This window comes from Zalophus californianus, chromosome 12, assembly GCF_009762305.2.
Source record: "Zalophus californianus isolate mZalCal1 chromosome 12, mZalCal1.pri.v2, whole genome shotgun sequence".
Taxonomy (NCBI): Eukaryota; Metazoa; Chordata; class Mammalia; order Carnivora; family Otariidae; genus Zalophus; species Zalophus californianus.
Genome location: NC_045606.1, coordinates 51,424,635 through 51,487,755, shown reverse-complemented (window position 1 = coordinate 51,487,755; position 63,121 = coordinate 51,424,635). Strand labels below are relative to the sequence as shown.

Sequence of the window (63,121 nt, the reverse complement as noted above, 5' to 3'; positions counted from 1 at the left end):
GATTTTTAGGAACAGCTGTAGTTTGCAAAATGTAACATCTAGTATATTCAATAAAATATATTGTACTCTATTATTGTTTTTCCTCAGTGTAAGCATGGTGCACATCCGTTAGTTCAGCAAACTAATACGCAAGTAGGAAGAACTTTCAGAGTTAAAAATTGATGCCAGGTACTTTTTTGAAGGATTGTAGGTTAAAAACTAACATCAATAAACAGGTGCTTTTATTCTTGCCATCCCTGCAGTATTTTGGGCTAAAGCAAAACTTGAGAAATTTAAAGCTCACAGTTGCCATCTGTTGACATATTTGTGAATTACATGTAGTCGGCATCAACCAATAGCAGGTTGATACATTAGTATTCTGCTCAGGATTTTTTGTTTCATTTCCCAAACTCATCAGGCAAACTTTAAACATGCATTTCCTGCCCCCTCCAAAAAACTATTCACAAACTAAACATATTTATTTCAAATAATTAGTTTGTACTGAAGATCTTTTAATTATTCCTACTGACAAAAGAAATTACAGGGATGTGTGGGTGGCTCAGTTGGTTAAGCATCAGACTCTTGATTCTGGCTCAGGTCATGATCTCAGGGCCAAGTATCAGATTCTTGATTTTGGTTCAGGTCATGATCTCAGGGTCATGACATCAAGCCCTGCATAGGGCTCTGCACTCATTGGGAGTCTGCTTGAGATTCTGTCTCTCTCCCTTTACCCCTCCCCCTAATAGCCTGTTCTCTCTCTCTAAAATAAATAAATACATCTTAAAGAGAAGCAAATTTGTATCTCAGTAAACAATTCATATCTAGAGTGAATTTTATCATTAGACTATTTTAAGAGGATACTATATTGAAATCTTTGTTTTAAGCTGAATCAAATGTTTATGTATATGAATTGCTTGTAAGGGTAGTACATTGAAGAGGAGCTGAAATTAATCATGTTAATAACCCCAAAACAAAACAAAAACTTCATTCCCAGAGATGGGGCCAAGTTATTCTCCAGTTTTTATTCATACTCTTATATGAATATTCCTCTTAGGTCCAGGACTCTGTTTGCCCTTCATTCAAGGAAGTTATAAGTTCTTGCTTCCAAGTGCAGCTTTACAGCCCTCATCAGGCTAAACCAGGCATATTATAACTGATGTGTTGATCATGGTCTCCAAAAAGGATATATTATTGAGCACTTACTATAGGTCAGTCACTACGACAGTGCCATTAGTGCCTTAGTATGACACTGCCATTATCTCATTTACTCCACACAGATTCTCCATATCATTATACTTCTACGCTACAGATTAGGAAGTTGAGGTTTAAAAAGACTAGGCAAGTTCTGCAGGGTTACAGAGCCAAGACTGACACTCAGATTACCAGACTCCAGCACCTGGCTCCTACCAGCCATGCCATATTGTGAATTGCTTTCTGCAAGACTCCCAGCCCTGCCACTTTAGCCCAAGCTGGTACTGCTTTGACATCTTTCCAAGCCTGTTAAAAAGGTAGCACTTACCAGTTTGATCTGATTCCCACTTTACCAGTTGGTTTTTTAGGCAAAGTCTAATTAAAATAAGCACCCGTTTTCTTAACTCTTAAAATTTCTTCCTTTATAATTTTTGGCCACATGCATAGGAAAAGTGAGGATTTTTAGTGAGTCAGAGCATGAGCTCTGGAATGAATCATGACTGGGTTAAATTCCTTGATTAGCAGCTGTGTATCCTTGGAAAACTCATTCATTTGTTCACTCAGGAAATATGTGCTAGGCACTAGGCTTGAAGCTTTTTACAATACAGATAGGATTGCTACCTTCACGGGGCCAATATTTTAAAATCTTCCCTAGATTATAGTTTCCTCATCCGTAAAAATATTTAATAATTGTATTAAGTGTGTAAAGATTCTGTGTTGGTGATTTGTAGAAAGCACTTACCACAGCGACGGGCAGGTTTGTTGTAAAGTTTAGCTGTGATGATGATGATCATGGTGGTGGTTGTGATACTGATGACATCACTCATTCTATCAGTTTGATAAAATCAATGCCGAAGGGTGATGGAACTCTTCTTGTTGGGACTGTTATTACTCTACTGTTGGGGGCTGGCACTTTTAGGGACTTCCAGTGCACATCTGGTATAGGAGTAGACCCTGATCCTATCTTAGGCAAAGGACAAAGTACTTGAGATCATAAGCATTTCATGCCTTGGACTGTACTATCTATGTTCCAGAGTCTAGGCAAGAGGGTTTCTCTCACACAGTCTCTCACTCAGAAACATGCACAGCTGCCAGGAAAGCAAACCTACTGTAGCCTGCTGGAGGGTGAGACCCATGAAGCCGCCCACACCTGACTACAGATGCTTGAGCAAGTCCAGCTGAGCCCAGGCCAAATTCATACTCGCAGAATTACAGACTGAATTAGTGATTGCTATGTAAGCCACCAGATTTGAGGATGGTTTGTTATGCAGCAAAAGCCGACTGATACAATGGCATTTTTACCTGCAGTACTGCCCTTTATATAAAACGATTTTGGGTAAACCTTTATACATCAAACTTTCGAATTCCATTTTTTTCAGTAAGTCTATTCTAATAATTTCAGATTTTTTTTCTTTAAGAAGGAAGAACTTGGACGCCTGAGTGGCTCAGTCGTTAAGCGTCTGCCTTCGACTCAGGTCATGATCCCAGGGTCCTGGGATCGAGCCCCGCATCGGGCTCCCTGCTCCGCAGGAAGCCTGCTTCTCCCTCTCCCACTCCCCCTGCTTGTGTTCCCTCTTTCGCTGTGTCTCTGTCAGATAAATAAATGAAATCTTAAAAAAAAAATAATAAAAGAACTTGCCTAATAATGCTACACACCTAGTAAGTGGCAGAGCCAGGATTCAGACTCACACAATGTAACTTTAGCACCCAGGCTCCTCACCTTGTGCTATATTAAACTGTCTAAGAAATGAGGATATCTTGTAATGACCCAAATCATCAACAATAAGAATCCTTTCCCTCATTAAGTTTCTACTTTCTAAAAATATAAAACAATGCACACTCATTACAATAACATGAAAATTCACACAATTTTAAAAAGCCATTAACTCACCCTCAAGAGATAACTGATATTAACACATAGTATTTATACATCCAGATTCTCTTCTAATCATATAAATGTTCATGTTTTCCATAAAAATCAGAGCATGTGGCACAAGTTACTTTGTAACTTATTTCAGCAAACTACCAATTATTGCACACTTATATTGTTCCAGGGATTCACTGATTGCAAGGAATAGAAACACACTAACATAATGCGTATGTGTGCGTGGGGTGGGGGTGGGGGGTTGATGGTTAAAAAAAAAAATCCAGAGAGTTGCAGGGACAATTTTGTTTCTTTTGGGGGTGGGGGTGTGAGTGGACATGGAGACTAAGTCACGTCCAGGCTTGTCTCTTCTCCTTATAGAAAAGGGGTTTTCTTAGCACATGCTTGACTTTGATTTGACAGGGCTTTTCATGAGACAGAGACCAGCAATGCCTGACTTCCTGTGCCGCTTTGATCAAATTTTATACAAAAAGAAAATAGTACAGTCCAACTATGAGTCCTTGATCAAATAAACTTTGTGAATTTGTGTGGGGTGGAAGGTAGGTGGGAGGAATCTCATCGTACTTGTCTTCTTCTCTGGGTAATAGGTGAAACAGGTTAATTTGGTAAAGTAACTCCATAATGGTGAACATTTACACATAGGCTAAATCACCTTTTCTCTCTTCCAAACCATGCAGATTGTGGATAGCAGCTAACAATCAAGCCAGAACTTTAAAAAACTAAAAAGTAAAAAACAATTTCAAAACCAAACAAGCAAATCTCTTATGAGCACACAAAGGGTTATAAAACTACCCCATATTTAAAATTTGTGAGAAATCATTTCTGGGGTAGTTGATTTTAGATAAGTTTTGTTTTGACTCCACTGTCCTGATGTCCAGCTTCTTGTTTTCACTAATTGCTTTGGACAAATTGTTTTCATTCAATTCACCTGCAGAGAATCTACACGCATCTTGACTGCGGGGAAAAGTTTTGATTTAGCTGGTCTGGGGATGCTGTTAAGGCATCAGATTTTATTTTATTATCTTATTTTATTTTATTTTTTGGTTGTTTGTTTATTTTTTGTTATTATGTTCAATTAGCTAGCATATAGTACATCATAAGTTTTTGATATAATGTTCAACGATCCATTAGTTGTGTATAGCACCCAGTGTTCATCACCACAGGTAAGGCGTCAGATTTTAAAGTTCCTCAGGTGATTTTTATGTGTAGCCAAAGCTGAAAATACTAAACAAAGGGGTCCTGCATAGGGCTCTTGCAGAACTTTCCAATCAAATCCAGGTAAAGGCTATTACATTTCCTATTCATGGGCTTGTATTTATCACTGGGTTTTGGGAACAGTTTTATCCCATTAACATCTCATGCTGACTTTGAAATCAAAGAATACTAGAGAAAGTGTTTTTCACTTATCTTATTTGAACTTCCTACCATTTCTATAGTGAGCAGGGTAGGTACATTATTATTATCCCTATTTACAGGCAGAAAAACGAATTGAGAGAGGTTTACAGCCTTTTTGCAATACCTAGTGCAATACCTGGTGGAGAGGTGTTAGAAGTCACAACACTAACTGCTATGCATTTCTCTTGGCACTTACACAGTGCAGTCCTGTTGTATATTTATGTTTAGATCCTATTTCCTCATTAGACTCTGAGCTCTTTATCGCCTGTTAATTCCTTCATTCATTCACTCATTTCCTATGCATTGGCTGTTTTGCTTTCTTTGTTTTGAGTCATTGAGAGTTGCAGTGGTGAAAAAAACAGTTATCATGATTTCTGCCTCAGCGAGCTTGGAGTCTATGAACAGGCCGACCAATAGGCAACTGACATAAAATTAACATAAAAACAAGAGCTTGATGGGGGTAATTTACAAAGGTGGGGAAACTAATCCCCCATCTAGAGTTAGATGGGGGCGGGGAAGGGGGATAGGGTGGTAGTAAACTGCAGAGGAAGAGTGCAAAAATCTAAGCTAAAATTTGACACAGGAGTACAGTTTTCCCATTTGAGAGAAGTTACTATATTGCCAGGTAGCAGGGACTGATGAAAAAGAGAGGGAGCAAGGTCAAAGTGAATCAGTGAGCACGGGTGGCTAACATAATGTAAAGTGGGGAGGGAGATAAATGAAACTGCTGGGCTGGCAGCAGACCTTAATACGGTCTTGTGAGTAACTTAAGATCCATATTAAGGAGTCTGTGCCATTCTGAGAAAACTGGGGTTCCTATGTGGACAAGTCATGGTTATATTTGTGTTTCGTAGAAGATGCTCCCGAGTGTCCTCTTGACCATAGGGTTAAGCTTCCACAGGCACTTCTGTACTTTTGGAAGCGAAGACAGAAGTACCTGAATAGACTGGTATTTCCGCTTTGGACCCCGCAAGCCTTGGGGCTGATTTGATATTTGAGGATACAAGAGAGGCTCCAAGGATAACAGCTGAACTGGGCCATTTGTAAAGTGGTGGTAAGATTTCCTGAATGGGTTGTTACAGAATGAGCAGAGAATCCAGACGGCAGAGATGATGGGTTTATTTTACGATGTGTTGCATTTGAGGCATCTGGGCTGCTTTTTAGGATTGGATTCCCTGCAGAAAATATATTCCCTAAAATCTTAAAGTCTGTTATTGTATTTTCCACACTTGTAAAATTTACCAGGCCACCTTTACTACTGGAAATTATCAAAGTTGCCCGCTCAGGAGAGAGGAAGTGGTGGCCGGTCCTCCTTCGAGCATGCTCAATACGTAAGCACAGGCTCCTCGCTCCTCCAGTCGTCCCAAGTGCGAAGAAGTTGCTGCCCTCTGCTGGTCAGAAGTGCGTAATGCAACTCAAGGAGAGAAATTTCCTAGGGGCGTGCCAGCTGGTGGATGACGTAGAAACCAGGCGTCCTGAGATAGCCGGTTATGCCTGCGTCAGCTGTGCGCGCCGCGGGAAACCTGACAAGCCGCATGGCTGCGGGTTGTTCAGAGGCTCCGCCGCCGAAGGCGGCCTCTGAGGGCCCGGTGGTGGGGCAGGCCGGCGTCTTGCCTTGCCTAGAGCTGCCGACTTACGCTGCCGCTTGTGCGCTGGTGAATAGCAGCTACTCTTGCCTGGTGGCAGGTCCGCACCGAAGACACATCGCCCTGTCGCCGCGCTACCTTAACCGGAAACGCACCGGTATCCGGGAACAGCTAGATGCGGAGCTCCTACGCTATTCCGAGAGGTACCAGTCTCTTAGTCTTTTCCCCCGCCGAGCGGACAACGCCATAACGTAGCCTGCCTTCTTTTAGGCACAGGAGAGGGCGGCGGGAGAACGTGCTGATGGCGTAACAGAAAAGGGGTGAATGGGAAAGAACGCGCCGGCCACCTGGAGCTTAGGCTCGAGGCGTTCTGGACACTTCATCCGGCCCCAGAGGCCCGTATCTCCCTATTCGGGAACTGTACAGGTCCATTTTATAGGCAAGAAGGGAAACGTAAAGGTGATGTGAATTGTGTCTGTGGAGCGGGTGAAGAAGCTTGTTCTAGAACTGGCGTGTAGGGGTAAGAAGGGGTCTAGAGACCCGGTAGGCCCAGTTCTGTGTGTGAACACTGGAAGTTTCGAATGCAGTACTTAAGTAGATTCTCTGTCATTCTATAGAAAATTGCACATAAAGCATTAGTACAGTCGTTTATTTGTAAACCATGAAAGACAGTTTCTGTTGTTTATTTTGTCTCTGGTACTTTCGCTGGGTTCTTTTGTCTTGGACCTGATCATAGATGAGGAAAGTACAATTTTGTTTTGTTTTTAAGAACAGTTTAATTAGTCTAACTGGCCTATTGTCGGGTTTGAGGGTGAAAAACTTTGTGGTCCATTTAAATTAATATATTCAGAAAAAACTTGGAATTACAAAAGTGGAGGGTCAGAGGGAGGGAGCATGTGTACTTTAATACTGCAGTAGACTACTTTGCCTCAAAAGCAAGGGTGCTAAAACTAGGATGAGTGGAATCCTTAGGGATTCCTTATTGCTCTTCAGGAATTTCATGACCTCCCCTCCCCTTTGGGAAATTTGCAGTCCGTTTTCTTGGGCAAACTATCCAAAATGTTCACTTACTCAAGGGATCCTGAACAGGTTAAGAATCAAGCAAGTCTAGAATGTACAGCTTACTCCGAGCGCCAGCACACTTGTGTGCCTATTCTGTAACTAGGGACTTCGGATTAAAAAAACAACAACAAAGAAAAAACAAGATCCCTGTTCCAAGAACCTGTAAGCTCTAATAAAGATAGAAATGTAAGCCAGATAAATCCAGTGAAGTGTTAAAATTTGACAGAAATCTAAATCTAAATCCTTAAGAGGAAGAGTAGTGAATGTGTTATTAGGACCTCTGAGAACAACTTAATAGGAAAAGGGTTCTTTGAGATGGTCGTATTCAAGGCAAAAAAGTGGCATACACAAATAGCATATATAAAATAGACTGCTTTGGTCAGAGAATTGTAAGTACTATGTAACTGGAGTAAGGTTCATGTTAGGGGAAAGACATTGCCTGCAGTTGGAGAGGAGGGCAAAGACAGCCGGGGGGTGGGCGGGGGACAACTCAGGATGGACATTTTTCTCTTTCCTTCCTGTCTGCTAGGTTTTTGTTTTCCTTTTTCTGTTTGCTTAAGCAGGCTAAGCACTTCATCCTCTCGGTGCCCTCCAACTCTGAAATTTGGTGCGCTCTGGAGAGAGTAGTACATATCAGATCTCTGGGACAGTCGGATATACAGTTTAAGAAGCCACGCTTGGTAGCATTAGCTGGTGGCTTAAGGAGAGTGACACTGGAGACATGGAGACCAATTAAGGGATTGTTACAATTGTGCAAGAGAAAATAGAGAGTATGGATTTGAGAGATTTAAGGATATAAAAATGGTCATAAAGTCTGGGAAGAGGTAGTGTGTGATGTATTTTACCACTTTCTGGAACCAATCAGTGCCTCCACTTGACAGGGTAGGGGGAGCCTCTCCAGTCAGACCATTACACCAGAGATAGAAGGAACTGACTGAATGATAATTTCTGTAACTGAGTGGGACAGTGTGTCCATGTGGAGCAGGTTGCACTATGAACAGATGAGGATTGCCCACTCTACACCCTCCCATCCTCCTACCCCCATTACCACACTGGAGCACCCCAATACCCCAGTGTGGTAAAGACTCTGACTTATTCAGTGTAAATAAAGCAGCACACATCGAACTATGCATTTCTAATTAGGGACCACTCATTGAACATATCAAGATTTGTAGTGTCATTCAACCATTTATCCTGTATAGGTAGGTTTACAGACTTTGGGGCCATCCTGTACAATCAGGAGGACTTGCTTCACTTTAAGAAATGGGAAAAAGGGAATGTTGGGAGGTGGAAGAGGGACAATAAAGTATCCCCCAAACTGAGAAGGCACTTTGAGATTGGAAAATGAAGCAGGTGACTCCATACAGTTCACACAGAGTTTTATTCTGGGTAATTTACTGACAGGGGATTGGGCAGGTGATGATCCAGGCAGCCTCACAGCTATTCTCCACAGTGTCTGGACCTTGGTTCACATTTATAGAGAGTGAAGGGATGTGCAGAGGGCATTGTGGTGAGGTCAGAGGTCTAACACTTAACAGACTTGGTGGCGCCACATGTGCTCAGGAAGAGGGGGGAGGAAAGTATGTTACCCCTACTAGTTATCTAAACTTCAGGGAAGATCAGAATGAGCCTTCCCATATTCTGGTCAGGACACATTAACCTCCAGGGGACCTGGAACCTGTAGCCCTGAGGGAGGTCATCACTTGGACATGAACAAGATGGAGGGCCAAACATGGGGTTGGTATTGTCAGCATTCATGCGCTTTACCCCCAACATCTTTATGGCCCGTTCAGTGTGTAGGGCATGTACATCAAAGCAATTGTGAATTTCAGCATAAGTGGTGGCCCCCAACAGGGAGACGCTTCCTGAGGCAAGAAGGAGGGACAGCAGCAGTGTGAGGCTGGGGCAATAAGACAAATGTTTGAGAGTCAATAGACATGGCAGATATTCATTTGGCAACAAAACAATAGTGGTTTGGTCCCCATACCACCGTGGCTTTTCATCATTCCTCATTCTTGAGTGACAGGAATGACTCCAGCTACTTCCTGCTGAAAAGGTGGGATTGATGAGGATTTTGAGGAATGAAATTCCCTTCTGTCCAATTGCAGATAACCCTTAATATTAAGTTGAGCCCCCATCCTTCATAGAGGCATTTTTTTGGAACTCTAATGTATAGTCTTAGCATCTTATTCCACATTTCATAACGAGGTAGATCAGGTCAGTTCAGTTGAACAGTTGTCTCATTTTAGGAGGTGGTCCTGCAGGTGAGCTTTCAAAGTCAGGCGTGTAAGTGTGTAAGTAGGTGGAAATCCAGATACTCGAGGAAACCAGAATAATTCAGGATCCAGCCCGATGTTAAAGGTAATCAATAAACATTTGAGGACAATTAATCAGAAGTAGAATCTAACCCCCATAAAGATACATTATTGAAACCTAATTTTTTCTCTCCAAAAATCACCCTCATTTCCATCAGCAGTAGCCAAATTAAGACTAATTTGTTTGTAAAACAAGTCCATTTTTAACAAATTTGGCCTAAATATTTACGTAAGTACAAGAATAGTGACTGGCTGCATATGTTCTTTCAGATCTGCTTTGCTGGAACTTTTCATAAGGAATTAGCCATTCAAGGCTAAGAGGCAAGCCAAGTACTTGCCAACAGACTCACTTTTCAGTACCTTTAAGGATCTGATTATTTCCTCGTTTCTTGGGGTCCCCCAAATATCCTGATGTTCCTGAGCCTGTCAGTAGGTGACCTTCCTTGTTTACCTGGTAAGGCTCCTGGGAACTCTGTAAGCAAAGTACCAACTATGCCAGTTATTCCAGGGGGCTTCATTGGCTTCATAAAATCAACCTTAGTTCCTTAAAACTGTGTGGTCATCTGAGTCTATGCATGTCTTTCTCAAATAGGACATTCCAGTCAAAGCCTTGGTAATAGAATCAATTTTTCTAAAGGATTCTTAGTGAACTTATGCAAATAACTATTTAGTGAACTTATTCTTAGTGAACTTATGCAAATAACTATAATTCTTAAGGATTCTTAGTGAACTTATGCAAATAACTATAATTTCCATGAAGGTAAGAATACTCACAGAGTTTCTGAATTCTGGAGAAATCAGGTAGGGAGAAAAAGATAAATATTTCCTTAAATCCTGAAGAGCAAACATTAGAGAACCAGTGATGTTTCAAACAAGGGTCATAAAAACTATAATCATCTTCCTCGATTCATTCAGTCTCATGTTACTAATTTTTTTTCAGTTTGAATACAGTTTTCCCATTATTCCCAGTAAATCTTAGTTGGCTTAGTTTTATGATCTTTAGGGTATCAGAAACCTGTGTTTGTCAAAGTTGTCTCTGTGGTTCTCCTTGAAGATGAAACACATTTGTAAGAGCATCAGAATAGTAACTGCAAATAACAAAAGACTCAAAATGGCCTTGGTTAAAGATCTTACGAAATTTCATTATAGTGTAGTTGACAAGGAAATATTTCTGTGATAGTACTTCAGTAATCAGAATTACAAGTAATGATGTTATACCAGGATATATTAAAACTTTAGGAATTTCATAGCATTCACCCATGCAATATAACCTAAAAAGATTAATCATCACTTATCCGACAATGCTTCCCATGTAATTTACATACCAAATAAATAAGCCTTATTAGTTAAAAAGACTTCTTTTAGAATTTGAATTTTGGGAAATTTGTTAAAAATATCAGAAGGTTTTAAAGCACATGCTTAGGGGCGCCTGCGTGGCTCAGTTAAGCGTCTGCCTTCAGTGCAGGTTATGATCCTAGGGTGCTGGGATCAAGCCCCACTTCAGGCTCCCTGCTCAGTGGGGAGTCTGTTTCTCCCTCTCTCCCTCTGCTCCTCTTCCTGCTTGTGCTCTCCTGCGTGCACTCTCTCTCAAATAAATAAGTAAAATCTGAAAAAAAACACATGCCTGAAAAGGACCACAGATAATTACAAAATTTAAAACCTAACGTAGATGGCAGTAAGAGATTCTAAAGGCAAATACAGAAGGTTACACAGTTGTTAGCAAAACTTATCTTTTTTAATATTGAGAAGATTTAGATTTATTAAGTAATTAAAGACCTGATAGCAAACTTTGTTTTTTCTGGACAGATAAAGGAAAAACCTTTTACGTTTTTCTATCAAGAGTAGACCAATATTCTAGGGAAACCCTGTCATTTCAACAGAGTGAAAGACCAAACTCCAGTCTTAAACCAGTGTACTTTTAAAACTATTAATTCCAATCTTCATCCTAACGACACATTTTTTTGCAAATATTTCGTTTTAACAGACTTCTTACAGTTTTTTAAAAATTTTTATTTATTTTTTACATTAAGATTTTCTCCTGTTTTCCCTCTTTAAATGAGTCTCATTTTAGGACATTACTTTTTTCCCTCTCAACAAAAATGTATTCCCATTCCTCATACTTTCTTACCAAAAACACGTATCTTATTTTCCTTACATGCACAGTTGATTCCCTCATTATTTCCAGTTTTTTTTTTTCAGTAGTCTTCTTAAAGAATTTATTTATTTTATTTTAAGAGATAGCAGGCGCGTGCAGGGAAGAGAGGGAGAGGGAAAGAGATAAGCCCAAGCTGACTCCATGCTGAGTGCAGAGCCCAATGTGGGGCTTGATCCCATGACCCTGAGATCGTGACCTGAGCTGAAACCAAGAGCTGGACGCTTAACTGACTGAGCCACCCAGGTGCCCCTCCAGTAGTCTTAATGACATTTGTTAGAATTCTTTTTATTTGTTTTTAAAAATTTTATTTACTTATTTGATAGAGAGCACAGGCAGGGGGGAGCGGCACAGGCAGAGGGAGAAGCAGGCTCCCTGCTAAACAAGGAGCCCGATGCAGGACTCGATCCCAGGACCCTGGGATCATGACTTGAGCTGAAGGCAGATATTTAACCAATGGCAGACACTTAACCCCCTGAGCCACCCAGGTGCCTGACATTTGTTAGAATTCTTAATGCTTAGACTCTTTACCTTCTCATGAAAACTAAGTAGTAAGCAGTATTAGTTTCAGGTGTACAATATAATGATTTGACAATTCTATACCTTAGTGCTCATGATGGTAAGTGCACTCTTAATCCCCTTCATCTGTGTCACTCATCCCCTTACCCACCTCCCCTCTGGTAACCATCAGTTTGTTCACTTTCGTTAAGAGTCTGTTTCTTGGCTTGTCTCTTTTTTCTTTGTTCATTTGTGTTGTTTCCTAAATTCCACATCTGACTAAAATCATGTGGTATTTGTCCTTTTCTGAGTGACTCTTTTCACTTAGCATTATACCCTCTCCATCTCTCCATGTTGTTGCAAATAGCAAGATTTCATTCTTTTTTTTTTTTTAAAGATTTTATTTATTTATTAGAGAGAGAGAATGAGAGATAGAGAGCATGAGAGGGAAGAAGGTCAGAGGGAGAAGCAGACTCCCCGCCGAGCAGGGAGCCCGATGTGGGACTCGATCCTGGGACTCCAGGATCATGACCTGAGCCGAAGGCAGTCACTTAACCAACTGAGCCACCCAGGCGCCCTTCATTCTTTTTTTATGGCTGAGTAATATACCATTATATATAGCCATCGCTTCTTTATCAGTTTATCTGTTGGTGAACACTCAGGCTACTTGCATAATTTGGCTATTGTAAATAATGCTGTAATAAACAAAGGATGCATATATCTTTTTGAATTAGTGTTGTTATATTCTTTGGATAAACACCTGATAGTGGAATTACTACATCATTTGGTAATTCTATTTTTAATTCTTGGGGGAACCCTCCATACTGGTTTTCACAGTGGCTGCACCTGTTTGATTTCCAACAAAAGTGCACAAGGGTTCCTTTTTCTCCACGTTTGCCAACACTTGTTTCTCGTATTTTTGATTTTGACCATTGTGACAGGTATGAGGTGAATACTCCATTTTGGTTTTGATTTGCAGTTTGATGATGAGTGATGATGAGCATTTTTTCATGTGTATATTGGTCATCGGTATGTCTTCTTTGGAAAAGTGTTCATGCTTTTCCCCCCACTTTTTAATTGGATTATTTGGGGGTTTTTTTGGTGTTGACTTACATAAGTTCTTTATATATTTTTTGGATATGAATTCTTTATCAGATATGTCATTTGCAAATATCTTCTCCCATTCATTAGGTTGTCTTTTACTTTTGGCAATTGTTTCCTTTGCTATGCAGAAGCTTTTGATTTTGATTTAGTCCTAGTAGTTTATTTTGCTTTTGTTTCACTTCCCTCTGGAGACATATCTAGAAAAATGTTGCTAGAGTTGATGCCAGAGAAATGACTGCCTTTGCTTTCTTCTAGGATTTTTATGGTTTCAAGTCTCACATTTAGGTCTTCAATCCATTTTGAGTTTATTTTTGTATATGGTAAGAAAGTGGTCCAGTTTCATTGTTTTCACATGTAGTTGTCCAGTTTTCCCAACACCATTTGTAGAAGAGACTGTCTTTTTCCCATTGGATAGTCTTGCCTCCTTTGTTGAGGATTAATTGAGCATATAATCGTGGGTTTGTTTCATGGGCTGTTATGTTCCGTTGATCTTAATGTGTCTATTTTTGTGGCACTACCATACTGTTTTTATTATAACTTTGTAGTATAACTTGAAATCTGGGATTGTGATACTTGCAGTTTTGTTGTTCTTCAGGATTGTTTTGGCTATTCAGGGTCTTTTATGCTTCCTTAGAAATTTTAGGATTATTTGTCCTAGTTCTGTGAAAAATTGTTGGGATTTTGATTGGGATTGCATTAAGTTTATAGATTGCTTTGGAGAATAATATTGGTTCTTCCAATTCATGAGCTTGGACTATCTTTCCATTTATTTGCGTTGTCTTCAGTTTCTTTAAAATTTTAGAGAGACACAGTGGGGGCGAGAAGGAGAGGGGGAGAGAAACTTAAGCAGACTGTGCTGAGTGTGGAGTCCAATGCAGGGCTCGATCTCATGATCCAGACATCACAACCTGAACCAAAACCAAGACTGGGATGCTTAACCAACTGTGCCACCCAGGCGCCCTGTCTTCAGTTTTTCATTAGTGTTTTATAGTCTTCAGAGTACAAGCATTTCACCTCCTTGGTTAAGTTTATTTTTTTAAAATTTTTTTATTGTTGTTAATCACCATACATTACGTCATTAGTTTTTGATGTAGTGTTCCATGATTCATTGTTTACGTATAACACCCAGTGCTCCATGCAGAACGTGCCCTCTTTAATACCCATCACCAGGCTAACCCATCCCCCCACCCCCTCCCCTCTAGAACCCTCAGTTTCTTTTTCAGAGTCCATTGTCTCTCATGGTTTGTCTCCCCCTCCGATTTCCTCCCCTTCATTCTTCCCCTCCTGCTATCTTCTTCTTTTTTTTTTTTTAACATATGTTGTATTAATTCAGAGGTACAGATCTGTGATTCAACAGTCTTGCACAATTCACAGCGCTCACCATAGCACATACCCTCCCCAGTGTCTATCATCCAGCCACCCCATCCCTCCCACCCACCCCCACTCCAGCAACCCTCAGTTTGTTTCCTGAGATTAAGAATTCCTCATATCAGTGAGGTCATATGATACATGTCTTTCTCTGATTGACTTATTTCGCTCAGCATAACACCCTCCAGTTCCATCCACATCGTTGCAAATGGCAAGATCTCATTTCTTTTCATGGCTGCATAATATTCCAGTGTGTGTGTGTGTGTGTGTGTGTGTGTGTATACGCACCACATCTTCTTTATCCATTCATCTATCGATGGACATCTTGGCTCTTTCCACAGTTTTCTACTGTGGACATTGCTGCTATAAACATCGGGGTGCATGTACCCCTTCGGATCCCTACATTTGTATCTTTGGGGTAAATACCCAGTAGTGCAATTGCTGGATCATACGGTAGCTCTATTTTCAACTTTTGGAGGAATCTCCATACTGTTTTCCAGAGTGGCTGCACCAGCGTGCATTCCCACCAACAGTGGAGCAAGGTTCCCCTTTCTCCGCATCGCCGCCAACATCTGTCGTTTCCTGACTTGTTAATTTTAGCCATTCTGACTGGTGTGAGGTGATATCTCAGTGAGGTTTTGATTTGGATTTCCCTGATGACAAGCGATGTTGAGCATTTTTTCATGTGTCTGTTGGCCATTTGGATGTCTTCTTTGGAAAAATGTCTTCTGCCCATTTCTTGGTTGGATCATTTGTTCTTTGGGTGTTAAGTTTAAGAAGTTCTTTATAGATTTTGGAGACTAGCCCTTTATCTGATACGTCATTTGCAAATATCTTCTCTCATTCTGTCGGTTGTCTTTTGGTTTTGTGGACTGTTTCTTTTGCTGTGCAAAAGCTTTTTATCTTGATGAAGTCCCAATAGTTCATTTTTGCCCTTGCTTCCCTTGCCTTTGGCGATGTTTCTAGGAAGAAGTTGCTGCGGCTGAGGTCGAAGAGGTTGCTGCCTGTGTTCTCCTTTAGGATTTTGATGGACTCCTGTCTCACGTTTAATTTGGAGTCTATTTTTGTGTGTGGTGTAAGGAAATGGTCCAGTTTCATTCTTCTGCATGTGGCTGTCCAATTTTCCCAACATTTGTTGAAGAGACTGTCTTTTTTCCATTGGCCATTCCTTCCTGCTTTGTCAAAGATTAGTTGACCTTAGAGTTGAGGGACCATTTCTGGGTTCTCTCTTCTGTTCCATTGATGTATGTGTCTGTTTTTGTGCCAGTATATCATACTGTCTTGATGATGACAGCTTTGCAGTAGAGCTTGAAGTCCGGAATTGTGATGCCGCCAGCTTTGCTTTTCTTTTTCAACATTCCTCTGGCTATTCGAGGTCTTTTCTGGTTCCATTTGAATTTTAGGATTATTCCATTTCTTTGAAAACGTTGATGGTATTTTGATGGGGATTGCATCGAATGTGTAGATTGCTCTAGGTAGCATAGACATTTTAACAATATTTGTTCTTCCAGTCCATGAGCTTGGAACGTTTTTTCCATTTGTTTGTGTCTTCCTCAATTTCTTTCATGAGTATTTTATAGTTTTCTGAGTACAGATCCTTTGCCTCTTTGGTTAGATTTTTTCCTAGGTATCTTATGGTTTTGGGTGCAATTGTAAATGGGATCGACTCCTTGATTTGTCTCTCTTCTGTCTTGTTGGTGTATAGGAATGCCACTGATTTCTGTGCATTGATTTTATATCCTGCCACTTTACCGAATTCCTGTATGAGTTCTAGCAGTTTTGGGGTGGAGTTTTTTGGGTTTTCCACATAAAGTATCATATCTGCAAAGAGTGAAAGTTTGACTTCTTTGCTGATATGGATGCCTTTGATTTCTTTTTGTTGTCTGATTGCTGTGGCTAGGACTTCTAATACTATGTTGAATAGCAGAGGTGATAGTGGACATACCGGCCGCATTCCTGACTTTGGGGGGGACAGCTCTCAGTTTTTCCCCATTGAGAATGATATTCGCTGTGGGTTTTTCATAGATGGCTTTTATGATATTGAGGTATGGACCCTCTATCCCTATACTCTGGAGAGTTTTGATCAAGAAAGGATGCTGTACTTTGTCAGATGCTTTTTCTGCATCTATTGAGAGGATCATATGATTCTTGTTCTTTCTTTTTATTAATGTATTGTATCACGTTGATTGATTTGCAGATGTTGAACCAACCTTGCAGCCCAGGGATAAATCCCACTTGGTTGTGGTGAATAATCCTTTTTAATGTACTGTTGGATCCTGTTGGCTAGTATTTTGGTGAGAAATTTTGCATCCATGTTCATCAAGGATATTGGTCTGTAATTCTCCTTTTTAGATGGCGTCTTTGGTTTGGGGATCAAGGTAATGGTGGCCTTATAAAACGAGTTTGGAAGTTTTCCTTCCATTTCTATTTTTTGGAACAGTTTCAGAAGAATAGGTATTAATTCTTCTTTAAATGTTTTGTAGAATTCCCCTGGGAAGCCATCTGGCCCTGGGCTTTTTGTTGGGAGATTTTTGATGACTGCTTCAATTTCCTCAGTGGTTATAGGTCTGTCCAGGTTTTCTATTTCTTCCTGGTTCACTTTTAGTAGTTGATACATCTCTAGGAATGCATCCATTTCTTCCGGATTATCTAACTTGCTGGCATATAGTTGATCATAATATGTTCTTATAATTGTATTTCTTTGGTGTTGGTTGTGATCTCTCTTTCATTCATGATTTTGTTGATTTGGGTCATTTCTCTTTCTTTTTGATAAAGTCTGGCCAGGGGGTAATCAATCTTGTTAATTCTTTCAAAGAACCAGCTCCTAGTTTCGTTGATCTGTTCTACTGTTCTTTTGGTTTCTATTTCATTTATTTCTGCTCTTATCTTTATTATTTCTCTTCTCCTGCTGGGTTTAGGCTTTATTTGCTGTTCTTTCTCCAGCTTCTTTAGGTGTAGGGTTAGGTTGTGTATTTAAGACCTTTCTTGTTTCTTGAGAAAGGCTTGTATTGCTGTATACTTTCCTCTTAGGACTGCCTTTGCTGTATCCCAAAGATTTTGAACAGTTGTGTTTTTGTTTTCATTGGTTTCCATGAATTTTTTAAATTCTTCTTTAATTTCCTGGTTGACCCATTCATTCTTTAGTAGGATGCTCTTTAGCCTCCATGTATTTGAGTTCTTTCCAACTTTCCTTTTGTGATTGAGTTGTAGTTTCAAAGCATTATGGTCTGAAAATATGCAGGGTATGATCCCAGTCTTTTGGTACCGGTTGAGACCTGATTTGTGACCTAGGATGTGATCTATTCTGGAGAATGTTCCATGGGCCCTAGAGAAGAATGTGTATTCTGTTGCTTTGGGATGGAATATTCTGAATGTATCTGTGAAGTCCATTTGGTCCAGTGTGTCATTTAAAGTCTTTATTTCGTTGTTGATCTTTTGCTTAAATGATCTGTCCATTTCAGTGAGGGGGTGTTAAAGTCCCCCACTGTTATTGTATTGTTGTCAATGTGTTTCTTTGCTTTTGTTATTAATTGGCTTATATAATTGGCTGCTCCCATATTATGGGCATAGATATTTACAACTGTTAGATCTTCTTGTTGGATAGATTCTTTAAGCAGGATATAGTGTCCTTCCTCATCTCTTATTACAGTCTTTGTTTTAAAATCTAATTTGTCTGATATAAGGATTGCCACCCCAGCTTTCTTTTGGTGTCCATTAGCATGGTAAATGGTTTTCCACCCCCTCACTTTCAATCTGGGGGTGTCTATCGATGGGTCTTGTTTTTTAATCCAATCTGATAGCCTATGTCTTTTGATTGGGGCATTTAGCCCTTTTACATTCAGGGTAACTATTGAAAGATATGAATTTAGTGCCATTGTATTGCCTGTAAGGTGACTGTTACTCTGTATTGTCTGTGTACCTTTCTGGTCTATGTTGCTTTTAGATTCTCTCTTTGTTTAGAGGACCCCTTTCAATATTTCTTGTAGGGCTGGTTTCGTGTTTGCAAATTCCTTTAGTTTTTGTTTTTCCTGGAAGCCTTTTATCTCTCCTTCTATTTTCAATGACAGCCTAGCTGGATATAGTATTCTTGGCTGCATGTTTTTCTCATTTAGTGGTCTAAATATGTCATGCCAGTCCTTTCTGGCCTGCCAGGTCTCTGTGGATAGGTCTATTGCCAATCTAATGTTTCTACCATTGTTGGTTACATATCTCTTCTCCCGAGCTCCTTTCAGGATTTTCTCTTTGTCCCTGAGACTCGTAAGTTTTACTATTAGATGTTGGGGTGTTGACCTATTTTTATTGATTTTGAGAGGGGTTCTCTGTGCCTCCTGGATTTTGATGCCTGTTTCCTTCCCCACATTAGGGACGTGCTCTGCTATTATTTGCTCCAATATACCTTCTGCCCCTCTCTCTTTCTTCTTCTTCTGGGATCCCAATTATTCTAATGTTGTTTCGTCTTATGGTATCACTTTTCTCTCGAATTCTGCCCTCGTGATCCAGTAGTTGTTTATCTCTCTTTTTCTCAGCTTCTTTATTTTCCATCATTTTGTCTTCTATATCGCTGATTCTCTCTTCTGCCTCATTTATCCTAGCAGTTAGTGCCCCCATTTTTTATTGCACCTCATTAATAGCCTTTTTGATTTCGACTTGGTTAGATTTTAGTTCTTTTATTTCTCCAGAAAGGGTTTCTCTAGTAACTTCCATGCTTTTTTCAAGCCCAGCTAGTATCTTTAAAATCATCATTCTTAACTCTAATTCCGATACCGTACTAATGTCTGTATTGAGTAGGTCCCTGGCAGTTGGTACTGCCCCTTGTTCTTTTTGTTGAGGTGATTTTTTTCCATCTTGTCATTTTGTCCAGAGGAGAAAAGATGAATGAAAGAACAAAATGGTAATAGGTTAACAACGTCCCCAGAAAATATATTCTAAACAAATCAGAAAAGACCTTAAACCAGAGGAAAAGAAAGGGACAGAAAGAAAAAAGAAAAAGAAAAGATCAAACAAAAACAGAACAAAACAAAAAAAACAGTATGATCAAATATGATCAGGCTGGTGCATAGATCAGTGCCACACACTAGATTTTGGGTGTATTTTGGTCTGTTAGAAGAAAGGGCCTCCCAAAATTTTAAAGAAAGAAAAACTTCTATATGTACAAAAATAAGGGTTAATACGATGAAGGGATGGAATATGATTGTAAAGATGAAAATTATAAAAAATTTTATAAAAGGAATTGATAAGATAGAAGCTGTTTGAAAAAAAATAGGATTAAAAAAAGGAGAAAATGTGATCAGGCAGGAGACTAGAACAAAGCCATACAGTAGAGATTTAGAGTATATTTTGATCTGTTAGAAGAAACTATCTCAAAATTTTAAAGAGAGAACAACTTATATATATGTGCCAAAAATAAGGGTAACTAATATGAAGGGATACAGTATGATTCTAAAAATGAAAAATAAAAGTTTTTTTAAAAAAAAGATTGATAGGTTGTTGGTTGAAAAGGGGAAAAAGAAAATTAAAAAAAAAAAGACAGTTAAAAAAAAGATGACTTGGAAAGACTAAAGAATCGTGGTAAAAAAGCCATGGATTTTATGTGCAGTATTCCCCTAGCTCTGGAGTTGCGCGGTTCTCATTGATCCATAACTTGGTCTTGGCTGGCTGTTCGTGCTGATCTTCTGGGGGAGGGGCCTGTTGCCGTGGTTCCTAAATGTCTTTGCCGGAGGCGGAATTGCCCCGCCCTTTCCAGGTCCCGGCTAAGTAATCTGCTCGGGTTTGCTCTTGGGAGCTTTTGTTCCCTGCAAGCTTTCTGTACAGCTTTGGAGGACGAGAGTGAAAATGGCGGCCTCCCAGTCTCCTCCCCGGAGGAGCCGAGAACTCGGGGCCCCACTTCTCATGAGCCCCCAGAGAAAAGCAGTCAATCACTCCAGTCTCTCCGGTCCCTGGCCACACTCCGTGCTCACCTGGCCTGTGACCCAAGTGTTTCTAGCAGATCCCTGCAGCACGCTCCTGCGCCGCTCCTACCAGGGGAGGAAGGGGAGTCTCCCTGGATCTGCCGCTTGTTGGGTCCCTGCTGGAAGAGCAGTGGCCCAACTGTGCCACATATCACGGCTTATGGCAACCCCGAGCTGAGAGCCCGAATCTTGGCTCTGTCTCTGCAGCTGGCTTCCCCGCTCTGATACCTGGGAGCTCTGCCGCACTCAGGCACCCTGGTCTTTCTGTGACACTGGGGGTCCTGAGACCACACTGTCTCACGAGGGTTCCACCCCCCATTTAGCCACTGGAGCGACGTCCCTCAGCGGAGCAGACTTCTAAAAGTTCCAATTTTGTGCTCCGCTGCTCCATCACTTGCCAGAAGAGGCGGTTGGAGTCCCGCTCCCCCACCATCTATCCTCCCGAATATCGCCTCGGATTCACTTCTCCGCACGTCCTACCTTCCAGGAAGTGGTTGCTTTTCTGTTCAGAGTTGCTGCTATTTTCTTCGATCTCCTGTTGAGTTCTTAGGTGTTCAGAATGGTTTGATCCCTATCCAGCTGAATTCCTGGGACTAGATGAAATCCAGGTCTCCTACTCCTCTGCCATCTTGCCCAGCTTCCTGGTTAAGTTTATTCTTAAGCATTTTATTATTTTTGGTGCAATTGTAAGTGGGATTGTTTTCTTAATTTGTTTCTGCTACATTATTAGTGTATAAAAATGCAACAGATTTCTGTATGTTCATTTTGTATTCTGTGACTTTACTGAATTCTTTTATCAGTTTTAGTAGTTTTTTGGTGGAGTCTTTCAGGCTTTTTTTTTTTTAAAGATTTTATTTGAGAGAGCGTGTGCGAGCAAGAGTATGAGTCGAGGTGGGGGGGACAGAGGCAGGAGGGGAAGAAGCAGACTCCCTGCTGAACAGGGAGCCTGTCCTGGGGCTTGTTCCCAGGTCTCTGGGATCATGACCTGAACCAAAGGCAGACGCTTAACCAACTGAGCTACCCGGTCTCCCTGAGTCTTTCAGGTTTTCTGTGTATAGTATCATGTCACATACAGTGAGTGAAATTTTTGTTTCTTCCTTACCAATTTGGTTGCCTTTTTTTCCTTTTCATTGTGTAATTGCTCTGGTTGGCACTTCCAGTACTCAGTGAATAAAAGTGGTGAGAGTGGACATTTTTGTCTTCTTTCTGTTCTTTGGGGACAAGCTTTCAGTTTTTCACTATTGAGTATGATATTAGCTGTGGGTTTTTCATATATGGCCTTTATTATGTTGAGGTATGTTCCCTCTAACCTAGTTTGTTGAGGCTTTTTGTCCTAAATGGCTGTAGCACTTTGTTAAATGCCTTTTCTACGTCATTTGAAATAACAGGGTTTTTTCGTTTTGTTTTAAGATTTTATTTATCCATTGAGAGAAACCAGGCACATGAGCAGGGGGGAGGGGCACAAGAAGAGGAAGAAGCTACTCTGCACGGTGCAGGGAGCCTGCCTCAGGGCTCGATCCCCGGACCCTGAGATCATGACCTGAGCCAAAGGCAGATATGCCTAACCAAGTGAGCCATCCAGGTGCCCTGAAATGATAGTTTTTATTCTTTCCCTTTTTGATGCAGTATATCACATTGATTGATTTGCAAATATTGAATCTCTCTTGCTTCACAGGAATAAATCACACTTGATCATGGTGAATAATTTCTTTAACATATTGATGCATTCAGTTAGCTAACATTTTGTTGAGGAATTTTGCATCTATGTTCATCAGAAATACTGGCCTGTGGTTCTTTTTTGTGGTGTCTTTTTTGGTATCAATATAATGCTGGCCTCCGAATGAATTTGGAAGCTTTCTTTTCTATTTTTTAGAATAGTTTGAGAATAGTAAGTATTAAGTATTGAAATGTGTGGTAGAATTTACCTGTGCAGTTATTTGGTCCTGGACTGTTGTTTGTTGGGAGTTTTTAGGTTATTCATTCAATTTCATTGCTGGTAATCAGTCTGTTCAAATTTTCTGTTTCTTCTTTATTCAGTTTTGGGTGGTTTTAAGTTTCTACGCAGTTATCCAGTTCTTCTAGATTGTCCAATTTGTTGGTATATAATTTTTATTATATTTTTTATTTTATATATTTTTAATTTTTTAATGTCTTAAAATGCTTTATATTTCTCTGATGTTGGTATTTCTCCTCTTTCAATTCTGATTTTGTTTGAATTTTCTCTCTCCTTTGAAGATTATGGCTAAAGGTTTATCAATTTTGTTAATCTTTTCAGTGACCCTGGTCCTGGTTTCATTGATCTGTTCTATTTTTTAGTTTTTATTTTATTTCTGCTCTAATCTTTATTATTTCCTTCCTGCTATTGGTTTTGGGTTTTGTTTGCTCTCTTTCTAGCTCCTTTGGGTGTAAGGTTAGTTTGAGATTTTTCTTGTTTCTTGAGGTAGGCCTGTAGTGCTATAATGTTCCCTCTTAGAACAGCTTTTACCGCAACTCCAAAACATTTTTGACCCTTGTGTTTTCATTTTTATTTGTCTTTGTGTAATTTTTTATTTCCTCTTTGATTCTTATGGCTGACACATTCACAGTTCAGTAGCATGTTACTTAATCTCCATGCAGTTGTGTTCTTTTAGTTTTTTTTTTTCTGGTTGATTTCTACTTTGATAGCATTAAGGTTGGAAAAGATGCATAGTATGACTTCAATTTTTTTGAATTTGTTGAGACTTGTTTTGTGAGCTAACGTACCTACTTTGGAGAATATTTTGTGTGCATTTGAAAAGAATGTGTATTTCCTGTTTTAGGATGGTATGTTCTGTATTTATCTGTTAGATCCATCTGTTCCAGTGTGTCATTCAGAGTCACTGTTGATTTTCTGTTTGGATAATCTATCTATTGATGGGGGTGGGGTATTAAAGTTCTCTACTATTATTGTATTACTATTGATTATTTCTTATGTTTGTTACTATGTTTACTAGTGATGTGTTCCTCTAACTTTTGTTTGAGAAATCCTTTATCTCTCCTATTTTGAATAGAGTATCCTCATGGCTGTTCTTTTTTTCTTTTTCCTTGAATGTATCAAGCCGCTTTCTTCTGACCTGCAGTGTTTCTGCGGAAAACTCCACTGATAGCCTTATGGAGTTTCCTATATGTAACTGTTTTCTTTTCTCTTGATGCTTTTAAAATCCTCTTTTTATCATTATTTTTTGCCGTTTTAATTACCGTGTGTCTTGGTATGGACAGTTTGGGTTGCTTTTGTCTGGGGCTCTCTGTGCCTCCTGGATCTAGATGTCTGTTTCCTTCCCAGACTCAGTAAGTTTTCAGCTATTATTTCTTCAAATAAATTTTCTGATCCCTTTTGTCTGTTTTCCTTCTGGGATCCTCATAATGCAAATGTTATTATACTTGATAGTGTCCTCAGTTCCTTTAATCCATTTTCATTTTTTATTATTTGTTTCTCTCTCCTGTTCATCTTGATTGCTTTCCATTATGCTGTTCTCAAGGTCGATGATCCATTCTTCTGCATCCTCCAGCTATGATTTATTCCCTCTAGGATATTTTTAATTTCACTTATTGAGTTCTTCATATCTAATTGTTTCTTTTTTATGTTTACTGTTTCTTTTTTTTTTTTTTTTTTTTAAGATTTTATTTATTTATTTGAGAGAAAGAATGAGAGAGAGAGAGAGAGAGCGCATGAGAGGGGGGAAGGTCAGAGGGAGAAGCAGACTCCCCGCTGAGCAGGGAGCCCGACGTGGGACTCGATCCCGGGACTCCGGGATCATGACCTGAGCCGAAGGCAGTCGCTGAACCAACTGAGCCACCCAGGCGCCCTGTTTACTGTTTCTTTGTTGAGGGTCTCACTGATGTCTTTCACTCTTCTCTCAAATCCAGTGATCATCCTTATGATCATTATTTTCTCTATCAAGTATATTATCCCATTTCGTTTAGCTCTCTTCTTGTGAATTTGTACTGTTCTTTCATTTGGGACATATTCCTTCTCATTTTGTCTATTTCTGGGTGTATGTGTTAGGAAAGTCATTTGCTCTTGAAAGTAATGCCCTTAAATACAAGAGGTCTTGTAATGCCCTGTAGTGCAATGTTTCCTGTTCGCCAGAACCTGGCAGTTCTGGGGTGTCTGTTATGTGTGTTGTGTGTGCCCTGCTTTTGTGGCTGAGACATGTTTTCCTTCATTCCAGTCGTCTGCAGTGGCTCTCTTTGCCTGTGTGGGCAGGGTTTGGTCCATGTGTTGTTAGTGGGCTAGTCTGGGGCCACCTTGGGCTTGAATTGAGCCAGAGCAGTCTTTTGCCAGAGCTGTGGTAGCACCAAACTCAAGGGTGCTTTCCCTGTGTGGTCACCTGAGAAGCTTTTGCTGGTGGGTTGGGTCTGCTGTTAGACCAATGTCTGTCCCCAATCCACTGCTGGGGCTGCAGCTTGACTGGTGTGTACTATTATTTTCCCTCTCCCGGGGGCAAGTGTCACTTTGGAGTGGTGCTGGCCCCTGTTGGGGCTTGCAGCACTGCTTTGAATGGGCTTCAGCCAAGATCTGCAGGAGAACAGGGGAGCTGGGTGTGCTGCATGCAGTGCCAGCAAGGTCTACTACATTGATCTGCTGTGGGAGAGGAGCTAAAACATCCTGGGAAAACTGCAGAGGGCTGGAGGGGGTGGATCCACATAAATATGTGGCTGGGGCATGCTTTTAGCAAGCTAGGTGTAGGTTGTTGTGCTGTGCTGGGTCCTGTATTTAGGCTGGGGGCAGGTGTTGGGGAGGGAAATGGTGCCCACCAGCTCTTTTGTTCTTAGAGAAATCTCCCAAAGTTCCCTGCCTCTTCAGCCCATGCTCTGAGATTATTAAATAAGTCTCTTTCCTGTATACCCCAGGCATTTTTCAAACTACTGCTTCTGTGCTGTATCTCAGTGGGGCTGTTTGTTCTGTCTCTTTAAGGGCAGGGACTCTGTTTTCTGTCCCCCTCCTGCCTCTTAATGTATTGAGGCTGCTGCTTTTTAAAGCTCTAGGTGTTAAGTCCTGTTGGTTGTTTAAAAAACAACAACAACAAACCAAAAACAAAAAAAAAATGGGAGAAGCCAGGCCCCTTAGGTTTTTCAAAACCAAATGTTTATGGGGATTTGTCTTGTCAGTGCAGCCCCCCAACCTGGGGAGCCTGGGGCAGGTCTTCTCCTCTCCCCTCTCTGCCCTCACAGAGTCTCTCCCTCCTAAGGTCAGTCCCCCTCTATGGTACAATCTTTCAGTAAGGATAAAACATGTTTATGAAGAGATCCAAATTTATCCTTACTTTTTCCATAATAAGACAGAAGTAGATAAACATGTTTTGTAATCAATATTTTCAGTATTTTATTTGGAAAAAAATTTAGATGTCCAATGAATGGTTTCTCAAGGGTTTCACGGATTTACGCAAATCCTTTTGGGTTTAGGTTCTGTGGTCCCATTCCCTAGTTACCAATTTTGAACGCTACAGAATCCAATACCTCTCTCTTAAAGGAAATAGTTTGCATTACTACCTTTACTATCATGAAAATACATCTTTACTGTGAATTGAAACTTAAAGGTATATAATGTACCTTCACAATTGCAAAAAAAAAAAAAACTTGTAAGTGCTCCAACATAATACCATAAAATATGTTTCCGTGTGATAATGCTCAAGCATGACTACATGGAAAGACTAAAGTAGTTTGAGTTCTGCACTGATACCTAGAATCGTCAATGTGTCTGTTACAAGGGTGGATTGACGCAGGGGTTTTGAGTTGACGACTGAGCACACATACAGTGTCTCCACTGGTGAAATGCTTTTCTGAAGTAATGAGTAGTTCTCAGTAGAGTTCCCTACTTAATAATCCACCCTTGAATTTGCTACTACATTCCTGGAAATTTTAATGTATATTGAAATGATACAAACGTGACTTTATGCTGATTGTGTGTGTGTGTGTGTGTGCGCGCACGCGCATGCGTGTATATATAAGTAAATATGTACACATATTTAGATATTTATATATATTTAGAACTAAATTCTATGTCCACCTATTTACGAACCCATTTGTTCCCTCATTCAGAGGTCATGTAGACTTCTGGGTTTTCTGTGCCTCTAAGATTGTCCTAGTGATGTAGTTCCTGCTTGGGAAAACATGCAGAAATTAACAGTTGAAAAAAATGCTTTCTGGAGGAAGTCTCTGAGTTAAGTCTCTGAGTTTATGGTCTTTTTTGATTTGATAGTTATTAAAGTTCCTTTCCAGTGGTTCCCGGCTGTTTTATTTAAGCAACAGCTATTAGGGATAAATTCTTTCTCTTAGACTGTGTGAATAGTTTTAGAAATTTAATAGAGTTCAACAAAAATGTTCTTTGCTCTCAAGGACCTTAGATTTGTGTATGGAATGCAAAGATACAATACATAGTCAATAAAATGAGATTAAATTCAGTGATGATGCTGTGCCACAGTGTCTTCTAGGAGTGCAGGAGGAGTGATTTCAACCTTGCCTTGGGGAGTCTGGGAAGTTTTCTTGAACACGTCGAAGTAGTGGGTGTGGTAGTGAAGCCACCAGGTGTGCCTCCTTAGTAAAAATTTAAGTATTTGGAAATGACATTTTGAAATAGTAGCTGTCCCCTAAACTTGTCATACTACGTAAACTAAAGTAGCAAATTCAGTTCTTGATAAATAAAACTACATATTTTATTTATTAACATTTCTATTTATTACTAACAGTTGTAGTTTGAGGATTTTTCTCCCTTAAGTTATTGGCTTTAATATTTAGGGGCTTCACCTGTGACTCTAATACTTCTCTTACTAGGGACCATCTAGTATAGAAATTCAGTAATAGCAGATAATACCAAAATCGCCTTCAGTTATACTCAGAAATAGAGACATTTTTCTTGCAAGTCTTTTTTTTGTCTCATTCTAGCATGACTAGGATTCAAATGCATAGCTAATAGGTCAACCTATTGCTCATGCATAATTGGACATTTTGTTTCTCGATACCTATTTGGAATAATCATTTTTAACTTAGTCAATATATTGGAACCCTTTGGTGAAATTGAATTACTCAAGTAGTTAGGGATTAATCATATGCTCTTGTGTTTTGGCATGTGTGGTTATATTTAAGAGGTGTATAATTTTTGGACTCAGTATATTTAATCAGTATGATAATGGCCTAGTTTAAAAGAAGATAAAAATATTTTTTTCTTTTTTAATAGCCTTTTAGGTGTCCCCATTGCATATGATAACATCAAAGTAGTGGGTGAACTGGGAGATATTTATGATGATCAAGGACACATTCATCTTAACATTGAAGCAGATTTTGTTATTTTCTGTCCTGAACCGGGGCAAAAGCTTATGGTATGTATTTTTACATATATATATATATATATATGCATATATATATTTAAACTTTCTTTATATAGTTGTATAGTAATATAATTTGGAAAATTTTAAGAGACTTGGGAAGCAAATGGATCACTATTATTGGTTCCTAAAAATTTAAAGAAAAAAATTTACCCTCAGTTCAACATTGGTAAGTTTTTAAACTCCATTCTCCTAAAACTCACATGTATGTGGAAAGAATGTGTCTCAGAATTTATTCTTTGGATAGCACCAGAATGATCTTAAGCTGTTAAAAAAAAATTATTTGTTTATTATTTCTCAATTACGCACCAATAGTTTCTTTTATAAAGGATTCAAATCGTGTAGTAATCAGAGGAGTTGAAAATTCGAAGGGTTGTGGGATCAGGCAGGTAATGAAAGTGAATGAAGGATGAGGTCAAGGCACCTGTAATGTGCCATGGGAATAAAGGCCTTGTGGGATAGGTCTTTTAGTTTTTCAAGAGAATCTGGAAATACAGATTGGTGTGAAGTTGATTGAACTATATCCCATTATGCTCTGCACTTGCCTTTCTCTTCTACCAGTAGTTCTGTGTATATGCCTTGCTGCACATACATATGAATATATACACGTTTATTTTTTCTCTAAAAACTATTAACCCTTTATTGCTAATAAAATACAGGTCCAATTTTATCCAAAAGGCATTTCTAATTTAAAAAAGTTTTTCAGAATCAATTAAACAAGTATCTTGGGCCTGCCCAACTGGAATCCTACAACCAGCCTCCATGCCAATAGTGTGGCTATAGTATAGCTTTTCTTCTCTGATAAAGTTGACAGTAGATTTGTACTTAAATTCCGGCACTTACCAACTTTGTGTAAGTTACTGTAGATGTACACATAGAAATACCATACTATACAGAAAGTATGAAATGAAAAAAAACTCCGTCCTTTTACTCTTATTTCCTACAACAAGGTCCAGTCTTCAGATAAATTTGGACAGTTCGTTTCAGTTTTTTTTAATGAGGTATAGTTTACCTACAACAAAATACATAATCATAGTGTGCAGTTCAGTCAACTCTGATGAGAGCATATATACCATTGTGTTTTGGAACGAGCCTTCTGCCCTTTCCAGGTCAGTCCTCTCTGTTCCAGGTACAACCACTGTTCTGATTGCATATACTATAAAATTAGTTTTGCTTGTTCTATAATTTCATGTTAATGGACTTTTTCATTATACGGTGTTCGAAGATCTGACCTCTTTTGCTCAACATGTTTTTGCATTTCATCCATGCTGCTTGGTGTGGTAGTTTATTTCTCTTTGTTGCTCGTGGTATTCAGTTGTATGAATGTATTGTAATTTAATTGTCCATCTTTACTGATTGACATTTGGGTTGTTTCCTTTATGGAGCTATTATGAATAAAGCTGCGAATGTACATTTTCATTTCTCCTAGGAAAAACTAGAAGCAGTATTGCTAAGTCACAGGGTAGGTGTTTAACTTAATGAAAAACAGGCTTATTTCCCATTTAGCACTACTAGTTGCTCTGCATCCTTGCCAGCATTTGGTTTTGTCAGTCTTTTAATTTTACTTATGGGCAGATACTAGTTTCTCATTAATTTGCATTTCTCCTTTATGCTCTTTTTCATGTGTTTCAGTAAGGGGCCTTTTCAGGTGCTTTTCCCATTTTTAATTGGGTTTTTGTATTATTGAGGTAGAGTAGTTCTGTTTATAGTCTTCCTACAAATCTTTTTCAGATAAACGTATTGTGACTATTTTTCCCCAGTCTGTGACTTGTCTCTTAACTTGTAATGGTATCATTTCATAAACAGAAGTTTTTAATATTGATGAGGTCCAATCTGTCATATTTTTATGGTTACTGCTTTCTGGATCCTGTATAAGAAACTTGCCTACTCCTAGATTGTAAAGATAGTTTCTGTAAGCCTTGTAGAATTTTTCAGTTTCAGCTTTTCCATTTAGATCTATGACTGATCTTAATTTTTGTGTGTAGTGTGAAATAGGCCCTTGAGACCCATTTTCTTATTCATATGGTTATATTCAGTTGTTCCAGAACTCTATATTCAAAAGAATTTCCTTTTCCTATTATCTTAAACTGATAGGCTTTATTGTTTTATAGCAGTTTTAGATTTACAGAAAAATTGAGTTGAAAATAATTCCTTTCCCCACCCCAGCGCACAGTTACTATTATTGACATCTTGCATTGGTGTGATAACATTTGCTACAGTTAAGCTGATATTGATACATTATTTTTTCTTAAAGTGTAGAATTTTCTTTCTTGTACATTCTAAAACCCATGGAATGTACAACACAATGACATGTATCCCCCATTACTGTATTCTATAGAATAATTGGGCAGTGCTCTGAAAATTGTATTTTACTTACTTACCCTTCTCCCTCCATCCCTCCTCTTGAAACCTGGCAACTATTGATCTTTTTTACTGTCTCCATAGTTTACCTTCTCCAGAATTTCATAGTTGGAATCACATTGTACGCAGCCTTTTTAGCTTGCCACCTCTGACTTAGCAGTATGCATTTAAAGTTCTTCCATGTCTTGTCATGGCTTGGTAATTTTTTTTTTTTTTTTTTTTTTTTTACTGCTGAATAGTACTCCATTGTATAGATGCACTGTGGTTTGTCCAGACTCCTGGTAATGACACCCAAAGAATTTTCTATGTATACGGAGTTGCGAGCATTAAACAAGGCTCTATACATGTTAATCTCCAAATTTAAAATACATGATTTAAAAAAAAAATTTCAGATGTTCATTTATGTTATATATATTGATTCTTAAGGGAAGAAAAAAACGAAGGCTTTTTCTTAAACTTTAATTTTAAGCTTAAAATCATATAGCACGTACTTTAATTTTAAAGCTTCTAAAAATGTTATTGTGATTCAGTCAAAATAGCCATGCTCAAGTTCTACATATGAAGGGTAAGCTGTCTTCTGATACATTGCTTACATCATGCTAAAGTTAAAGAATGCTCTTTAAGCTTTGAAATTCAGACTGTTGATAGAAATACAATGTGGATCGTACTTATAGAAAGCATATGCTTCCTGCCTTGAGGTCTTTTCACATTTATGTCATATCAAAGGGTATTTTCTGCTTGGTTGCAATATGGTTATAATCTATTAATATGGTTATAATCTATTCCCCAGGGAATCCTGTGGTGGGAGCTAAGGAGTTTTTGTGTTTTTTTATCGAGTTAGGCAATTGATATGCAATTATTTAGTAAAGTTTGAGCTTTCTAAAAAGTCTACAGTGTTCTAAAATGATGGTTTAGTACAACACGTAAATTTTAATTGAAAAACTTTTTCCCGTATCAAATTACACCATATTTTGATGTTTTTTCTTTGAAGATCAGTTTGAAGCTTATAAAGTTTTACTTACCTTTTAAAGTCTTTGGATTTCTTGATGTTACTTTTTTTTTCTTTTCCCTTTCCTTTCTTCCCAGGGTACAGTTAATAAAGTGTCTTCCAGCCACATTGGCTGTTTAGTACATGGGTGTTTCAATGCCTCCATCCCTAAACCTGAACAGATGCCTGTAGAGCAGTGGCAGAACCTGGAGATAAATGTGGGTGATGAACTAGAATTTGAAGTATTTCGTTTGGACTCAGATGCTGCTGGAGTATTCTGCATTCGGGGAAAATTAAATACCACTAGGTCAGTTCCTAATCACATTATTTTGAATTTTGATAATTATTTCTATTTAATTCTGATGATTTAGAGATTATAAGACCCTCTTTTAAAATAAAATTAGAATATTCATGCTTCAAACCATAAAGTCAATGTAAATAGGAATCTTAAGTGCTGTGACAAAGTATTGAATATTCTAAAGCTCTACACATTTAGCTAACTGTTCCCTATTTTACTCAGTGTTACTGTTTTCTAGTTTTTTAACAAAAGCTTGATCATATTGCATAACTATTAGCCTCTTGATTTTTGTCATTATGCCAGGTAGATAATTTCTGAATCTTTTTTGTATTAAAATTCCTTTAAGAACTGTCATCTTGCACTTGGTTCGATGGGAGCCAAGTTTAATGGAGTGAAGGAAAAAAGTCTTTGGGAATATTGCTGATGTTAATAATCAAGGCGAAATAAAAAAAATATTAAGACTATGGGTTAAAGTTTTAGAACAGTTGTCCAATAGAACTTTCTGTGATGATAGAAATGTGTGTTTTATTTGTGTAGTAGTAAAGTTATCTCATTGAAATTAGTCATACATAACTAATGTTACTGTATAGGACTCTGCAGTTCCAGAGAGAGGCCTACTTCACTGATCCGTGTTTTTATTTTAGTGTTAACTCTTAACTTTGAAAGTCATATTGTTTCAAGCATGGTTGAGGGAAAAAAATGAAACGAGGATTGAGAGAGACAGAAACTCCATTAATTTCACAGATAATGAAAGTATGTATTTTATCACTCGTCAGTTGTGTAGCTAATAAGCCTGGGTATGGTGATGTTTATTGTGACCTAATTTTTCTAAACCAAACCAAAATTTAGAAGCTACATTTTAATGGGCTAAGGGATAACAAGATAGAATATTGGAAATTTATGCCATACTTCTATATCTTGTACTGCTGTCTTTATTTAGAAAAAAAACACTTGGTATATTCTTGATCTCATTTTATTCTTTTTTTCAACTTAGTTTACAAACCAAGTGCTCTGCAGTTTCTGAAGGAGTAACAGAAACTGGCACTGAAGAAATTATTGAAAAACCTCTCAAGAAGAAGAAAAAGAAAAAGCAGAGAGACCCAGAATCATATGAAGTGGAAAGTGACAACAGAGAGCCAGCAGCCCGTGCAGATGCCACAGTGAGGGAAGAGACAGCCCTGCAGGGTGGTGATGTGGACGGCCTCTGGAGGGCTGAGCCAAAGCAGCAGCAGAGGCACTGGGAAGATCAGGGCCAGGACCCTGTTTTCCAAGGCAGTGACTCCAGTGGTTACCAGAGTGACCGTAAAAAGAAAAAAAAGAAAAGGAAACACAGTGAGGAAGCTGAATTTACCCCACTTGTGGAACACTCACCTAAAAAGAAAAGGGAAAAGTAATTTCCTTTAGTGCATTTTAAATATTCAGCTTTTTAAAGATTTAGATACAAGATGAATAAATGTGGGAATGGTATGAAATGCTTGTGTATTCCCGTAGTCTACAAAACAGGAAATGTTTGATTAGTTTTTGGTGCTTCAGTTATTACAGTGATGATTACTGTAGGGAATACCAGGATTATTAAACTGCCATTTTATTGTATACAGAATAAAAAGGTAAGAGCTACTCTTTCAAGTCTTGCATATTCCCAGTTTTTACATCTAAATTAGATAAAATTATTCCTATACTCTGAAGACTGGCAAAGGGACTTTGTAATACAGTGTTATTCATATCATTCAAGAATGAGTTGGAGCTTGGGTATGTGTGTGTGTTTTTTTTAATAGGTTTGACCTTTAGTCATAATTTAGGTTTTTTGGGGGTTTTTTTGGGTCATGGCTACTACAGTGATTATGTGGTTCAACTTAACAGGAACTCCTTTGGCAACCATTCTAAGTCTCCAGAGCTCTAAAGAACCAAGCCACTATTGACTGTGGTAGGAAACATTGTTGACTATTCTTTCCTTCCAGATGGAGGTTGATGGACAAGGCTGTTTCCTTGTACGTATTTGTGCCTCAACCATTCTGCTTTTGCTGTGTTTGGAGGAGCAGAGTCTGACTGATTAAAACATGATAAATGCCACTTGTCATAGTGGGGATTTTCTCAACTACTTTTTAATGATTAGGTTAAGGCACTAAAAATGGTTTAAGAGAAAATTTCATTGAGAAAATGTGGACTGTTTTAACTACTAGAAAACACAGAGTAATGAAATAAGCTGGTTCTGGCCACATTGATTTAACAGTACCTGATCACCTGACCATGGCTATGTGTAACATCTAAGGAAAGATGTAGTTCCTTCCATTATGGAGTGTCATAGGAGATACAGATGCACACATATAAGTAAGGAAATACAGAAAATTAATAATTCTGGTAAGTACTAACAAGACTATCTACTCACTGTTAGCTGTGTCAATATCTCTAAGTGGATGAATGGTTGAAATGAACTTCACATGGCAACTATTGTTTCCACTTTTCTAGTATCCGATGTAACACTGGTTTCACATGGTTTAATTTTACTCTTTAAATTCTGCTAGTAGTACCTGATCCGAATCTGTAATGATAGAATATAGAATTTGGGGAGTAGCATATATTCACACGTTTGTCCCCAAGTAACTTAATAAGACCAGACAATGGAAAGATACAGAGCAATTTCTTTTCCTACAATTTAGTGTGGGTATTGAGCCCTTAAAATATGGCTAATACAAATTGACATGTATCAGTATAAAACCCAAGATTTTGAAGATGTACAAAGAATGTAAATATCTCAATTTTGTATATTGGTGAAATTATTTTTGGTATATAGTGTGTTAAATAAAATTTCAGCTTTTTTTGACTTTTTTTTGCTAAAAGGTTTAAAATCTTATGTGAGGCTCACTAGTATTCTGTTGAGGATTTCTGTATTAAGGTTCATCAGATATACTGGCTTGTAGTTTTGGGGAGGTTTTTTGGTAGTATTTGTATATGATTTTTGGTATCAGATTAATCCTCAACAAAATATTAGCAAACGATATCCAACAATACATTAAAATCATTCACCACAATCGATTTACTCCAGGGATGCAAGTGTGGTTCAATATTTGCAAATCAGTCACATGCTACATCACATTGAGAGAAAGGATAAAAACCACATGATCTCAGTAGATGCAGATAAATCATTTGGCAAATGCAACACCCATTTGTAATAAAATCTCAACATACAGGTTTAGAGGCAACATACCTCAACATGCTAATGACCGTATATAAAAAACACAAAGCTAATCTCCTACTCAATGTTGAAAGACTGAATTTTTCCTCTAGGAACAAGACAAGGATGTCCCCATCCACCACTTCTATTCAACATAGTACCGAAGGCCTCATTTTCTTACACCATACACAAACACAAGACAAATTAAACACCTAAGTATGAGAACTAAAACCGTAAAACTCCTGGAGGAAAACAGGTATTAATTTTTTGACATTGGCTCTAGCAACATTTTTCTAGGGATATCTCCTCAGGCAAGGAAAACAAGTTAAAATTAAACTAGTGGGACTACATGACAATGAAAGGCTTTTGCACAGCAAAGGAAACCAACAGAACAAAAAGGCAAGCTACTGCATAGGAGAAGGTATTAGCAAATGATAATACAGTAAGGGGTTAATATCCAAAATATATGTAAAGACCTTACACATCTCAACACCAAAACAAAACAAAAAAACCCAAATAATAAATAAAAGGGGGCGGGGAGCAGACAACCTGAATAGACTTTTCCAAAGCAGACATACAGATGGCTAGCCAAAAGACACATAAAAGATGGTCAACACCACTAATAATCAGGAAAATGCAAATCAAAACCACAATGAGATCTCACCATACACAGGTCAAAATGGTTAGAATCAAAAAGATAAGAAACAGCAAGTGTTGGTGAGGATGTGGCAAAAAGGGAACCTTCGTGCACTGTTAGTGGGAATGTAAATTAGTGTAGCCACTGTAAGGAAACTAATTTCTGAAAGAAAAATAGAGAAGGACTTCAGGGAAGATGGTAGAGTAGGAAGATCCTGAACTCCCCTTTTCCAAGGGACACACTGAGATAACAGCCACGTGAGCAAGCTAACTCAGAAAATAACCAGAATAGACTTTCCACCGTCCTTGGTAGATAAGAGGCTACATCTAAAAGGGTAGGAGGGGAGACATGGTTGAGAATTAAGCCCTCAGTGAGACTAACTAGTAACGGTAGAGATCCCACACAAGGCATTCCAGGCACAGGGGACCTGCACTGGTCAGACAAGTCCCCTTAACCTTTGTCTTTGAAAACCACAGGTGCTTAAATTTATGTTTTACAGTCATCAGGGTTTAACACTGAATACTTAAAATTCACATACCTAGCTTCAGGAGAGCTGAGGGCCATACGAAATAGATTCCCTGCCCTTAACGGCCCATAACCTGTCTGAGATACAGCATAGAAGCAGCAATTTGAAAAGTGCTTGGGGTATACATGAAGAGTTATTTACTAATCTCAATGTGTGCTCAAGGGTCAGGGACAGAAGACTTCTCCAAGAACAAAATATTTGACACGTACCATTTCCCTCCAGCCTCAGGCTAGATAGCCAGACACTCGTTAGAACAAGTCTATTCTCCATCTATCTTGCTAAGACTTCATACTCCACCCCCATGTTCTGCATATCTGCCCCTTCCAACTCACCCCCTTTGGCAGGTATCTCCAATGTAGCTTCTGTCTCAGCACACCCTACAGCCAGCCCCAGGAGGAGCTGGCAGCACTCCAAAGTGACTCCTACCTCAAGGAGAGGGGAAGATAACCACACACACCTGTGCATCCACAGTCCCAGCAGACAGGCTGGGAGCAGGCATTGGGCCTGACTGTAGGCCCTAGCCTACCAACAAAAGCCTCTCAGGGGACAAGGAAGTGAAAATGCTTTGCGTGTCCATGAGACTATAGCCCTGGCAGAAGGGCTGAGGGTCGGCATCTGGTCTGACTGCTGACAGCATCCAACTATAGGACCATTGTGGCCCCTGCACTGGCCCTTTAACAGCACAGGGATCAAACTAGTGTACCCACAACAGGCAAAGTAGCCTATTGCAACTGACTGCAACTGAAAGCAAATGTGGGTCACTCAAAACAGTAGGGCACAAACAACCCACATAGGAGACAGTGCTGAAGCACCTGGTCCTGGTGAACAGGGGGTTTTAGGCAACAGGGCACCCCAGGAACTCTTCTTCCTAGGGCCACGTCAAGAGCAGGAGACATAGCTGACTTCCCTAATACTTAGAGAGTTAGACAAAATGAGAGGAATGAGCCAAATGAAGGACCGGTACAAAACTACAGCAAAAGAACTAAATGAAGTGGAGACAGGCAGTACACCTGAGAGAATTTAAAGTAATGGTCATAAAGCTACTCAATGGCCTTGAGAAAAGTGTGGAGGATCTCAGTGAGATGTTCACAAAAGGATAGAAAATAGAAAAACCGATGAACTCAACTGAAATTAAAAATACACTAGAGGGAATTAGTAATAGACTGGAGGAAGCATAATGGATCAGTGACAGAAGAGAGAGTAATGGAAAGCAAGCTAAAGAGAAAAAAAAATAATGAGAACAGATTAAGGAATCTCAGCAACATCATCAAGCATAATAACATTTGCATTATAGGGATCTCAGAAGGAGAATAGAGAGAGATGCAGGCACTAAAATTTGAAGAAATAATAGCTGAAAAGTTCCCTAATCTGGGGAAGGCAGCAGACCTCCAGGTCCAAGAGTCATGGAGAACCCCAACCAACCTAATCCAAGGATATACCGAGGCATATAGTAATTAAAATAGCAGAAATTACTGATAGAGAATTTTAAAGCTAAAAGAGAAAAGTCACATACAAGCAAAACCCCATAAAGCTAGCAGATAAGTTTTCAGCACAAACTCTACAGACCAGAAGGAAGTGCCATGATACATTCAAAGTACTGAAAAGAAAACCAACCAAGAACACAGTACTCACCAAAGTTCTCTATTAGAATAGATGGAGAGATGGTTCCCTAGACCATCAAAAGTTAAAGGAAATCATCACCAATAAACCAGCCTTACAAGAATTGTTAAAGGGAATTTTTTTGGGAAGAAAAGCCATAATCAGGAGTAAGAAAATTATAAAATGAAAAACTTAACAGATAAATGCAAACAAAAGTAGATTAATCTCTTAACAAAACTAGTATGGAAGTTAAAGCTCATATGCAGGAAAATAAATTTTATGTATGAAAATCAGTTAAGTGTTTCACAAAATAAGAGGATGTCAAGTATGACATCATATACATAAAATGTGAGGAATGAGTAAAAAAATGCTTTGAGAATGGGTTTAAACTTAAGCAGCCATCAACTTAAAATAGACTGCTATACACCTAAGTTGTTTATGAACAACAACAAATTGAAAACCTGTAATAAAAATAAAGAAAAGGGAATCCAGGACAGGGTAAGATGGTAGCAAAGTAAGAGGACTGTAGGCTCACCTTGACCTACAAATATAATTAACTATCAAATCATCCCAAATACCCCAGAAACTGACCTGAAGACTGGCAGAACAAACTACAACTAAAGGGAGACAAGAGGCCATATCAAAGAAGGTAGCAAGTAAGGAAATGTGGCTTGGGAGAGAAATGGATTATGGCTGCTACAGTGGGGAGGAAGTCACTGTCATGGAGAAGGGAGAGACAGACTAGCACACGGGAATGCAGGGGAAAACAGATCCCCACAGCAATTAGCTTGGAAAGCCTCTAAGAGGGGCTGAATTTCCTGTTATTGCAACCAGCAGGGCTTAATGCCTTGAGTTCTAAAGGTCAGTGTGCTTGCCTTGGATCGACCCCAAAGGGCACTGCACAGCTCTTGGAGAGAAAACAGGGCACACAGCCCACAGACATATAGTGTGGAAACAGTGATCTGAAGAGTGCCTGGGGCACGTTGGGGAGGTTTTTTGCTTCTATCAGAGTGTGTCCCAGGCAGGCATTCATGGGAGAGACTCCTCTAGGAAAAAAGGAACTGGCAGGTGCCATTTCCCTTTTCCACCACTTAGCATAAGCACAGACCACTTGGGGGAACCAGCCCAGTGCCATCACTTGCTACCAAACTTGGTTATACCAAGTCCCAGCCTCCCATGCTGTAGTGGAACTGCCCCTCCCAGTCATACTTGCCTCAGTCCCAGTTGTGCCCCCCACGCATTAGTCCAAATCTCTTCCAACACCACATTTCCCAACTGGGAGTTTTGCAGGGCCTTGGTTCTGGTGGCAGTGGTGATAGGTCTTATTTCATAAGCAGACCAGAGCACACCTAGTTACAATGTGCCAAATTCAGGCCAGGAACCAAACACTGCCCACAACAGGCCGACACAGCCTCTGCAGAGGTAAGGCTTAAAGGATAAGCCAACCAAGACAAAACAGCACAGCACATGCAGCAGACATTGCATACAATGCCAGAAGCACCAGGGAACAGGGGTCCCTACACAGCAGGACACTATAGGACATCTTCTTCATAAGGCTATTACCCTAAAGAACAGGAGACATAGCTGACTTTCCTAACACAAACAGGCACAGAGACTTAGACAAAATACGAAGATAGAGAAATTTGTCCCAAATGAAAGAACAGGACAAGGCCACAGAGATCAAAGTGAAACAGATATAAGTAATAAGCCTGAGAGAGTACTTAAGCAATGATCATAAGGATATTCACTGGACTGGAGGAAAGAATGGAAGGTATCAGTGAGACCCTTAGCACAAAGATTAAAAAAAAAAAATCAGAGATGAAGAGTGCAATAAATAAGATTAGAAACATGCCTGATGCAAAAAATAGCAAGCTCAAAGAAGCAGAGAAATGAATTAATGACCTAGAAGACAGTAATGTAAAGTAATTAAGCTAACCAAAAGAGAAAAAAGAAAGGCAAAATGAGAATAGACTTAGGGAACTCAGTGACTCCATCGAATATAGTAACATATGCATTATAGGAGTCCCAGAAGAAAAAATTTTCTTTTAAGAGATAATAGCTGAAAATTGCTAAAATGGGGAAGAAAACATATCCAGATGCAGGAGTCACAGAGAACCCCCAGCAAGATCAACAAAAGCAGACCTACACCAAGACATATTATAATTAAAATAACAAAATCAAGTCATAAAAAATTTTAAAGGCAGCAAGAAAAAAGAAGACCATTATATACAAGGGAAACCCCATAAGGCTCTTAGTGGATTTTTTAGCAGAAATTTCAAGCCAGAAAGGACTGACAGGATATATTCAAAGTGCTGAAAGCAAAAAAATCTGCAGCCAAGAATATTCTATCCAGCAAGGCTATCATTCAGAATAGGAGATAGTCTTCCAGATAAACAAAAACTAAAGGAGTTCATGACCACTAAACCAGCCCTGCAAGAAATAATAAAGGGGACTGTGAGTGGAAAGGAAAGACCAAAAGTGACAGCATGAAGGTAGGAAACACAACAGCAGTAAAAATGAGTATTTCTCTAAATAATCAAAGAACTCACAAAAGGATGTAAGCTATGACAATATATACCTAAAATGTGGGGAGGAGAGGAGTAAAGAATGGGTTTAAACTTAAATGACCATTAACTTAAGATAGACTGTTCTGTCATACAAATGGATGCCAAAAGAAAGCAAGGTTTTTTGCAAAGATCAATAAAATCATTAACACTTGAGCCAGACTCCTCAAAAAAAAAAAAAAAAAGACTCAAATTCAGAAACAAAGAATAACTAACACCAAAGAAATACAAAGGATTATAAGAGATTATTATGAAAAATTATATGCCAACAAATTGGATAACCTACAAGAAATGGGTAAATTCTTAGAAATATCTAACTTTCCAAAACAATGAGGGATAAAAATTTGAACAGACTGATTACCATTGAATGAAACTGAATCAGTAATCAAAAAACTCCCAAAAAACAAAAGTCCGGGACCAGACGGCTTCTCAGTTGCAATGTACCAAACGTTTAAAGAAGAGTTAACACCTATTCTCAAACTATCCCAGAAAATAAAGGAGTAAGGAAAGCAACCAAATTCATTCTATGAGGCCAACAATACCTTGATACCAAAACTAGATTAAGACACCTCAAAACAAATATAGGCTATTATCTTTGATAAACATAAATGCCAAAGTGCTCAACAAAATATTAACCAACCAAATCCAACAGTACAGTTACAAAAAAAAAAAAATACCACAATCAAGAGGTATTTATTCCAGAAATGCAAATCAGTTAATGTGATATATGCCATAACGAAGAGAAAGGATAAAAACCATTACAATCATCTCAAGAGACACAGAAAAGTCATTTGACAAATACAACATCCATTCATAAAAACTCTCAACCATGTAGGTTTAGAGAGAGCATACCACAATGTAATAAAGGTCACATATGAAAACCCACAACTAACGTCATACACAATGGTGAAAAACTGAACACTTTTCCTCTAAGATCAGGAACAAGGCAAGAATGTCCACTTTCACCACTTCTATACAATATAGTACTGGAAGTCCTAGCCATAGCTTCAGATTAGAAGAAGAAAACCTATCCAGATTGTTAAGGAAGAAGTAAAAAACTTTGACTACTTGCAAATTACATGTTACTTTACATAGAAAACTCTATAAAAAGCTACCAGAATTGATAAATGAATTCAGTAAACTCATAGGATACAAAATTAATATACAGAAATCTTTTGCATGTCTATATACCAATAATGAAGTAGCAGAAAAATTAAGAAAATCCCATTTACAGTTGCACCAAAAATATTATAATACCTAGGAATAGGTATTAATCAAGGAGGCAAAAGAGCTCTACTCCTTAAAATGGCCATACTACCCAAAGTAATCCACAAATTACACTCCCTACCAAAATACCAATATTTTTTCCAGAGTTAGAACAAATAATCCTAAAATTTTTATGGACCAACAGAAGACTCTGTATAGCCAAAGAAATCCTGAGAAAGAACTTGGAGTCATCAAAATCCCAGATTTTAAGCTATACAAAGCTGTAGTAAATCAAAACAGTGTAATACTGGCATAAAATAGACAAATAGATCAACAGAACAGAGTAGGGAGCCCAGAAGTAATTTCATGCTTATATGGGTCAATAATCTATGTTTAAGGAGGCCAGAGTGTACAATGGGGAAAAAACCAATCTCTTCAACAAATGGTGCTGGGAAAACTGGAGAGCTACATACAAAAGAATGAAATCAGACGACTTTTCTACAGCGTACACAAAAATTAACTCAAGATGGATTAAAGACCTAAAGCCATAAAACTCCTGGAAGAAAACATAATCATTAATTTTTGACATTGACCGTAGCATTATTTTTCTAGGGATGATCTCCTCAAGCAAGGGAAACAAAAGCAAAATTAAACTAGTGGGACTACATGGAAATTAAAGGCTTTTGCACAGCAAAGGAAACCAACAACACAAAAAGGCAAGCTACTGCATGGGAGAAGGTATTTGTAAATGATATATCCAATAAGGGGTAATATCCAAAATAGATAAAGAACATACACAACACAAAGAAAACCCACCAAATAATCTGATTTAAAAATGGTCGGAGGAAGATGGAGTAGCAGGGGGACCGAGCTTGCCTCATCCCTCTAACCTGGCTAGATCAACATCTGACTATCTGAACAACTAGGAATTCAGTCTGGATTAAGAAAAGTCTGCACAGTTGGAGGGAGAGAATGTGGCAGATGCCAGGTTTGGAACCATGAACTGGGGGGAGAGGAAAGCTGCAGAGCAAAATCAGGGAGAGGGAGAATGGGAAAGAGCAGTGGGTAGGGACTGCACAGTCAGTGGAAGTGAGGAGATCCTCTGGGTAGCACTAGGAGAAATTGCCCCCCTTCCTGGAGTTTGGGAGAGCTCTTCCTATATTTGGGAGAGCACATTTTGTCTCTCCAAGGACAAAAGGCCAGCTGGGAGCCATTGGGCAGCACTCAACAGCAGGGATAGAGGTGAGCACAGAGGGCAGATAACCTTGTAGCAGCTTTTTGCTGTGAGCCACAATAGATTTAAACCACCATGTGCACGTCGAGTGGCTGCTTTTCTAGGACAGAACTGAGCAGGGGGCAGAGGCTTGGGCAGACTACAGATAACCCGGTCGCTGCTTTTCACTGTGTGTCACAGTAAGTTCTAGCCTCTGTATGTGCACTGTGTTACTGCTTTTTGGGGAGAGGACGGTGCTGGATGCACTGTGAGTCTGTCCTTCAGGGGAGGGGACTGGGCCTGTGCCCTGCCAGGCCCTTTAAAACTTGGAGTTTTGAATCCCAGCCACTGGCCAGAGATAAAATACATGAGATATGTACCTCTGGGCATGCCGAAAGCCCAGGCACAGACAGGTTAAGGACAGGGAAGTGAAGAAAGCCCAGGACACAGAAGATCATTCGCTTTTCTGTGAAAGCCTCCTGAACAGGTGTCCAGGAATTCCCCTCCCGGGGGATGACAGAACAGGTGACGCCCTCCTCCACCACCCCTCCCTCACCCTGCCCACCAGCACAGTTGGATTTCAGAGAGAAACACAGTGCCCTCCAGTGGAAGCTGCAGTCCCTTACACTACACCGCATCCCTTGCACCTGGCAGGGGGCACCTTTACAAGGGACATTCAAGTCCAAGAGGCACAGAGAATTCCCCTCAGAAATAGGTCAACACCATGACATATTATAGTGAAATTTGCAAATTACAAAGATAAAGAGAAAATCCTGAAAGCAGCCTGGGACAAGAGGTCCTTAACCTACAAGGGGAGGCACATAAGGCTGGCAGGAGACCTGTTCATAGAGACCTGGCAGGCCACAAAGGGCCGGCATGATTCATTCAACGGGCCAAATGGGAAAAATATGCAGCCAAGAATACTTAATCCACCAAGGCTTTCATTCAGAATAGGAGAGATAAAGAGTTCCCAAGACAAACAAAAGCTAAAGGAATTCATGAACATTAAACCAGCCCTGCAAGAAATATTAAAGGGGATCCTCTGAGCTTAGAGAGACCAAAAGTAACAAAGACCAGAAAGGAACAGAGGCAATCTATAGGAACAGTGACTTTACAAGTAACACAGTAGCACTAAATTCATATAATTTAATAATTACTCTGAATCTAAATGGACTCAATGTTTCAATCAAAGGACAAAGGGTATCAATGGATAAAACAAAACCAAACCCAAAAACAAGACCCATGGATATGCTGCTTATAAGAGACACTTTAGATCCAAAGCCACCCCCAGATTGAAAGTGAGAGGCTGGAGAACCATTTATCATGCTAACAGACATCAAAAGAAAGCTGGAGTAGCCATTCTTATATTAAACAACCTAGATTTTAAACCAAAGACTGTAGTAAGAAATGAAGAAGACCACTATAGCATAATAAAAGGGTCTATTCAACAGGATCTAACTGTTATAAATATTTATTTCCCTAACCTGGGAGCAGCCAAATATATAAATCAGTTAATAACAAGCATGAAGAAACTCGTTGATAATAATACAATAACAGTAGGGGACGTTAACCCCCAACTCACAGCAATGGACAGGTCATCTAAGCAGAAGATCAACAAGGAAACAAGGGCTTTGAATGGCACACTGGACCAGATGGACCTAACAGATATATTCATAACTTTCATCCTAAAGCAGAATACACATTATTTTTGGGTACACATGGAACACCCATATACTAGGTCACAAAACAGGACTTAAACCATACAAAAAGACTGAGATCCTACCATGCATATTTTTGGACCACAATGCTATGAAACCTGAAGTCAACCACAAGAAAAAAACTGGAACGACCACAAATACATGGAGGTTAAAGAGTATCCTACTAAAGAATGAATGGGTCAACCAGTAAATTAAGAATTTAAAAAATACATGGAAGCAAAGGAAAATGAAAACATGACAGTTCAAAATCTTTGGGATGCAGCAAAGGTGATCCCTAGAAGTATATAGCAATACAGGCTTTCCTCAAGAAGTAAGTCTCAAATACACAACCTCAACTTATACCTAAAAGAGCTGGAAAGAGAACAGCAAATAAAGCCTAAATCCAGCAGAAGGGAAATAATAAAGATCACAGCACAAATTAATGAAACTGTTCCAAAAAAATAAAAATGGAAGGAAAACTTCCAAACTCATTCTATGAAGCCAACATTACCTTGATCCTAAAACCAGACAAAGACCCCACTAAAAAGAATTACAGACCAATATCTCTGATGAACATGGATACAAAAGTCCTCAACAAGATACTAGCTAATAGGATCTAACAGTACATTTAAAGGATTATTCACCACAACCTATTGGTATTTATTCCTGGGCTGCAGGGCTGGTTCAACATTGCAAATCAATCAACTTAATACACCACACTACTAAAAGAAAGGATAAGAACCGTATGATCCTCTCAATAGATGCAGAAGCATCTGACAAAATACAGCATCCTGTCTTGATAAAAACCCTCCATAATGTAGGGATAGAGGGAACATACCTCAGCATCATAAAAGCCATATATGAAAGACCCACAGGAAATATCATCCTCAATGGGGAAAAACAAATATCATCCTCAATGGAGAGCTTTTCCCCTAAGGTCAGGAACACGGCAGGGATGTCCATTGTTATTTAACATAGTACTAGAAGTCCTAGCACCAGCATCAGACAACAGAAGGAAATAAAAGGCATCCAAATCACCAGAGAAGAAGTCAAACTTTCACTCTTCGCAGACAACATGATACTCTATGTATAAAACTTGAAAGACTCCACCCAGAAATTGTTAGAACTGATACAGGAATTCATCAAAGTTGTAGGATATAAAATAAATGCACAGAGGTCTGTTGCATTTCTATACCCTAACAATGAAGCAGTAAAAAGAGAAATTCAGTAGTCGATCCCATTTACAATTGCACCCAAAACCATAAGATACCTAGGAATAAGTCTGACCAAAGAGGCAAAGGATCTGTACTCAGAAAACTACAGCATACTCATGAGAGAAACTGAAGAAGACACAAAGGAATGGAAAAATGTTCCATGCTCATGGATTGCAAGAACAAATATTGTTAAAATGTCTATGCGACTTAGAACAATCTACACATTCAATGTAATCCCTATCAAAATACCATCAACTTTTTTCACATAACTGGAACAAGTAATCCTAAACATTTTATGGAACCAGAGAAGATCCCAAATAGCCGAAGGAAAAAAGAAAACCAAAGCTGGTGGCATCACAATTCCAGAACTTCAAGCTCTATTGCAAAGCTGTAATCATCGAGATAGTATGGTATTGGCACAAAAACAGACACATAGATCAATGGAACAGAATAGAGAACCCAGAAATGGACCCTCAACTCTATGGTCAACTAATCTTCAACAAAGCAGAAAAGAATAGCCAATGGAAAAAAGACAGTCTCTTCAACAAATGGTGTTGGGAAAATTAGACAGCCACATGCAGATAAATGAAACTAGACCACTTTCTTATCCCATACACAAAAACTCAAAATGGATGAAGAACCTAAATGTGAGATAGGAATCCATCAAAATCCTTGAGGAGAACATAGGCAACAACTTCCTTGACCTTGGCTGCAGCAACTTCTCACTAGACATATGTTTAAAGGCAAGGGAAACAAAAGCAAAAATGAACTATTGGCATTACAATAAAATAAACTCCTGCACAGTAAAGGAAACAATCAAAAAAACTAAAAGGCAATCTACAGAATGGGAGAAGATATTTGCAAATGACATATCAGATAAAGGGCTAGTATCCAAAATCTATGAAGAACTTAACAAACACAACACCCCAAAAACAAGAAAAATTCAGTCAAAAAATGGGCAGAAGACATGAGCAGACATTTCTCCGAAGAAGCCATACAAATGGCCGACACATGAAAAAATGCTCAACATCACTCAGCATCAGGGAAATACAAATCAAAACCATAATGAGATACCACCTCACACCAGTCAGAATGGCTAAAATGAACAACTCAGGAAACAACAGATGTTGGCAAGAAGAGGGAGAGAGGGGAACCCTCTTACACTGTTGGTGGGAATGCAAAGTGGTACAGCCACTCTGGAAAACAGTACAGAGGTTCCTCAAAAAGTTAAAAATAGAACAACTCTATGACACAGCAATTGCACTACTAGTTATTTATGCAAAGGATACAAAAACAGTGATTTGAAGGGGCATATGTACCTCAATGTTTAGAACACCAATACCCACAACAGCCAAAATATGGAAAGAGCTCAGATGTCCATCAACAGATGAATAGATAAAGAAGTGTTGTGTGTGTGTGTGTGTGTGTGTAAAATGGAATATGTGTATTCATAATGGAATATTACTCAGTCATCCAAAAGAATGAACTCTAGCCATTTACAACAATGTGGATGGAACCTAGAGGGTATTATGCTAAGTGAAATAAGTTAGAGAAAGACAAGTATCATATGATTTCACTCATATGTGGAATTTAAGAAACAGAAGAGATGAACATAGGGGAAGGAAAAATAAGATGAAAACAGAGGGAGGCAAAACATAAGAGGCTCATAACTATAGGGAACAAACTGAGGGTTGCTGGCGGTGAAGTGGGGGAGATGGGATAATTGGGTGATGGGCATTAAGGAGGACCCTTGATGTAATGAGCACTGGTGTTTTATGCAACTGGTGAATCACTGTGTTCTACCCCTGAAACTAATAATACACTATATGTTAACTAAATTGAATTTAAATGAAAAAAAATGGGCAGAGGACATGACATGTTTCCAAAGAAGAGATAAAGATGGCTGGGCAAGAGGCACAGGAAAAGATGCTCAACAACCCTAATCATCAGGGTAATGCAAATCAAAACCACAATGAGGCATCACACTGGTGATAATGGTTAAAGTCAAAAACAGAAAAAATAAATGTTGGTGAATATGTGGAGAAAAAAAGAACCCTGATGCACTGCTGTGGGAAGGCAAACTGGTTCAGCCACTGTGGAAACAGTATGGAAATTTCTAAAAAAAATTAAAAATAGAATTATATGATCCAGTAATTCTATTACTGTGTATTTATCCAAAAAACCCCCACTAATTTGAAAAGATATATGCACCGCTGTGTTTATTGCATCATTATTTACAGTAGCCAAGATACAGAAGCAACCCAAGTATCCACTGATAGGTAATGAACGGATAAAGAAGTGGTATGTACATACAATAGATTATTACTCACCCATAAAAAAAACAATAAGATCTTGCCATTTCCAACAACATGGATGGACCTAAAGCGTATGATGTCAAGTGAAATAAGAAATAAGGCAGAGTAAGAAAATGCCCTAAGATTTCACTCACATGTGGAATTTAGGAAACAAAACAACAAACAGAAAAAAAAATTAACGCAGACTCTTAAATACAGAGAACAAACTGGGGGTTGTCAGAGAAGGGGTGGGTGACAGGATGGGTGAATTAGATAAAGGGGATTAAGAATATGATGAGCACTGAGTAATGTATAGAATTGTTAAACCATGTATTCTACACCTGAAACCAATATAACACTGTATGTTAATCATACTTCAATTTAAAAACTCCAAAAGATACCACAACTTCACCAGACTTTGAGGAAAATAAAATGTTGATGGAAGATTTAAAATATAAAATAATTGTACAGACTAACTTTCAATGAGACCAAATATGCCAAAGTTTTGTGTATGTTATTTCCCTTCTTAAATTACCACTGGTCTTATTTACCAGGTTTGCCAATTTCTGTTTTGTTTATCTTCACTAAGTCCTATATTTTGGTCTACTTTGTTGTCTTAAATTCTTAGATTCTTAGTTCCCATTTAATTTCAAGCTTTCTCATTTTTGAATGGAAGCATCTGACCCTAAAATCTTCCTGTGGTTTTACTCTTGTATGTATCCAAGAGGATGCATATGTAACTGTTCTTACTGTTCCTCCTAACATCTAGATATTTCTGATTTATTTGACCCAAGATTTATTTAGAAGGGTACTGTTAAAATTTCAAAGTCTCTGTTGTTGATGTTTACTACTAGCTTTTTAAAAAGTTTCTAGCTGTTTTTTGCATTGTGATCTTCAAAGGTAAGCTCTGATTTCTACTTTTAAGAAATTGAGATTTTCTTTGGACCCCAGTTCATGGTCAAGTTTTTAAAAATATTCTTTAGGTACTTGCAAGGAAAATTTATCTTTTTAAAAGTATACAAATCACTTTAAAAATAGTTTTAATATACTGTACAGTGAGAACAAAATTGAAATATAGTGGATAACTCTGCATGGGACCTGACATTTTTGGCATTTCTTTTGGGTAATTCATGGAAAATGTAATAAATGTTGAACTCAGTGTGTCATTGGCTCCCCTTACTAAAAACAAAGATGTTCAAATATTTGGTCTAAACTGTTTTCTCTCTCAAACCTCTGCCCTGGCAGCAGGATTATCTTAAAGTCCAGTTCCATTTTGTCAGACGTAAGGCTGATAAACCTATTCCTGCTTATTAATTATATTACCTTGGTCACTTGTCTTGAATTTGAAAGTTTTTAGTAAGGCAAATATTTTTTAAGTTGTAAAATTGGAGTAATTAAGAATAGAAGCTGAATCAGCAAACGTAAGTTTGAAACAAGCTTTCAATTGCAAATAAGCTGCCATCTGTGTAGTTGTAGGTAACTAGTTCCACGTTCATTGGACATAAATAGAAAATGCTCTGGTACATATTGACCAAGGGAAAACAAAACAAATGAAATACCTTGCCAATTCTTGTCTTAGTAAATAGTTGAAAATACAAGGTAATAGATCCATGAAAGAGGACCATGATTTAGAATTTAAAATTAGAGTGTGTTAGTAAATAAAATGACCTAGAGATTTAGGAGATTATGAACAAGATAGGAAAGAAATCTAAACACGGTCTAATACATGAAAGAAATTCTGCATTCTACCATATTTTGCTACAGTCTAATGTCTTTCTGATTTGAGTGCCTATAGGCCAGATCACCAGTTAAAGAAGATTCTTATAGGCATCAAAAAACATTTTGTGTAGCTATTAGTATTCATTCATAGGAACCCTGAAAGAATACTAGTCCTCAGTGCCCAGTGTTCTCTGATATTCATACCAAATATTTTATTCATTACTTTTAACCTTGGCATATTAAATGACAGTGGTTAACTCAATGGGGGTGGCATAAAGCAAACTCAAAGGTGAATTTAACTGATTCTTATCAATTTGTTACTTTGAACAATTTTGCTTACCTCTCGTGTGTGTGTGTGTGTGTGTGTGTTTTAAGATTTTATTTATTTGAGAGAGAGAGAATGAGAGAGAGAGAGAGAGCACATGAGAGGGGAGAGGGTCAGAGGGAGAAGCAGACTCCCTGCTGAGCAGGGAGCCCAATGCGGGACTCGATCCCGGGACTCCAGGATCATGACCTGAGCCGAAGGGAGTTGCTTAACCAACTGAGTCACCCAGGTGCCCCTAGTGTGTGTTCTTTTACTTGCATAAGGAGAATATTCAGTTGGGAGGTAGATGATCTAAAGGTTTCTTTCAGTTAAAAATCCTGAAAGTCATGCATAGAGCTGCTGTCTATCACAAATAGTATATTATATATTTGGAATCTCATTAAGTTACTTGCATCTATTAAGAACTGTGAAGAATGACATTTCAACCTACTTGCAAGCTAACAAGTTAGTCTGTCACAATTTCATGGAATGCTTGCATAACATGAGACTCCTGGGTGAAGAACACAGCACTTTTATTATTCATGGCACACCAAGCAGCATGAGCTTCTTGTTGTGTCAGTTCCTTTTGCCCCTCAAGTCCCCTGAGGACAATGCTGAGGGTCCCAGGTAGATGCTGTGCATGAACAGAGCTTGTGGTACAGCTAAGAAACCCTATGCTGATTCTAATCATTTATAGTGGCTGCAAGCAAACTTGCCCAACCTTTGCCCCAGAGGAAGATGTTATCATTATTACCCAGGACAACAAACCAACATAGCCTCTGCTATGGAGGAAGACGTGATTTTTATTTTCCATGACTTCAGCTATATAAACGTTCTTGAAGAGTTAAGCTGGAGCAAAAAACTCTTGAGTGCCTCTTATTCACAAGATGTGCAGAAATGCAAGAGACTTGTGGAAAACTGTCTCCTGAAATCACCTCTTCTTAAAAGATAAGGTCAATTTATAATCTCTGTATAATTTATACATATACTATATGTCACTACCGATACAATATATGCAAATGTATAGTAATATTAGAGAACCCAGTAGCTCAACTTTAATATTAAATTTAACTAATACTTTTTATTTTATGGATTTATCTTTAGAAAACTTATCTTCAAGTTGCTTACTGTTTATTTCATTTGTCTTATTTTAAAACTAAAGGTCAAATAAAGCACTAACATCTTGGTGCATCACGTGCACACATGCATGCATTATACATATATACACTCACACATTAGTGGATATCTACTAAATTTTCTGTGTAATATCCCTTTTAGAAACCACCTCTCCTCTATTCCATGGATTAACATGGGGTTATGACATCATGGGGCCCAATTTGGGGCCCCATGTGACCCCATCCCAGGAATTATGGTTTCTGAAATAACCAACTGATTAAGCAAATGACAGGGGGAACTTTGGAGTACTAATTTTGACACTGTAGGAGAGAAGCTTGTGTTCTTATCTTAGAGATCATTCAACCTCCTTGGGAATAAACCTCACAGACCTCTGAAACAGGGAACTTAATTAGCTAACTGCCCTAGCTGCTGCACTCTGAAATCCCTAACTACATTTATATCAAGGCCATGCTCTCTACTACTGGCATGCTGTGCATGGCATGCAGCATGAACGTAAAGCAGACTCATGCCTGGGAAACACAGTTGTTCTCTAACAACCAGCTTTGATTTGAGGACTCCCCGATGGCCCTTTTGTGAACATTCTTTAGATTACATAGCAACCTAGAACACTTCTACCTAACTTTCCTTCCAGACTTACATTGTGGTCTGACAGCTTACCCTGTCTTCTCCAGTTCCCTCCCAGTTCTCTCTCTCAGGCACATTCCCTAACAAAATCCTTGCATATTCAATTGTGCTTAGGTGCCTGTTTCTTGGAGGAGCTAATACCATGGATAGCTGTTAGTAGGATCTAAAGTTGATGCTAATATTTTGACTGTCCTATGGAATGAGCCTATTATCAGGAAAACACAGAGGACAACAGAGCCACAGAGATGGAGAGAACTGATAATAATCTGAATTCCTACAATCAGTCAAGCTGAAGTCAGAACCATCTTCTGGAACATCTGTAGCCCATAAACCAAGAAATCCTCTCTCCCTCTCTCCCCCTCTCACTCTCTCTCTCCTCCCTCTCCTCTTCTAGGAGAGCAGGAACATTGCCTATCTCCTTCCAGTTAGCAAAAACATGGGTGATCCAGATTGCCTCTAAATCCCAAGTACTTAGTACATCGCTGGTCACATAGTAGGCAGTAAATACAGATTTGTTGAATGAATGAATAAATTACACTCTTAATTCTTCTCCTTGTAACCTCTAACTATTTTAAGGCTGGATTATTACAGAAATATAAAAGACAGTCATGGAGCCAAGTGTACTCTTTTTGTCCAGAAGACCCACTGGGCAGAATCTCTGTTCTGTTCTTTTTAACGCAGGCAAAGGGTCTGAGTAAATCTACCCTTAGGAGAGAAAAGCACTTAAGTCTACTTTACTATGATATAATTCAGCCTTTACTGTCTCTATAGAGCTCTATGCCAATAACATTTTTTTCTTTTGCTTTGTTTTTCAGAGCTACGTTGTCTTGTCCCATCAAAGTAACAATTTCCACCTTGACAGGCCCTGTTGGAACAAAGAATTTCATAAGCAGTATATTGATTTCTCTCCCCATAATCCCATAGTTTAGAATTAATTTTTCCCAAGTAAATGAAGCCTGCTAGAATTTAACTTAAAAGGTGGGAATGAGAGTTGTTATACAAATTCAGCATTGCCATAGGAATTCCAGGACAAGAATGAAGCTGGATCTCAAGAAAGATTAGAAGTTACTGCAAACTACCAAGAGTTTCTCTTGATCACTCATAGACATTCCCTACAAACATTATAGTCCCAACCATATAGAGAGTGATTCTGTGGCCCTCGGTCCCAATAGCAAATTCTCAGGAGAAAGACTCTGGCCCAATTTGGAGATGGTGTCCACTCCTGATAGTACTAACATGGTTGTCTGGCACCCTGACTTGTGAGAACTTATTAGAACTTGTGAAGACTTGTATAAACAAGTCTCTCAAAAAGGGGGATCACTGTTACCTGGCAGATATTCCAAAAGGTGACTTCTATACCTAGTATCCAGTAAACATAATGTTTTTATCTTAATAAGCATTTTTAAATGGCAAAAATTTTATTGTGTTGTTTCTTTCATTCTTGACTGAATGGCATCTTCTATTCAGTTAAAAAAGCATGAGGTTGAAATAGCAAGATTAGAGAGTCATAGATAATGATCCTAATCCATATATTATTACTATCTGAATCTACTAGCAGATTGCTCAGGCTACTTTTAAATAAGTCAGTCAAGTTGGGGACATATAGCTTTAAGAAGATGTGGGTTCTATTTTTATAACTCAGAAGTAATATGCCTGTATCATCACAAGGGATCATAAGTGGTGGGAGGATTAGGAGAGGCATTTACAAATGTATTAAGCTATAGTACTGCAAGTTTGCATTTTATCTATGAAATACATGGTTCATCCATTTCCTCCTTTCAAAAATCACATTTTTTTTTTAAAAAAAGGAAAGAAGCCATTTATTTTTTAAAATCACTCATTTATTATAGCCATCCCTGGGATAGCATAGTTCATTCTATTCTTCCCATTCATCTGTTTGATTCTGCATTTATTGCCCTGGAGGCTGTGGCTTGTGGTGCTGGCATAATGTTTATTGCTTTTTGCAAGAAAAAGAAATGAAAACATAAAGGGGGCTGCCAAAGTGCCTTTGTGGGTCTAGTCACCAGATTAAAGACAAGCCAAGAGAGGTATTGTTTTCATCCAGCTAAATGTTGGAGATTCTGTATATTTTACCAACCCATATGCGACAGGAAGAGAGAAGTAATGAGAACACACAGCCTAGATCTGGGTTCCTTTGTTAACTCTCTCCACATCTGAGTTCAAATTACTTCAAAATATGGCAAACCTGTAATGCTGACACATTCAAAAAACAAAGGAGGTCATTGCTGGGAAGATGGAGTAGGAGGACCCTAAGCTTACCTTGTTCCAGGGAGACAACTAGCTAACACATCAGTATAAGTAATGCAGAAAATGACCCAAAGGCTGGCAGAATGAACTCCACAAGTAAATGCAGACAAAAGGCCACATGGAAGAGGGCAGGAAGGGTGGAGACACAGTGGGGGAGGAGGGCAAAAAGGCCCACAGAACTGTCCATGGGAGGGAGGGATCCACAGGCATGGAGAAGGGAAAGAGAGACTATCACACAGGGAAACCTACATGGGGAAGAAGAATCCCCATTGTATTTGGCTTTGAAAAACTGGGGGCCAAATTTCATGAATTTTTACTAGTAGCAGGACTTAAAGCCTGAAATTTTAAAAATCAGTGGGCTTGGTTCTGGGAAAGCCTGGAGGGCCAGAGGAAGCTGAGTCCCTGCCCTTAAAGAGACAGCAGAACAAACGGCCCATGGAGATACAGCAGAGAAACAGCAGTTTGAACACGTGGGGCATACTGGACAGAGAACTATTTACTACTCTCAGAGTGTGCCCTGGAAGGACAGAGATCCTGGGAGACTCCTCCAAAAATAAAGGACCAAGGAGGCAACACTTTCCTCCCCCTTCCCTAGCATAAACACATGGCCACCTGCAGAAACCAGCATTGTGGACATTCACTTGCTTACACGGTGCCCTGCCCCATGGAGTTTGGGGATCCACCCTTTTCAGCCAGGCCTGCCTGTCTCAGCACCGTGGGTCCCTTCCCCCAGAGAACAGCTCAAATCTCACCACAACCCTGACTCCCAACCTGTGTTTTCTGGGGCCTGGGGCCTGGGGTTTTGCAGCATTAAGTCTCCAATCTCTGAAAACCAGCATGCAAATGCATGTAAAAAACCATGTGGTCCACCCACACACACTTTGCAGATCTGCCTCCTCCAATACACTCTTGGCCAGAGTCCATTCTAAGGGACATAAGCCTGGCAGGGTGCAAGCAGCCCCAACAGGGACCACCACTACTCCAAAGTGACTCCTGCCCTGGGAAGAGGGAAAAATAACCACACAAACCAATCAGACTGCCTCTAGAGTAAGCTGGAGGCAAACAGCTGGTCTGATTACAGGCCCTACCCACCAATGAAGCTTCTCAGGGGACAACACAGGGAAAGTGCCATGCAGTTTGGTGCTACTGCACCTCCAGAAAATACTTGGTCAGACTCACCTCAAGTCCAAGGCAGCCCCACACGGGCCCACTAAGAGAACAGGGACCAAATCCTGCCCACAATAGGCAAAGAGAGCCACTGCAGATAACTGGACTGAAAGAAAACATGGCTCAGCCACAACAGGGCACACACAACACATGTAAGAGGTACTCCTGAAGAACCAGTTTCCAGTAAACAGGGGACACTGCAATGCAGGGTACTATAGGACCTCTTCTTTATAAGGTCACTACTTTCAAGAGCAGGAATAGAGCTAACTTTCCTAACACAGAATTAAACAAAATGAGATGGGTGAATATGTCCCAAATGAAAGAATAGGACAAAACCACATCAAGAGACCTAAGTGAAATGGAGATAGGTAATATGCCTGATAGAAAATTTAAAGTAATGGTCATAAATATACTCACTGGACTTGAGCAAACAGTGGAGGGCATTAGTGAGATGACTTAGTAAGATCCCTTAACAAAGAGATAAGAAAGAACCAATCAGAGATGAGGAACACAATAAATGAAACTTAAACACTAGATGGAATAAATACACTAAAGAAAGGATAAGAACTAATCAGCAACCTGGAGGACAGAGCAATAGAAAGTAATCAAGCCAAGCAGATGAGAGAAAAAATGTACAAAATGAGAACAGACTCAGGTAACTCAGTAACTCCATCAAGTGTAATAACATTCACATTATGGGGATCCCAGAAAGATTTAAAAAAAAAAAAAAAGAGACAAAATTTATCTGAAGAAATAATAGCTGCAATTCTGAATCTGGGAAAGGAAACAATTTCAAACCAGAAGGCACAGAAATCCCACAACAACAACAAAAAATCAACCAAGGAAGTCCATGCCAAGACATATAGTAATTAAAATGGTAAAAAGGAGTGATATAATGTTAAAAGCAGCAAGAGACAAGAAAAGAGTTACATACAAGGGCAACTCTATAAGACTATCAGTGGATTTTTCAGCAGAAACTTTGCAGGCCAGAAGGGAATGGAAGGATATTCAAAAAACTGAAAGGAATGTCTGCAGCCACGAATATCCGGCAAAGTTATCATTCAGAATAGGAGCAGAGATAAAGAGTTTCCCAGACAAACAAAAGTTAAAGGAATTTATGGCCACTAATGCAGCCCCAAGAAATATTAAAGGAGAATCTGTGAGCAGAAGAGAAATATAAGCAGGACTAAGTAAAAAGCAAAAAAAAAAAAAAAAAGGCAGTAAAAATAAGTGTACCTGTAAAATCAGTTAAGCTACTCACAAAATAAAAGAATCTCAAGTATGACACCATATACCTAAAATGTGGGGGGTGAGGAGTAAAGAGTGGGTGCAAACTTAAGTGGCCAAATTAATACAGACTGCTAAGTGTAGAAGATGTTACATTCAAACCTAATGGTAACCACAAATCAAAAACCACTAATAGATATGCGAAAAATAAAGAAAAAGGAATCCAAGTATGTAAGAAAAAAAAAAGCCAACTTATTTTAAGAGAAGAGAGCAAGGGAAGAATGGGACAGAGAAAAATTACAAAAACAACCATAAAACAAGTAAAAATAACAATAATACATACTTAAAATAATTACTTTGAATGTAAATGAAATAAATGCTCCAATAAAAAAACATAGGGTGTCAGAATGGATAAAAAAACAAGACCTTTCTATATGCCGGATATAAGAAACTCATTTCAGACCTAAAGAAACATGCAGATTCAAAGTGAGGGGATGGAAAAGCATTTATCATGCAAATGCATATGAAAAGGAAGCGGGTGTAGAAATACTTCTATGGAACACAAAAGACTTTAAAACAACGACTGTAACAAGAGACAAAGAAGAATAGTATATAATCACTAAGGGGACAATCCAACAAGAAGACATAATGACTAAATATTTATGCACCCAACATGGGAGAACCCAAATACATAAAGCAGCTAGTAACAACCATAAAGGAAATAACTGGTAATAATACAATAATAGTAGGGGACTTTAACACCCCACCTACATCAAAGGACAGATCAAACAAAATCAACAAGGAAACAATGACTTTGAATGACATTTTGGATGAGATGGGCTTAACAGATATATTCAGAATATTCCATACTGAAACAGGGAATACACATCTTTTATGAATGCACATTAAAAGTTGTCCAGAAGAGATCACATGTTAGACCACAAAACAAGTCTCAACAAATTCAAAAAGATCAGAGTCATATTGTGCATCTTTTCTTACCATAACACTATGAAACTAGAAGTCAACCACAAGAAAAAAATCTGGAAAGGCTACAAATACGTGGAAGTTGAATAACATGCTACTGAACAATGAATAGGTCAACCAAGAAATTAAAGAAGAAATCAACAATTACATGGACGCAAACAAAAATGAAAACACAATGGCCCAAAACCTTTGGGATGAAGCAGAAGCGGTTCTAAGAGGGAAGTTTATAGCAATACAGGCCTACCTCAAAAGGCAAGAAAAATCTCAAACAATCTAATTTTACACCTAAAAGGTGCTATAAAAATAACAAACAAACCCCAAAACAAACGGGAGGAAGAAAATAAAGGTTAGAACAGAAATAAAAGATACAGACACTAAAAAACAAAAAATAGAACAGATCCATGACAGCAGGAATTGGTTCTTCGAAAAGATCAACAAAATTGATAAAACTCTAGCCAGACTCATCAAAAGAGAGACAGTAATCAAACAATCACAAATATAAGAGGAGAAATAATAACCAACACCATAGAAATACAATCATAACAGAATATTATGAAAAACTATATACCCACAATTTGCAATCTACAAAACTGAAGCAGGAAGAAATAGAACATGTGATTATATGGATTACCAGCAAGGACTTGAATTAGTAATGAAACTCTCCCAATGAAAAAAAGTCTAGGACTAGACAGCTTCACTGTATGTTAACTACACTGGAATTAAAAATAACAAATAAAACAATAAAGAAACTCGTTGGTATCCAAAATGTCCAAATGAACATTTCAGAGACACACTTGGACTAAACTTGAGTAAAGCTCACAAAGAAAAAAACAATAAAAAATAAAAAACAAAGACTGACCAACTTTGTTTTGAGACTTTTTTTAATGTCTTGAGAGGTATTATGTAGCAAAACCTTTTTTTTTTTAACTGATGTATAGCTGACACAACTGTTTTAGTTATATTGTTTTAGATGTACAACAGTGATTTGACAATTCTATACATAACCCTATGCTCACCACATATATGATATATATATATATATATATATATATCACCTAGTGTAATTACTATATATACCAGCAAGAGTTAAAATTTAAAATCTATTTTCTATGCATATTTTCTTTCACAGTCAATTCTATTAGCTGTAAGAACACCTATGATTTAAAGTGAAGAGTGAAGACTGGAGTATTAAGACCTCTCCACCTGCGTTCTAAAGTGGACTTTGAATTTTTTCCAAAGGAAGTTTATAGACCAAGACAACTCAAATCATAAGAGTGACAGTTCTAATCTCAAATAGGTTCTACAGTAGGGTTCTACCAATCATAACTATGGAGTATACATCAATTTTTTGAAGCATATTTATAATCCCAATAAAAATGAAGAGCTTTGCATTTATCATGTAAATATGTATTTTTTTAAACTAAAAATTGTATTTTAATTTTGGTTTCAGGCTACATATCCTATTTGATATCACATGATGCTATACCATAAGGCCAGACTTAGTAGTCCCTGGTGGCCCCAAGTTTGTGAGGCTGAATGTGAACATACCTTCACCTTAAAAGGCCATTTGTTGTATTATATTTAGATAGTTTTTGGTTTTTCTTTTACCTCTGAGCCATTCATTCATGCAACAAATATTTAGTGGATACCTACTATGTTTGATTTAGGTATGCTCTGATTTAGGTACTGGGATTTTATCAGAGGAAAAAACAGATAAAACTGTCAATGGAGGGCATAATTTAGTTGCAGGAGACAGACAAAAATTTAAGTAAGTAGTAGATCAGACAATGATAAATGATATGAAGAAAAATAATGCAGAAGACATTTCAGTGTAGTAAGGGTTATAATTATAATTTTAAATAGGACAGTGAATAAAGGTGTCATTAGAAGGTGAGATTAGAACAAATCCTGAAGATGAGGGAATCTAGAGGTAGAGAATTTCACAGTTAGGGCATAGTCACTGAGAGGTCTAAACATGGGAAGAGTGTCCCGGGTTTCAGATTTCTGAAAGACTTACAGACCCAGGATACTTATGTGGCTACAGCAGAGTCAGCAAGGTCAAGAGGAGACATGATGAGTTTAGAAAGAGGTAATTTTTCCTTTTACTTCTTTGTATCTTTGACATCACTTAACCTTGGCCAATAATCTGAGGAACTTACTCTGAAGTAGTTAATGGTGTTTGCTTAATCATTATTTGAATATCAATTATATCAAGGATAAAGGAGGACCTATAATTGGAAAATATATTTAAAATATTAAGCGTCACATGCCAAAATACACCTTATCTGTTTTGGTTTCAAATTACAAAAAAAAATAGTATATTCATAGGTTTTTCAACTTGTATGCCATAATTAGATCAAATAGCTTTCCTTCCATTTAACATTGATACAGTGGCTTCCAGATGTCAATTTCCAATATTTTATCTTCCAGGGAATTTAAATGATTGAGTCAGGTATGCTTTCTTTATATGCACAGACATTTAAAATACTTAAAAGTCTGTAAAAATACCCACTCTGATAGTTTACAATGAAACAAGATGAAAATAGAATGAGGTGAATATGTAATTTAATATCCTATCACAAATAAGTGATAAGAGAAATGCACTTTAAGTTTAAATGAAAATGAAGTTCTTCTCTTCCCACATGCACCCTCTTTAACTCAGTCAGTTCTGGCCCACAAGTCCCAATAAAGGCAATCCTTTGTACCATACAACTACAGTTTTCTAGCCATGTTGATTTGATCAGGGATGGACAATGATCCAAGCTGAAATAATTAGGTCTCTTTCTAAAGAATGCGGAATACAGAAATAGAGACTGAATCAGCATATTTAGTGAAGATTGGAGCTGTAAATTCATGGAGAGTAGAAATAATGTCAGAAAAATGATCAGGTAGATTCTGGTGCAAGTTACAATTACTCAAAAAGCAAAAATTAGGACATTACAAAGAGAGCTGGTTTTCTGTGAGAAGATGGATTATCCCAGAAGGATAACATTTGAGAGCCTGGCTGCCAGCCAATTTTCTACTTCATGTAAGGCCTGGCTGTATTTCCTGCTGTTGGCTTCCATGAGAGTATTCTTCCCTTTATGATAAACATCCTTTTAATTTGAACCCTTTTGAGGGGGTTCTGTTTCCTGCAATGAAAGAGCCCTTTACTATTGTTAGGGACTGGCTATTGTAAGGATTTGAGTTATGTTAATTAAGTAAACTTGTTGCATTGTTTAAGCAACCTTTAAAATAATGTTTAACTGTGCTAAAAATTTGCTCAGATTTCTAATAGATATCCACAACTGATATGGCTATCAGTTTTTCCTTCTTCATTTGAATCAAGTTGAGGTTAGTGACTATCCGACACATTTGAGCACCTTAAAATTACTTTTATGAGTGTGTAGCATGTTCACTCTTGGGGGAAATATCTAGGCTTATAAATACTTTCATCTAGATGTGAATGGGTCTTATTTCTTCAGTAATTTGAAAAAACAACAACTTCTAAATACCTTTTTCCACTCATTTCCCCATTTGACAACAAAGTAACAAAGGTAGATGGAAAATATTGGTGAGAGAAAAGGGTTTGTCTATTTTATTAAAAACTCACTAATTGCAGGTTTTATGTTAAGTATACAGAGGGCTACATATGTGATTAACAGGTGGTATCTCCACTGTTCCATTCCCTATAAAAGAACTTGTGAGTTAAAGAAAATCTTTTGGAAAAGCAATGGCTCATGTTCTGGATTGTGTGACTACAATTCAAATTTTGTTCACTATGATAGCCAAATAATGCAGATCAATTAACATTTTCTTATGGTGGAGACCCATCTTTAGAAATCTTATTTTATGTTAACTTTCTCACAAAATGCACAAGAGTTATAGGGCAAATCCTAAAGTTACCATAACATTTGTATAAAACATTTAGTAAGTTTCTCAATTAAGAAACTCTTAACCCAGTGGCAAAATTTAGGTGTTTTAAAAACTAAAACCAGAAAACAGATAACAGGTATGTATGGGAGGGCCAAGAGGATTAACAATGGTTGTAATCAATCAGTGAAGTCCTAAGAGCTCAGGAGTTCTGTGAATAGGATGAGGCCAAGGAAAGAGAAGTATACTTGGGCCCTTCCAACAGTGTGAGTCAGTGAAGATGAGAGAACCTGAATAGGGATCTTTAATTTTTTATATTTGCCCTTGAGAGAATGAATTCCATTATTATTGTTTTTAATTTTTTGTTTCTGTAGAAAATTTAACATTCTGATTTCACAATTCCCAGGGTACAAAAATACACCTCTCTTAACTCTTCTTGTCTCTTAACTCCTCTCACTTTCTCCTATCTTTCCACTGATACTCTCTTTCATCATGTCAACTTCTTCTCTATCCCTCCTATTTTCCTTCACTTCTCCATGTTTGAATCTTTTGTATATTAGAAATAATCATTCCTATGGCAGATGATCTCTTGAAATCCACTCCAGTTAATAGATCTACATTATAATTATTTTTTATAATATCTTTCTAATTAATTTACTCCTCATAAATGTACTTAAATTATGTGAAATTTAAATAATCAATAGAATTTTAAAAATCAATAAATATAAATTTAGGAGGACTTCCAGTTTCTGGGTCTACATATAATGGGCTTGGAAGTCACCACTCTATCGTAACAAGTAAAAAGCTGAAAAGACTAGAACATTAACAACTCTTCTTGGATCCATATGAGAATAGAGCTCACAGGGCAAAACCGTGCCCCCCAAATTATAAAGATACACAAGCGAATAGAATTAGTCACAACTTATTGGAGCAGACTCATAAGTGGAAACCACCCTGGAGAACCAGTGCTCAGGGAGGAAAACCTTAACTGTAATTGACAAATTGCTAGAGGCTCAGGGTAGACAAATCTGAAAATTAAAAACTGCAGTGGGAGGTGCTCATATGGAGGCTCCCACAATATTGTAAGACTTACCTCCAAGAGCTTGACTGGGTTCCCACAGTAAACATCCAGGAAAAAACCTCCTGGACTTCTGGCATCAGGATGGGAAAGGAACCATTTTGAAAGAGGCCAAAGCACGTTGTTCTTAATAAGGCCTGCCCTCAGGGGAAAATAGTTAACAAGACCCCAACCTGCTGGGATATAATCAGAGCCTAATTGACTTGTGTGAAGGAAAATAACCAACACTTGTCAGCTCTAGCCTTCCATGTAGAAGAAGGGAAATACCTAACTCCAGCCCACTCCAGCTATCCTGTCTCATCTAAGGGGAGAAAAGAAAAAATCCCTGCAAAACTTGTGAGGTTCACAGTTCAGAGGCACAGCCTCACCAAAACTGAGATCTAATCATAAGACCATAGAATGCTTCCCCTCCTGCTCTTAACTTATCATCACATCATTAAGACCTATTTATAGTAGTTCCTTTTACCTTGTACATCATGCCTAGATAGCAAGAAAAAATAATAAGGCATGCCAAAAGGTAGAAAACTGTTAAACTGTTTTAAGAGACAAAGGCAAGCATTAGGACCAGACATAGCAGGAATGTTAAAAATACCCAACTGGGAATTTAAAACAACTATGTTAATATGCTAAGAGTTTTCAGTGGATAAAGTAGACAGCATACAAAAACAGATGGGGAATGTGAGCACAGAGATAGAAATCCAAAGAAACAACCAAAAAGAAGTGCTGAGATCAAAAACACTGTCACAGAAATGAAGGCTGCCTTTGATGGGCTTATTAGAGACTAGTCACAGCTGAGGAAAGAATCTGAACTTGAGGATATCTCAATAGAAACCTCCAAAACTGAGAGTCAAAATTAACAAGCTGAAAAAAATAGAACTGAATACCAAGGACTGTGGGACAAGTACAAAAGGTGTAGCATATGCATAATGGAAATAACAGAAGGAGAAGAAAAGAGAGAAAGGAAAAAGAGACGTATTTGAAACAATAATGACTGAGAATTTGCCCAAATTAATACCAGACACCAAGCCACAGATCCAGGATGCTAAGAGAACAGAAAGCAGGATAAATGCCAAAAAACCACCTAGGCATATCATTCTCAAATGACAAAAAAAGATCCTGAAAGAACCCAGAGGAAAAAAACACCTTATCTGTAGAGGACCAAATAA

The 63,121-nt window shown here is 38.4% G+C and overlaps 1 protein-coding gene and 1 long non-coding RNA gene across 2 annotated transcripts; both read left to right on the top strand.

Moving 5' to 3' along the window:
- Positions 1 to 5,828: 5,828 nt before the first annotated feature.
- On the top strand, positions 5,829 to 34,307 carry POLR1F (RNA polymerase I subunit F). The gene is made up of 4 exons (XM_027574931.2): positions 5,829 to 6,239; positions 27,679 to 27,820; positions 31,274 to 31,482; positions 32,468 to 34,307. Exons 1-4 carry the CDS (start codon positions 5,941 to 5,943, stop codon positions 32,865 to 32,867), a joined length of 1,050 nt encoding a protein of 349 aa, XP_027430732.1. The 5' UTR covers positions 5,829 to 5,940; the 3' UTR covers positions 32,868 to 34,307.
- On the top strand, positions 6,267 to 27,416 carry LOC113911946. The gene is made up of 3 exons (XR_003516642.2): positions 6,267 to 6,495; positions 9,348 to 9,459; positions 26,544 to 27,416. It is a non-coding gene; the product is annotated as an uncharacterized LOC113911946 (long non-coding RNA).
- Positions 34,308 to 63,121: the final 28,814 nt, after the last annotated feature.

Bases quoted from the DNA above. Each gene is read 5' to 3' on its own strand.
- POLR1F (XM_027574931.2), top strand. From the start codon at position 5,941: ATGCCTGCGTCAGCTGTGCGCGCCGCGGGAAACCTGACAAGCCGCATG. The intron at 27,821-31,273 runs GTATGTATTTTT...CTTTCTTCCCAG, and splicing joins AACCGGGGCAAAAGCTTATG to GGTACAGTTAATAAAGTGTC. The intron at 31,483-32,467 runs GTCAGTTCCTAA...TTTTCAACTTAG, and splicing joins GGAAAATTAAATACCACTAG to TTTACAAACCAAGTGCTCTG.